At 37.1% G+C, this 60501-nt stretch overlaps 1 protein-coding gene and 1 long non-coding RNA gene across 3 annotated transcripts; one reads left to right on the forward strand and one right to left on the reverse strand.

The window, feature by feature from the left end:
- Positions 1-511: 511 nt before the first annotated feature.
- LOC140171525 (uncharacterized) lies at positions 512-31613 on the reverse strand. 2 transcript variants are annotated; one of them, XM_072194795.1, is made up of 10 exons: positions 31481-31613; positions 14578-14864; positions 13450-13692; positions 10327-12185; positions 9226-9332; positions 7012-7384; positions 6361-6493; positions 5107-5240; positions 3746-3846; positions 512-2775 (listed from the first exon to the last, which is right to left on the reverse strand). In XM_072194795.1, exons 2-10 carry the CDS (start codon positions 14741-14743, stop codon positions 2661-2663), a joined length of 3231 nt encoding a protein of 1076 aa, XP_072050896.1. In that variant the 5' UTR covers positions 14744-14864; positions 31481-31613; the 3' UTR covers positions 512-2660. The 2 variants fall into 2 exon arrangements, with proteins under 2 accessions (XP_072050896.1, XP_072050895.1); XM_072194794.1 differs by having other exon boundaries at positions 14578-14870.
- Positions 31614-36618: 5005 nt separating this feature from the next.
- LOC140171526 (uncharacterized) lies at positions 36619-48098 on the forward strand. Its single transcript, XR_011861615.1, has 6 exons — positions 36619-36815; positions 40901-40991; positions 41391-41481; positions 42161-42292; positions 46846-46993; positions 47739-48098. It is a non-coding gene; the product is annotated as an uncharacterized lncRNA (long non-coding RNA).
- Positions 48099-60501: the final 12403 nt, after the last annotated feature.

A 60501-nucleotide genomic window follows, 5' to 3' on the forward strand; every position in this document is an offset into this window, starting at 1 on the left:
ATTTTGATAAAAATGGGCGGGAGGAGGGGGTTCGAGATGCAAGGTGTTTTGTGGCAAAATTGTGTATTATAGTAGAGAGAATAACATTTGGTATGTTTTTAATAAATTTGTTATCTTTTAAGACTAGTTTGAGAAATATATGGTTAGTTCTGTGTTACAGATACTATGTTTTGTGTCAAAATGTGTTAAGTCCATGCCAGAAATTGTGTTTTGTGTCAAAAGCGTGTTAAGTCCATGCTATTTTTAAAACAAATTAATTCATTAAAAAAAATAAAAAGTCTCTAGATTTTAACTTTACATATTTTAATGCTCCTATATATGTCACCTTCACTTCAATGTAATTTTATAGAAATCAAACTTTTTTTCATTGCCATAAAGAAAATTCCTGATTTTCTTCAAAGTGAACCTTGTGGACTTAACACGGTTTGGAAATAAGCTCTTCAAATATCATTTGCCATCAAATGTGTATTATATCGCAAATTTAAAAAAAAATTAAAATTATTCAGTATTCAGAATGCAATTTGATATGTCTCATGTGCTCTCATGTCCCACAAAATTACTGTCCAAACGTTGCTACCAGAGCCCTTAACAGCTTTGCTACCAGGACTCCGTTTTGGAAAACAGTGAATAGGAAAATTATAAAAAAAATTCCTAAAAATACTATCTAGAAACACCATCGCCAAAATTCATCTATGGTTGTCTTCATTGGGAACGAGAAATGTACACCCACACATACACCAGAAAACAAGGCAAACTATTGCCAAAATTATGACCCCTGAAGGCAAATAACAAGAGAAGTTGGCAAAATATTTAGGCAAAAGATAAGGTTTGGCACTGCATTTTGTTGAAATATATTGAAAATAGCCAATATTTTGAGTGATAATGAGCTTACATTTTCACAGATACCATGCAGTATTTCGTACAGCAGTGATGCCGTGTAAGGGGCCACACTTTGGAACAAAAATCGTCACCTGGTTCCATCATTTTAATTCCACAACAGGCCACATTATGAGATTCACTGGCGTGAAACGGCGCCTGACGCCCGCCAAATTTCACCCTTAACCATAATGTCCTGATAATTATACATCATATTCTTCTTCAAAATATACAGTTGTACAAAGGTTTTCTTCATAACCAACAATAGTTATTCTCTTTTTATAGGATTTCTTCTCTATTTCTATCAAATAGAATCCAATCAAAACCATACAAATGAATTCATTTTGATCAGCTGATGACAAGAATCGATTTCCATGATTATTTTGCTTACAACAAAATGTGTGCATTGTAAATTTTTGAGGAATTTCAGAAAAGTTTATTATTATTACAGAGCTGCCAACCATCTCTAACACTAGTCAGTATTCTCAAGACTTAGTAGACAAGTAAACAGAACCAGTTACTGTTTGATTTGCAATTACAATTTCAAAAATTTGCTTTCAAATATTGCTTAATTAGGGGCATCATTTAAAGATAATTTTTTACAGGGTTCCCACACCTTGAAGCCTTTAAAATTCAAGGACTATTCAAGGACTTTCAAGGTCCAAAAGCATGATTTTCAAGGACTTACCACAACACAAAAAGCTGCGTTTTAATGAAAGTGACAGCTCCTCTCCACTACCCAAATTTTGTCAAAATTATACTTTAGGCAAAATTCCAATTGTCAAGGACTTTCAAGGACCTTGTGTAAATTTCCAGGACTTTCAAGACCTTGAAAAGGTGTTTTCAAATTAAAGGACTTTCAAGGACCGTGGGTACCCTGTTTTTATTTCTTCCAAGGTCTGGGCTGTACACCGAGCGTACACGAGCGTAAACACAGATTCACGCTGACTGGCTGATCAATGGTCTTGACAATAAGACGGTTGATCCATTGGTTAAAGTGCATAGAAGGGAAGGAGACCTTGCCACTTCTACACCCAGCACGTACCTGGACCACAGAAGAAATGAAAAATTACCTTAGGCAAATTAAATTTGATTTTACTGCTATTGAATTGTGTCTTTTGTAGTATTGGTCTTTTCATGCATGTCATTGTCAACTGAATTAACATTTTAATATGTAAAATAGTTTAGGGGAATGAATGTTGCTAATATTGATATTTGCTAACATTCTTTTGTTTCTTATTGTTTTCACCGACTGATAAATTACCTATAACTTGGTAACCAGACGTTCAATTTTCATACGGTTTGGCATCAAAATGTAGCATTTTTACAGAAAACTTTCAACATCAGACTCGTTTCTATTCATTAGTATCCATTGGTTACTGGTTCAAGCCTAGGTTCATTATGAATTACGATAGGCCATAGGATTTGTGTTGTGTTAATTTCGATCAGTGATTTGTAACAAAGTAAGCGTGAGCCAGTTGACCTAACAAGAGTCATATTCTAACGTGCACTATGCCAGCTAAGTGATTGTGTCACATTTGAAACGAATTATAACCCTGAGGATAATTTCAATTCACTGATAAAGTAAACATCCATGACCTTTTATTAATTTGTGGTTATTCATCTGCTGCATTGGAATTCAAGGTTCAAACCAACTCACAACCTTTATCGTAGTGTAAACAGGGTTTACGACTAGCCAGGATGCTGCTGCATGAGGGCGCCCTTACATTTTGTGCATATGTGATGTGCTGGTGGTGTGGTGGTCATTGTTGTGTGAGGAGTCTTCAGTCCTTGTGCTTCTTCTTTTTCTTCTTTGATTTAGGTTGTTTCTTAGTCTTTTTACACTTATCGCAATACCAATTGTCCTCTTCTGGTTCGTCGTCTATGCCCACGCACGGCCTGCGTTGATGAAAATACAAATGATAAAAGTGAGTGCATGCAGAAATTTTCAATTGAGTCTTTTAAGGGACACAAATTAGTTAAAGTGGTATTTCTGGATTTCAGTATCCTCTCTGTTGAGTAATGTTCAATACATATCCACGAAAAAAGCTTATAAAATTTCAGTAGATTTGGACACTGAATTAGCGAGTAACATATAATTAAATGTATTACAGCATCCCATGCATGATAGGCCACTGTGTTGTAATTTTGGGCTGTCAACAGCCGCAAAAATACAAATTGAATGATATGTTTGTCCAATGATCAAATCAGCAAGAAAGCTTACGCACACAAAAATTATGTAGTCCTAGGTTTCTGATTGTACAAAAATCTTAACTATTTAGAAGTAAGTTGGAAGGGATGAGGCTGTGGATTTTGAAGTGATATAAGATGCACCAAGTACTACTCCTGATTCCACAAAAATGCAGCCTTATTCTTTTTAATGCAAAATTACTATTTTATTTTAAGTAAAAGATAGCTCAATTCTAATCCCTTCCTTAGACCTGTCAATAAAAGTAGAATTTTAATATTTGGCTTTTGTTTTTTGTTTTTTGCAAGGCTAAAAACATTCATTTTTTGGATGGCAACCGAGCCTAAAGACTTCTACCAACTATGAAGTCAATAACAAATTATTAAAAGACACAAAATAGTAAGACTAAGAAAACTGTTTTAGCCCATACTCACAATTCCAAATTATATGTGAATCGATAGAATTTTTTGTTAATGCCTATCCACCCACCAAAAATGTTTTCTTCCAAATATGTACATTGCATAATAGGGAACCAGGACCATTTCCAGTTGCAAAGGAAATTTTCATAAAAATGTCCATGATCTATAGCGATTACCTACACACCCCCACACATGTATGCAAACATTATCATTGCTATATTCTTCCTATATGAATATTAAAGTATGAAATTAAAGTACTTACCAATGATACCAATCATCGCAGTCGTCACAACCCACCATTGGACTACCATCATCTGGTAATTTACAAGCCGGACATATCCAGATCTTTTCTCCAGTATCGCTCTGTAATACAAGACCACAATGAAATATATTTTCATACAAATATTGGAAAATTTAACCTTTACACATATCTATAACATTTTTTTTTCATTTTTTATAACATTTGGCAGAAGCCAGGTAAAGCCCAATAGGGCTTAGAGGCTACTAAATTCAAGGGATGCCAACCGCATATGACAGGACAGGGATATGGGAAGAGGTCCAATTTCAGAAGCACTGATTTCTGTGGGGAGAACCCACAGAAAACCTGCAAGGACAAGCATGGATAAGACAAGCATGAATATTCCATCCTTGGGCAGCCACTCACCAGTGTAGAGCAACATGATTACCTAGGTATCTCCATCTCCAATGATCTTCGATGGAACTCCCACTGTAACAACATCATCAAGAAGTCTAACAAAACTCTGGGCCTGTTGCGGAGGACATTATCACCCTGTCCCAGAGATGTTAAGAAGAAAGCTTATGAGGCCCTGGTTTGTCCATGTTTAGAGTATGCTACAGCAGCATGGAATCCATAAACAATATCACTGGTGAACAAGCTCGAGCAAGTTCAAAGAGCTGCTGCACGCATTGTTTATGCTGATTTTCGTCGGACGACCTCAGTTACACCTATGATTACCAGTCTTGGTTGGGACTCCCTACATGTAAGGTGCCTGGTAGACCAAAATAACTGCTAAAGATACCATTAATTTTTATTTTTTACTACAATGCTGGCCATTAATGTTGGGACGGTTTGATAGGGTAATGTAAATAAGCCCCCCACTCCCACCGATCAATGTTGAATCCGACTTTTTTGGTCACACGCGCCTTTTGGCACCCAACATTGATTGGTGGGGAAGGGGGAGGGTTGGGGTGTTAGGAAAGGGTTTAGGCTTGACACCAAAGAAACCTCCATTTTATCACGTTAATAATAACGGAAATAAGGCCATAATATAGTGTACGTTTTCCATTAGTGTCCCAACACATTTTGGCCATGGTTGTAGGTTCAATACTAACTAACTTTTATTTGCAACCTGCTACTTCTGATACCTTCAAAACTTCATCAAGTAATTGACCATGTTGTTGCAGTTCATCTATAACAATGGCTTATTCCAGTTGAAATCCATACACCCCCTATGTAAGACATGACCTTAATCTTCCAAACAGGGAGTGTGAATCTCAAATGGAGCTACCTGAACGGGTGACTCCATTTGAAATCCACACCCCCTGAACGGTGTCTTCCATAGGGGGGTGTATGGATTTCAACTGGAAGAGCCCAATACTTACAACAACGGTCCCAATAGTCTCAGTGATGACCGTTCTTTGCACATCATCATCTTTGGCTTTAGCGGCTGCCGCTGCTGCTGCAGCTGCTGCTTTGCTTGCTGCTGTAGCTGGGCCTGCTGCTGGTGGTCCCTTACCTGAAATATGAAGAAGACAAAAGCACATAGTAGTTAAGAAGAAACCATAAATAAGCCACAAAAGCAAGGTTGCCAAACATGCATTTTGGTAGCCCAATTAGGCGACTTTTGAGAACTTTTGATCATTTCATGTCCCATAGAAACCAATGGTTAAGAAAAAATTGGGTGACTTTTCAACATTGGCTCCCGCGATTTCCAGTAGTTTCCTGTCCCATGGAAACCAATGGCTAAGAGAATCGTTGGGCTACTTTTCAATATTTTGACCCACAATACAGGCTGAAAACATGCAGTCCTGCATACAAGACAAGACAGTCCAATGCCAGTTGCAATGACCAACTCACACCAGGAATCCAGGATCCAGGTGGCTTCATAGCGATGGAGAAATTAGCAAACACAATTACCTTGGTGGCCTTGTTTAAAATGTGTAGCTTGGAAAAGCAAGAGGTTATCCACTTTACTCATGTGTGACTTCTAACTAAAGGTGCTGGTTCCTGTTGTTCATTCAAACCAATTCAATGCACGACCTCAGAGTTACCTGCATGACTTTGGCGGGCTATTTTGAAACAGTCATGGTTGAACATGCAGGTACTTCTTTTGAAACTCCTAAACAAGGTATAGCAGTCGCTGATAGGATATGCAGCTTATAGAACACGGATAACATCTATACTGCTTTTAGAAAACACTTATTTATCCATTTATCAGCTTGACACTCCATAAAGAGTATATACTTGTTAAATTTATATTAAAAGGGCATTTCGTGATCCACAGCCTCATCCCCCACTTTTCTCAAAAAAAGTTGAGATTTTTATATCACTGGAAACCTCTGGCTACATAATGTTTATGTACAAAATATTTCTTGCAGATTAATTAGTTTAGCAAAGATATCGTGAAATTTGAATTTCGTTCTGGTGCACCAGAACGAAATTACAACGTATTGTCTATGGAGCAGTGTAATACACATAATCATGCATAACTCGCAAAGCGCAATATCGGAATCAACTGAAATTTTGGGAATATGCTTTTTTCGTGGATATGTACCGAAATCACATTAATCAACCCGCAAATTTGTGAGAATTTTTTCTCGTTTTAAAAGGACAATACATGACTTGCTTTTACTTACCGACAGCTAATGCTGCCTTAGTTGGGACTGTTGTTGCTTTAGGTGATTGTGCTTTAGAAGCCCCTGCTTTGCTTGTAGGTGTCGATGGTCCTGGTGATCTACCTGGTGATCTGCCTGGTGATCTGGATCCAGCCTGTGTCAAAATGATCACAAAAATTCCAATTGAAATAATTTATATATGTACCTATCAACATCCCAAGCCTGAGAGGCCTAGCTTATACCGACAACCGCAGTCAGTCAAGATTCAGGTTGACGATTGAGAAACTTAAGAATCTGGAGGTATGGTTCTACGCAGTTGTGTCCAACGTAACATTTTGATCACATTTGTTTTTTTATCATACCGTACCTTTTATAACACTTATAAATCCCTGTTATCCACTTGTCCAAAAATCACTGGGGACAACCATAATGAGCAATGCACTTGTCCCACAGACAACCACTATATTTTACTTCCAAAATCATGATTAATAAATAAAACTTGACATGAAGAAACTTGTATCCTATAGGTGAAGAAAAAACACCCTGTTCCACAGGGACAGGGACTTTTTTTCTGGAAGCTAAATGACTTTAAAAAATCTCTTAAAATTGCAACAACAAAAACCCAAACACAATATCAGTTGAACCCGTAGAACAGAATTTTTTTCACCGTACCTGTCTTTTTTCTGCCTTTTCAGTCTTCTGAGCTGACGGTGGTGATGCTCCTTTAGATCTTGGTGCTGACATCAATGACACTGCCTTTGAAGCAGCAAGGCTAGCCTTCCGCACAGGTGGCACGGAAATGGGTAGTATGGGAGGAGGTGGTGATTTGGGGGACTTGGGTGTGGGCGGTGACCTGGGAGATGCTTTCTGGGATGGTTTGCGTACTGGAGACATTGGTGGGGACGGAGGTGATGATAACATGGGAGACGAAGGGGATGGAGATGGAGATCTGATTGGCGATCTGATTGGAGATCTGACTGGAGATCTGACGGGTGATCTAACTGGTGTTCTCATGGGTGATCGGCTTGGACTTGGCTTGATGACGCTGGGAAAAAAAAGCATAAAGTTTTTAGAACAAGTTTAAAAGGATCAAAAAGGTTAGACTGTAATCGGAGTCAATCAAACCCAGAAACAATTTGTTTACAATTTGTTGTAATGATTAAATTACAGAAAGTGATGGTAAAACAGCATGCCCTATGGTTAATTTTGCACCTTCAAACATACAAACCATCTCACAAGTTTTCAACTTGAATTGTCTAATATCTTGGTCTTTCAACTTCCAGATTCCACACTAACACACAGGGAGTATACAATATTGGTCAAATTTCCCAGGAGTAAACTAAGTAATAGTCACACTGACCCACTCATAGAACTAGTATCACGATCGGTCAGCCAGTGCAAGAGGTCTTTGCAAAATAGTGTAACATATCACATACATTTGTCTGTATGAGTTCACACCGCTATTTATGGGCACAACCCACAAATTCGATGACATCCTTTGAAACGAAAGTGCTTTCATTAAAAGACTGACACCTCCCTCCCTCCCTGTAATAAACATATAAGCGTGAAATATTGAAATTTTCACTTCAATAGATCAACTTTGATTGATAGTTTAACTAGTTTTTAACAAACATAATTGGATGTTTTGCTTTTTGACCCCCTCCCCCTAACGAAATCACTTTTGTTTAAAGGATGTCATCAGACTTTTAGTTCCCTTAAGCAAAACTGACACCTTAAAGAGGAGCCCTGTCAGAGCAGTTCTTTTGGGGTGCACCAAACCTGCTTGGTTATCAAATTAATCAGTGACAAAGTTATCTCTGAATTTGACTGGTGCTAATTGATGCGATAACGTTTAAACATCAATTAGCACCGAGTTAGTAAGTTCAATTAATTCAGAGATAACTTTGTCACTGAAATTGTCTAGTGCAATGACATCCCAGTAATACAATGAAGTCTGACGACAATTGAGCACAAATAACCATTATGTCATTCCACTAGAAAATTTTAGTGCGGAAATTTTGAATATTGCGTGTTGAGAGCTGGCTGTCCTTTACTTCATTTTTATGGTCAATACGAGTTTATTTTAAATAAAACCATGTGATTCCTGCTTGACAATTCTTTTTCTAACATATAAAGGCGTAATATTATGATTGCCCGAGAATTCCTTTAACAAAATAGGCATGGAGTCCATGATAACACCTGTAGATTCTTACCATGTCAGAGGGGGCCGAACAATCTGTGTAGTATCATGATCGGTCGGCCAGTGCAAAAGGTCTTTGCAAAATAGTGTAACATATCACATACATTTGTCTGTAAGAGTTCACACCGCTATTTATGGGCACAACAAAAATTGATGACATCCTTGAAATGAAAGTGCTTTCATTAAAAGACTGAATGTAACCAATTAATTGATTGAATGAAAATGTAGGGCTGAATGTCATATATTTTCTCTTACCCCACTTGCTGCAACATGTATACAGATCTAAGACCCCCCCCCAATTTTTTTTTTAATCTGACCTACCGATCCACTCCTTTCTACCCCATGTCTGGGCAAACAAAGACTTTTTTGGCCTGACCTTCGTTTAAAGGATGTCATCAGACTTTCAGTTCCCTTAAGCAAAAGTTACACCTGAAGAGGAAACCCTGCCAGAGCAGTTCTTCTGGGGTGAACCAAACCTGCCTGGTTATCAAATTAAACAGTGACAAAGTTATCTCTGAATTTGACTGGTGCTAATTGATGCGATAACATTTCAACATCAATTTGCACCTATCAAGTTCAGAGATGACTTTGTCACTGATTAATTTGATAACCAGGCAGCTTTGGTTCACCCCAGAAAAACTGCTCTGGCGGGGCTTCCTCTTTAACAATTTATGTCAGTAACTTACATTGATCTTTTCTCTCCTCCTGATGCTTTGGTTCCCATCTTGAGTGTAATCTTTGGTATAGCTGGCAGACTCGGTGCAGGAGAGCTAGCTGCTGACTCACCCTTGGGCTTAAATAAAACAAAATAAACAATTAAACATGATAACAATTGATGATCTTAGATCTAAATGGGCTATTCCATTTGAAATCCACACTCCCCTGTGGAAGATTTTGGAAATATCTTCCACAGGGGAGTATGAATTCAAATGGAATGAACATTATTAGCAACTCCATTTGAAACTCACCTCCCTCTGTGGAAGATTCAGGTTGAATCTTTCTCAGAGGGTATATGAAATTCAAATGGAGCTGCCTGATGTGTTCGTTCCATTTGAAATTCATACTCCCCTGTGGAACTTATTTCCAAAATCTTCCACAGGGGGAGTGTGGATTTTAAATGGAATAGCCCAATGGAGGTTAAATGCATGTTTCCCATAGCCAGATGGTTTGAAGGCTTGGATAGTATTGCAGGCTAACTTTCCAGTGCCATAAACTAGTACATGTAGGACTACAACAACAGTTATTTGAAGAAAAAGAAAATGAGCTTATTTTTAATATTAATGTATTATCAAAATATATAAATTGTAAGCAATTTTAAGCACACATTTTAAGCAATTTTCCAAGTCCTACAATCTTCGAAATAAGTCCTTGGAACGCTTGGTACACTCTGTCGAAATTCTGTGCAGAATTTCATATGATCTTGGATATGACGTATATTGTGCCTGGGAACAAGCATGACATCTACAACAATGATTTACCCTTCCCCTCTCCCCATCAATCAATGTTGGAACACATTGGGAAACCGCTGAAGACATTGGCATTTCTCAACATTGCACGGGGGAGAGGGGGGAGAGTTTTCTGTTATTTACATGCAAGCGTTCCAAGACTTATTTTGATGATTGTAGAAGTAATTTGAATTTTAATCAAATAAATAAGTCAACAAACTGAAACTAAAAAAAATGCTCCTCCTGCAAAATCACTCATAAGTCACTTGCAACGTTTACTGGGCTTACACAACATATTCATTTTGAATATTTTTGAAAGACTAACATCATTATTGAACTTACCTTCCTATCTTTCTTCTCCTTCTTTTCCTTTTTGTCTTCCTTTTCTTTTTTACTCTCACTCTTCTTCTCATCCTTCTTTGATTCTTTCTTCTTCTGTTTCTTGTCCTTATCCTTGTCCTTGTCTTTCTTCTTCTTCTTGGGTTTGTCTTTGGATTTTTCTGCTTTATCCTCTTTTAGAGTGGTCTTGTACTCCGGTGTCACATGTGGTGATGACGTCAGATGTATCTTCAATCCACTAGATTTACTGATACCGGTGATGTTCATTTTAGGTATCGCCTCCTCATCTTTTGGATTCGATGATTCGTCCTTCTTCCCAGTACTGGGTGTTTTTGACTTCAACATCTTCTTTTTCTCCAGTTTCTTCTTCATCAACTTTTCCTTTTTCTTTTTCAATTTTAACTTCTCCTTTTTCTTCATCTTCATCTGCGCCTTATCCTTACTTTTCAATCCCTGCTTCTTGCCATCGGCCTGAGATGAGGAGGTCTCGCTGCTGGGATTTTCAGTTTTTATGACAAGCTTTGGCGCTTGTCCCGGTTCTGTGCCTATTCGTATTGACGATGTGACGGCTCCTTCCCCTTCCCTCCATGCGTTCTTAAGGAATAACTTTGGCGGTAACGAATGTCCTTTACTCGACTTTTGAGCATCGTCTCGTTTTTTTATTGCAGCACTGAATGATTCCTCAAAGGAATACGGCGAAGATCTGCCAAAGACAACTGTCGACTCTTTTTTCTCCTCTTTGATCTTTTCCTTACTCTCTTTACTCTTTTCTTTATCCTTGTGTTTATCTTTCTTTGATTTGTCCTTTTTATCACCTTTCTCCTTTGATTCTTTATGTTTCTTTGACTTGCTACTCTCTTTGTCCTGCACTAGTGTTAACGGACTTCTTGTAAACACCCCAGAAATAACTGCATCAATTGAGGCATCAATACTTTCTGAGGTAGACAACTGGGTAGGCTCTTGTTTAGGTTCCGTCAATGGTTTTGAAGACGGTACTTTTGAAGAAGCAAATGAATCCATTGCTGCGTGAGGACGGTCTTTGGAAGGAGCTGACCCAAAATCAAAGTCATCCTCAAAGTCAAACACTTTGAGAGCAGTGTCTTTTGCAGATTCCTTCTTTTTCATAAGCGATGACAATATCGGTGTCTTCGGAGGTTCCGGTGCAACCACTTTTGGACTCTGCGGTTTCTGCTTGTTCCCAGTCAAAATCGATGTTAAATAGCCAACTTTGGGGCTCTTGGGTGAAGGGGAAGGAGCTTGCTCGGGTCTTGAAAGGTCCATAACAGCAGGGGAAGATGCTACAGGTGTTTTGGGTTTCACCTGGAACTTTGAAGGTGCATGTGGAGAAAACATCAGATGCTTTGGAGTAATTGGAGATTTAGGTTTTGGTTTTGGCGGCGGTACGGCCTTGGCTTTTGGTGACACCGGTGATGCTTTTGGTGACCTTGGGGGTCTTATCAAAGGTGGTGTGCTCATGTCTTGAGTCCTTCTATGAGGCATGTCACCAGGTAGGCCTTCACTGCCTTTCCGAGCCAAAGGACTCTGCGGCAGACTAGGCCGATGCCAGTCTCTCTGCGGAGGGGTGGTTGCTTCAGGAAGCTTCCCCTCGCGTTTGGGAGTCAACTCCCCATTGATACCCATAGAAATTGTGGTCAGTTCTTGAGGTGTGCCATCGTCCGCCAGCCGTAACCTCTTCATAGTTTGTTCATTGTATGGATTTCCGTATTCGCGTTTCTCGCCACGAGGTGTGAGATAACCTGGTGTGGAATCGTGGGGCGTCTCTGCACTAGCGCTGTCCCCATCTGCTGAGTAAGGAAACTGGCCTCCTCCTAATTCAATCGGATCAACAACTTCTGCCAGATCTGTATTTATCACATAAAAAAATAACATCAACATTACGGTATCATAGAATGTAATATGAATACGACATGTTACTTTAATATTACTGTATCATGGCTCCTACAGTTTTTAATTTTAAAATTACATGATTTTTCAATGACCGTATCACAAAATTCTACACAGACAGAACATTGAACAACATGTGAAATCAGCCTCGTCCCTTTGTTGGGATAGTCGACAGGGCCCATCACGGGCAAGCAATTTTGACCACGCTTAGTAATTTTGACCATGTGCATCGTTTTGATTTGCAACTTTTAAAAATACACCAACATTCATATACTGGTATCAATCTTTGTCAATTTAGAGTGTTTGGTAGAGAATTTGGTATCAAATTGGAGCTATATGTAACAAGATTCTGCACACAACCTTATCAATCAAATTGTCATAACAAGATCAGCTTTTGGTGTAGGACGAGTTACATAACTGCTGACTTTCTTTATTTGAGGTGTTTACATGCATTTTAGGGTGTTTTTTCAAGCCTAAAGACTTGTACAAAGTCTAATACCAGTATTTTTTAGCAAACACATTCTCTATTTTATTTTTATAACTGATTATTAAAGTCTTTGAATTTTGTGACTACGATTGTACAAAAACATGCAAAATTGCATGTTATTTCCCCCTTTTATGTACATGTATATCAAAAATTGAACTACCAAGGGATCAGGACAGAATTTGTCTTTCATTTAATAATTATAGGTTAATAAATGTGTACGTATCACTTGCTGGGAGTGAAATTGTACAAAATAATGCAGGCGTACCGGTACTGAGATGTTGATGCATTTGCCCAAAAGGAGGGGGAGTGCATTAGACGCATCAACATCTCAGTACGAGTGCATTATTTTGTACAATCTTGAGCAATACGCATTTATTAACGTATTTCATACACAAAAAAAAAAATTCCATGATTTTTGCTATTTTTATTACAAAATTGTCACTAAAAGTATTGGAAAATACAAGCAAATATAAATGCATCAACCCGCAAGTAAAATGAACGCATCCGAAAGCACTGGCTTTGTACGCCGAGTGCGCGCTTGTGCATCCACAATCAATGCATGTTTTGGATTTTTCTAACGCTTGCTCTGATTGTTCTCGCTATCTAAGAATGTATGAAAATAGGATAATAATTCTTAATCCAAAAGTTAGTGCTGTACTTTTCTTGAATCAAATTAAACGGCCTTGTTTTTATTTCTGATGCACTCGAAAATGTAATTTAATCTTTACACCTACCTCTGGATACCCCTACCAGAGGGGGCATGTGAGCTGGAATGTACCACAATCTTTCCCTGCAGTCCCTACTACCAGGCCGCGGATGCTGAAGATTGGTTCTTTTCGCAACGGGAAACTGCGGCAACGAATGGACAAAAGGTACCGGATCCACATCTCGGAGGTACACTTCAAATTCACCCAAGCGAACCTGCATGTCGCTGAATGCCAGGGCAACATCATCAAGACTGGGCTCTGTCCTGCCATCTGTGGTGAGGAAGTATGAAATTACATGTATACACATTGATGAGATTTATTTGCTGAGAAAAAAGTTCATTTTGGCATTTGTGAGGGCAGCCATGCAATTCTGCTAAGGCCTGCTAGGGCACCAAGGCAATCACATGCATGCTAATAATAGAATTTATCCAAAGGGGCACCCAATACAATTAAATTGCCTTTGATGCCTCTGGTAATTTTCTTCCCTGGGGTTGGCATGATTTAAACCAATTGATTTAAATCACAATTTAAATCAAATTATTTTTTAAATAATGATTTAAATCAACTTTACCATTTTTGATAAAAATTAAGTTAATTTAATTCTTAAATTGACTGTTTTACTTCATTCCTAGTGCTTCTACAACCCTGTTTAAGTAGTAGGGTCAGTCGGTCAGGCCATCCTTTTTTCTTAAGAAAATTACCTTAAAATTCACAAAAAAATAATCATTTGTACAGGATTTTTTGTTTGCTATTCCTTAAAATCTGGGTCGGTCAAGCATATATATAGAAAGGTGTTTTTTTGTTGCCTATGGGTGATTTTTTTGTGTGTGTGCCTGTACAATGCACAACATATTAGACCACTTGACATCATTGTTTATCAACAAAGATGAGGGACTGGTCTATCGATATGCTTGAACGAACTACTGTACTGTTCAATGGCTTTCTTGTATGAAATGTGGTGGGCGATTTAAAATGCATGTGCCCTTCAGGAGCAAACTACAATGCATGCACTGCAGGGCAAAGAACAATGGAAATTGCCATAATTCGCGCGCATACTGCCAGGCAATGACGTCACATGTCAAGTAGTCTATAATTTAGATCTATTATTAGGGAACATGAATTGGAAAAAAAAACATTGATATAGTAACAACTTACACTGCTCTGCATATCGATGAGTATATTTTGCAATGTGTTCTATGTATCTCTGCAGCACGTCATTCATCAAATCACACGGCGTGGTTTGGATCGCATGCCATCCTAATCCCTGACAAATCTGTGCAATGGCTATCTTCAGTAGTTGATGGCAGTAGCCGTCTGCCATGGTGATACATGTAGATGCTACGGGTGAGTCTGCTGTGGTCAACTGAAAATTGCTTGCTTAAAATTCAACTCATTTTTGATGTCGGACTACTGCAATCTAAGTAATGAAACTGGGTGGGCAGCTGCACCTATGCACAAACACACACAAAAAAATATATAAAATGTAAAATTAAAAAGAGAACTTCATCTGTAACTGCATTTTCTTTACAATTTAATACCGTTTCTATAGACATGTAGGCAAAAAGGAAAGAGAAACAAACAAATAGCAAACATGAAACAGGTTACTTGTGAGCCGTCGAACCAATCTGATCCGATCTGACTAAAGTCTGCAATGTTGAAGAATTGAGATTGAGGCAAAAACAATATAAAACATAAGAAAATGAACAATAAAAAGTTCATTTACAACCAAGTATGCGTGGGACTTTGGTAATGCAACGTCAGTAAGCTTAGGGAAAAATTTTGATTCTGTTCGCACTGCAACTCTGAAATCGAAACGCTAGATGTAGCCTGAATTCCAGCTAAACATAGCCATATGGTCATTTTCACGGTAAAGGGTGTAACTTTGGATTTTTAACATTTTAATCCGTAGTGTTCCAATAAAGCCACAGAATTCCATGATTTTTGGCCACATAAGTCATCTAGTTAGCAGCTACCTTGGGTAGCATAATCAGCTTTGGGAGTTACTGCGCTCAGTTTTAGCAGGCTTAAATGTACTTAATATTGCCATTTTGAAAAACTATAAAAACAGTAACATTTTTGTAAAACCCTGTGTTTTCTTCAGTTAGTTCATGGATAATTTTTCTTATCCTGAAAGTACAGTCATATGTTCAGTAAACACTGCCACATTAGATTTAATTGTGAACGGCCCTGTATTTTTTAGAACCGGACTTCGATATTTATAGTTTCGGAGGCTTCATTTTCCGTTAACAATTGTTAACAAACTTTGTAGGTGTAGCTTTGGTTCATAATTCTTGGTTATTTCTTAACTTCTTCTTGATTTATAACAGTGGTTACCTTAACTTGAAATGGGTACCAAAATTAGCCGATTTGCAAGCTTTTAAAATTTTTATAAAATCTTGACTTCAAATAGCCGTTTTCCGTTAACTTTTTTGAAGCCTCCAAACAAACTGTTCAGCAAGCTTGTGCAAATATAAATAAAAGAGCTCATCCAATCTATTTATCAAAATGTAGCAAAGTAGATCCTCAAGTCACATGTTTTTAAATCGTGGAGATATATATCACCGCTTGAAAATGGGACCCAATACAAACTTTCCGTTAACAATTGAAGCCTCCGAAACAAATGAAGCCTCCAAACAACAGTAAACTTAATTATCATCTATGCATATCTAAATTGGTGTGTTTCATAATGATATCTGCATTGTAATTATTACTTGATATGTGCAGAATGTCATAAATAAAAAAAAAATTGACATTATGGTTAATGTTTGAAAAATATACTGATACCTTAAAAAGCCTGTTTCGGAGGCTTCACATGCAAAAAACACCATACTTAACAAATGGGTGAAAAAATTAATGTGTGATAAATCTACAATATCTGCCGCATAGAATCATTGATTCAATACACACAAGAAAATAACAGCTTAGATGATCCCAACACTGTTGTTTTCAAAAAACTACTTCTGCAATGTTTAACAATTGTTAACATGAAGCCTCCAAACAAAAAAAAAATGACTTGCTGTGATAATTTAATTTTGTCACAACTGAAATTCAATACTTAGAAGCAAAGCATGAAAATTGGTAATTGTGATATTTTTACCTATTTTTTTATGTCAACTTGTAGTAGTTAGCTAAATATTTTACTTTTATGATCACCTGTGTTGTTAACTGAAGCCTCCGAAACACAAATCGCTTGAATTGCCAAGTCTAAAAATAACTCCAATTTCTGTGAAACTTGGCTGGGAGGTTCCTTTCATCAAGTAGTATTTGTACATGAAGTTAGACATTCAAATTATTTTAGGAACCCAATTAAAACTTAAAAAATATGTTTAAGGTTTGGAAATTTCCATTGTAAATGACACTTGATGTTAAAAATTTTCAAAACTGCAATTACAAACATAGCAAAACATGGTATAAAATTTAACTTATATCTGTTGACTTACTTTGGAATGGAATTTCACATGTATTCCAGCTTTCATGTCAAAATTTTCTGAGGTTATGTAAAATACATTTTTTCTTAGATTTTAACCAAAATGTTATGCAAATGTCAAATTTTTTATTAGAAATCAAAAGGTTTAAGCCTTGAAACATTATTTTACTTGAATTTAAGTTGCTTCTATGCATGATTTCAGTAAACAGAAACATATTTAAGTGGTTTGAAATTTTGACCCTAAAAATCAAAAGTTACACCCTTTACCGTGAAAATGACCATATAGGATTGAATTTATATATTTTGATATTATACCTAAAACTGGTGTTGTTTATAAAAAATAAACCGCATCAGATTTTAAACTCCCATGGGACATGAGACAAAACTATATTTTGTTTGGTAATAACTCAATTTTCAAATTTCGGACTTTGGTCTAATTGGGCTATTCCACTTAAAATCCACACTCCCCCTGTGGAAGATTTTGGAAATATCTTCTACAGGGGGAGCATTGAATTTCAAATGGAATATAAACACATTAGCAGCTCCATTTGAAACTCTCTCTCTCTCTCTATGGAACATTTATGTTGAATCTTTCTCTGAGGGTGTATAAAATTCAAATGGAGCTGCCTAATTTGTTCAATTCCATTTGAAATACATTCTCCCCCTGTGGAAGATATTTTCAGAATCATCCACAGGGGTAGTGTGGATTCTAAATGGAATAGCCCAATTTGGATCAGAATCGGATCATGTCACAATTAAATGAATTATTAATTGAACACTGATAAGAGTTCACTTGTGCAGCAATGCAAACAGAAAGTAAAAGGTGAAAAGGGGACTAATCACACAATTCTATAAAAATGCTCCTTTTGTATTAACTTAGCCATTCATAGCTATTCGGTGAAGCAACACCACAAACCATTCAAACCAATGTAACATATTCCTGGTGTTTTGAGTGGGAAGAAGCCAATGTTTTCCAACAATTTGCTATATTGTCAGTGTTGGAAATAGCTGGTATCGCGTAGCAAAATGCTACACAATTTTATCAATTTGCAACACAATTTTGGAATTGAGTAGCATTTTTATGCCATACATGTAGACTTCCACACTGAAGTATGTGAATGTACCAAGAGAAAAGTAATGAAAGCAAATTTTGCTACACATAGCAAAATGCTTAATTCCAACACTGTATATTGTACCAGTAATATATAATTTGTATGTTTTTGTAGATAATGGGTCAATCCATATCAAATCCAACATGTTGGATATTTTTTTCATTTTGGATATATATATGTTGTCCGGGTATTTCAACCTTCAAAACAGGCACGGATATGGGGGACAGGACCATCCTGCCTCCAAAAAAAAAAAAGAGGAAAGGAGAGAAGAGAAGAGGAAGGAGAAAAAAGGAAAGCAAAGAGAAAAGGTGAAGGAAAAAAAAGTTTAATTGTACATAATTGAGTAGGCCCATGCCTACAAATGTATTTTAAACAGCAGTTAGGTCGATCGGCAGTAGGCCTACGATTATTTTAGGCATTTGAAAGCATGTGAAAACGTTCCTGCGGGCCTGCCGATATGCCCGTCCCATTTTGTCACCAGGGTCAGTATTAAGACGGACTCCATGCTGACTTCAACATCGATCCATGCATGCTTTTTTTGCGAGTCTCAGGTATTGTAAAGTGTCAGTGTAACATTTGAAGTTTTGCACATTGAGTTTTGGGCCCTTTTTTGTTTTATGCAATGATATAAATCGTGTAAAAATGATGCACCAAATGGCTTCAATTGGGCCTCATTTTGCCAAATTTCTCAGGGTAACACATCCCCAGAGTCAGATACCCCCTGCGTATGGATAAACAACTGCCTGTTTTCGCTTTCTACATTTCACACCCAGCACTTTATGTTTAAACCAGGCGGCGGATGACATGATCGAGCCGGCAACTTGTGAAACCGCCCGGCCGTATGGCATTTTCCAATATAATCGGTTAGTTTTGTGGGGTTCATTATCGAACCCCAACAGTTTTAGCTTGTATTATTTATCAACATCTAGGCCTATTTGTTTGTGATATTTAAAGCATTTTAAAATGTCAAAATAATCCCATTCAATTCTAGGTCAATCAAAGTCGATTTTGAGTTTCCCGTCACCCGCCCTCACTTCATTTTCTGACCCTCACTTGAATTCATTATTGTGATTTTCTAAAAAATACCGATAAAAACTGGATATAATTGCTAAAAAATGATGAATATCCATTCATTTTTTGTGGAAAAATCAAAATCATTTGCTGTGAACCTTGAGCTGACTCTTTTTAATATACCATACTTTTGAATCTCATTTGGGCTAAACATCCATCTTTAAGTGAGTGAGCGGCAATTTTACATGCGTGTTGGTCATATTTATAATGAAAGGCAGAAAATAATGAATATTGAATAATGAAAAAGTTACCTCACTTGTTTTCAGAAATTATGTAACAGGAAACTCAAAATTGACTGTTAGTGGCCTTACACGGTTGACGATGAAAATTTACTGAATTTAGAGAATGCAATGCGGCCACCACCTGGTTTAAACTACCAAACCCCCCTCAGACACCCCCTGAGTGGCTTAACTTCATGTTTAAAAAAAGCAATTTAAATATATACAATCTCATGAATGGCTTCAATTGGCCAGTCATTTTGCTAATTTTCGGCATTTTTAGTCAATGTTTAAACTTTTTAATTTAATTTTACTTTACATCATAATTTAGCGGAATATCATGGCAACATTTTACTTTACATCATAATTTAGCGGAATATCATGGCAACAGCTGAACCAACTCTTATTTTAACCAAAGTGTAGAACGTAGTTGACACTCGTTAAAGCGCAAAAGCCATTTGTGTGTAAATCAAGACCATCCAAAACAGCTTTTTTACAGTAAAGAATAGGAGGTCATCTGGGGTCACATACAGTACACCGGTAGTGTACATTGTACATGTGCCTGCTGTCACAATTTCACACACAAAATTTTGGACAATTTGGTGACACTATTTTTGTCTGTAACTTCAAAAGTATATGCACTAGAAACATGATTGACCCCTTATTGTTTAGGTAATTTGATTCTCTTTCAAATGAAAGAACTTTCACTTTCAGCTAAAAATATTGAACTTCAAAATTTTATTCAATGAACATCCCTATGTACATGATGATAGCCGGCAGCATAGCTTTCGCAATTCCATATCATTATCAATCATGCATGCATTTATTGTATCACATCATACATGTACATTAAATCATGACGTCATGACTCATGTCATCAATACAATTTCATGAATTTGGTTTTAAACATAAGTGATAAACATTTTATGGTTGATCAATTAAGCTGAATTTATACTCGATCGCTTTTGCAGAAAAGCGATTTTCACGCATGCTTAGTGTTTACTTACATTTCCAGAGCGTCAAGCTGATCACTCGATTCAAATCGCAGAGGCAAAAACAACGTCGCTTTTGCAAGTTGAAGAAATCTCAACTTCCCAGCGATATCGCTTGAGGTCATGTGTCATATGGTGGGGCACATTTATGCTTACAAGCACTGATTTTGATCATTTGTCCTCCTTTTCACTTAAATTGTTATATCTCTAAAACTATACATCTCACATCAACAAAACTATACATTTTTGGAAAGCTTATGTTCCAAGGAATCCAACTAGGCAAAAATGAAGTTGGTATACAGGGTGCGTAAGAAATATACAGGGTGATATCATGAAAAAAAAAAATTTTACTAGTAAATTCATAATTTATTGCATTTGCTACTGATACATGGAATACCTCAAATGTAATATAATTTTGTGGCAGGCAACACTATGAGCTTAAATAAAATGTATACTTTTGCCATGTTATGATTGACCAAAGTGGTGATCAATACAGGGTGTGAAAATATACAATGTACGTAACTTCACACATGTTGATTACATTTTGAAGATATTTTCTTTAGAGTGTATATCCTACATTTATTTTAACTGCATATTTGGATTCCTGGGGTAAAAAGCTTTCCAAGAATGTATACTTTTCCTACCTTAGGGTGTATAATTCTCAAGATACAACAATTGAAAGCCAAAACGCATGTCGTGACTGAAAATCTTGGCATTTGTGTTTAAGTGAATAGGAAAAAATTGAGGTTCTTGCAAAGATCTTTTAGTAAAGCTAGATGAGAATAAGTATATGTGTTCACAACTCATTTGCATAGAATTGAATACCAGGGTCGTATTCTGATTAGTCGAACTTCGAATTAGCATACTTTTGGATACCTCCATATTTGGGTTTACCTAATTAATTATTAATGACAATTACGTTGTTTACCTCATGACGTCATTAGAGCTTGTCATTCGTCCGATTCGAAACACGAAAAGTATTTGCACTTTTCTTTCCATTAATGTTATATCATGAAATACCATATAGCGGAGGTGTTAGTTTTTTATATAAGGAAAATATTCAAACCGATGACCCCATGTTGATAATGGCTAGATATGCTGTATTAGTTCTGGAAAGGGTCCGCGACGGTCCGCCATTTTTTCCTTCATATTTTGAGGTAATTTAGTAGGCTTGCTTACCAGTCGTTTTCGTTATCCTAACTACAGATCGCATAATTGGAAAGTGAACTTCGACGTATGTGATGCGAAAAAGTCTTGCCGTACCTTTTTTGATTCATATTTCAGCCGGGACGGTTAAGTTTGCGCCACGCAGCGGTATAGGGATGACCGGTTCTAGTGTATATAGAATTCTGTGGGTTCTTCTGACTTGCCGTTCTCAGTGAATACTTGTTAACACGATTAGATAAAATTAATAGCTGAATATGAATAATGAATGATCAAGCTTTCATTTGAAGTACCGTATGATTTGCAAGTATAGCAGAGTCATTCCATGTCAAATCAACCAATTTGCTGAAAATCTTGGCAGGTCACCCCCTCAGATTTTGCTGAAAATCATTTCTAGCATACCTCTATGGCAATAATGAACACATGGAAAAAATTAGCGCTCAACTCCAAGCGGTTTCGGAGATACGGCTAGTCAAAATTTCACCCAGACCCCCCCTTTTTGCTCTCGCGAGTCGCGTCGTTGAATTTGCCGCGTTTTGGAACACTCATATTTTGACTTTAGGAAAAAGATATTAAGCTGAAAATTGCTACCTAGAGTGACTTTCACCCAAATAAGCAGAATCTGGCCTTAAAAACAGTGTAGTGCTTCACTTTAAAAGTTATGGGTCTCTCAAAACCGCTTTTCGTTTTGTCATATTTCACGTGTTCAGTTTCAGACCCACTGTACTCTTAAATAGATATCAGAGAATGTTCAAACTTCATATTTATGCTTAATAGGCCAATATCTCTCACCTGAAACAACAATAGACCACTGATACCTTTAATTAAATTGTGGCTTGGACCCAAAGTTTGCTCCGCAGAATGAAATCCTGAAAACACCGCCCCCCACCGGTTGACCTTTGACCCCAACAAACTTGAAACTTACACTATGAATGCTTAAACACTTTTTCTACATCTGTACCAAATCTTAGCTTTGTAACTCCACTTTTCAAAATTCACAAATTTCACACTTTTTTGACAGAGATTAGCCAGCATCCTATATCAACGTGTGTAAAATTTGGCAAAATACCCAAATTTCATAATCCACTCTAACCAAGAAGGGGTGGAGTTACATAATTAAGATTTGGTATAGATAGATATCAAATGTTCAAGTATGTGTTGTGTAAGTTTCAAGTGTGTCGGATTTCATCTGCAGGGTCAAAGGTCAACTGGTAGGGGCGGTGTTTTCAGGATTTCATTTTGCAGAGCAAACTTTGGGTCCAAACCAATACATAATTAAAGGTTTCAATGGTCTGTTATTGTTTCAGGTGAGAGATATTGGCCTATTAAGCATAAATATGAAGTTTGAACATTCTCTGATATCTATTTAAGAGTACGAGTGGGCTCTGGAAACCGTACATCGTGAAATATTTAACAAAACGAAAAGGGGTTTTGGGAGACCCATAACTTTTAAAGTGGAAGCACTACACTGTTTTTAAGGCCATAATCTGCTTATTTGGGTGAAAGTCACTCTAGGTAGCAATTTTCAGCTTAAGGGCGTACTTCACCCATATATTGGTTTGATTGGTCTAAATAAATATTTTTTCATTTATACCTAGGCAATAAATGCACGGATCATGTGAAATAAAAAAAAATATGAAAAAAGAAGAAAAAAAAGTGCTTTTAAACAATTGTAGTAAGTCATTTTAGCCCTATATATATTTTGTTTACTGTATCCTAGTTACTCAGATGCGTGTTTCATAACAAACCATGATTTATTCTATTCAACATGTTCAAGTAGGGTACATGAATAGAATACATTAAATATTTGTTATACTCTCTATAGAAAATCTAGTGGTGCATGCAAAATAAACACTTACACAATGGATCTATTATAGTCATTAGTCAATAATACTATAATGTGTTGTTAGGAGAAGAAAAGGCTATTAGGTCACCATATGTCAGGTTATAGGTCAATTGGTTCAGGTCCAATTTAAGCATCAATTTTGAATACACATGTGAGAGTTTGTGATTATATCATAATGAGGAATAATGTTGATATTCTGTCTTTAACTGGATATATATCGAGAAGTGCAAGGTGGATATACTAATATACCTTGGGATGTAAATGGTGAGTACAATTTCAAATGCCTAGTTGAGATGGATTTCACAAATAAATATAAAATAGTTACCAAAATCACAAAAGTTAAGCTTACGGAAAACTACCCAATATGGTGGTACAGGTGACAAGAAATACAATTTTTTTCAACATTGCTGTAGTATGGTTGTGGTAACCTGTTACCTGTGGCTTAATTAAGTTTCAGTGAAATAATGTCGCAAGTTAAAAATACAAAATATAGCTCAACATTGAAAATAGAAGCATTTTAACCAGTTCCTTTTTGATAGTTGTGGAGCACCAAGTTCATGAAGTCATAAAAGAAATCAGGAACCACTTATTCCCATTTTACATATCAACTTTATTTCCCTAACGTGTTAGCAACACATATCCAAAATTTTAACGAAATCCGCTGATAGTAAGCTTTCCAAAATGAAGTGAATTTAAATCATCAGTGATGTACCACCTTTTGGCTTCTACTTTTAAAAGCATGTAAGCTACGTTGATACCGATGCCACCAATAAAACGAGAAGATTTGCCCCTTCATTTTGCATACCACTTTGTCCAATTTTTTTTGTAATTTCTCACAAAATGCAAAAAAATGAAAAAAAAAATCAATGGGTGTAGTACCCCCTTAATATCTTTTTCCTAAAGGCAAAATATTAGTGTTCCAAAACGCGACAAATTCAACGATGCGACTCGCGAGAAAAAAAAGGGGGGGTCTGGGTGAAATTTTGATAAGCCTTATCTCCGAAACCGCTTGGAGTTGAGCGCTAATTTTTTCCATGTGTTCATTATTGCCATAGAGGTATGCTAGAAATCTGAGGGGGTGACCTGCCAACCCATTGGTTGATTTGATATGGAATGACTCAGCACACAATTTGGCAATGATATAATTTAAAATTCAAAAGGATGCCATGTCTCCCATAGAGAATGCACATACTCCACTACCGCTTATCCACTACCGCTTATCCACCAGGTTTATCTTCGTTGACATTTTGGTATTTTTCACTACCGTAACCACTTGGGTATAAGCCCACCCCCCCTAGACGGCAGATTTCACTTCAAAAATGGGGGTGGGCTTATAACCGGGTAGTACTTGAATTTATGAAAAATCATCCCCATTTGTATATGCCCAATGTACCAGTAATTTCTATCATCTATGTCAATTTCTTAAAATTCTAAGTGTGGAATGTTAATTATCATTTATCAACTGATATTTTTTTTTATTTGTTCTTAAATGTGAGAGAAAAGCATTGATTTGATTTAAGAACTTGGCCAAAATTTAGTATGTACTGGGCTTATAGCCGAGTGCACCCTTGTTCCTAGAATGTTTTGAAAAATGGGGGGTGGGCTTATACCTGAAGGTGGGCTTATGCCCGGGTGGTTACGGTAATTAAACAAATTGGCATTCCAAATTGAGAAACATATTTGAAAATTAGAATAATCAGGCTGTATAATGAGCCCAAACTTGATGCAATCGGACCAAGAATAGCCCTGTGACAACAAGTTAAATCTGAAAGAGGAGAGAAAAATGTAACATCACCAGGTATTTTGGGGTCCCACCCAAGGCATTAGCCAGAAAGGTGTCTTTAGGGTGTCCAAAATGGTCAAAAATACCTTATTCTACAAAATCAGGGTGTCCACTTCCTATCCATTATAAAAATCAGAATTTTAGGGTGTCCAAATTGAAGACAGGGCATCCAAATGACACCTGGACACCTCTCTGGCTAATGCTTTGGTCCCACCATAAGACATGTGACCCTGACACGTGAATGCATCAACCAATCATATACAACCAACTGGATCTATTATTTTGCTAATTAATTTACCTTTCTCGATTTTTAACTTTTGGTGATGAATTAATTCAAAGCAATAATTATTATTGACAGCAACTGATGTTTTAAAAATGTATTTTGTGGCATTTAGAATATTTTAATTGTCGCCTGCAATCGCTATCGCCGTGATAAGTATAAATGCAAAAGCGACGGCGATGCATCTCAAAATTCGCGATTGCCCATCGCTCAAAAAAAGCGCTTAATGAAATTAATCGCAATCGCTCGGCGCGGCGATCGAGTATAAATTCAGCTTTATTTTTAAAGGCTGATATCACTAGACTCGCTTGCCAGTCCTATATATGCCTGCCACTTCCACATACTTGTGCATAATACGGAAGGTCGAGTTGTGCCCATTAATGTTTAGGCCTAACTTAAACTGTATGTTATACAAATTGTACAGCTATCATTTCTACCCTATGACGAACCGACATACCTGTAAATCAAATAGCCCACAAAAAACTGGTCATCGCTGGTATTTTTCATGAAGAAAAACGACACTTTTTACGCCGAACAGTGTCCAAAACACGCCAGCTGACGTACAAGCCTCCCCACGCATGTACATAAACAAGCCGTGTTCATTGTTTAATTGTCACCTGCAGCTGTTCGCAAGAAAACTTTCTGCATAAAATTACATGGGGTCGTTATCAGGCCTGAGACACACTGGCGCTAGTTTGAGGACAGTCACTATGAGTTAAATGTCGGCACATGCAGAAAATGTGTGATGGGTCGCCATTTTGTGACTCGTGCAAGCTAACACAAACAAATTATTGGACTTAATAATCTTTTCAAGTTTTAATCAAACGTGCATCTATCATGATAATATTACATTTTATTATTTTATTATTTGAATTACATAAGCTATGTCAATTTTGTGTCCATGTTAATTTTTATATGGATTTACCTGTGTTGATTTAAAACTGTTGTGAACGCGGAGCTACGCAAACTGGCAGGCGATTACCCACCATGCAATGCGAATACACGGAAACGATCCAGTTTAGGATGCATCGCAGTTCCTATCGTGTAAACCAGGCGTAAACCGCCCATCCAACCTGATCGTGTGCACAGGATTTGTGCTGGAGGCTAGTTAATGCGAACAACCAATGCGCAGAAGAAGACCTTGATACTAGGCGGAGCTTACGTTTCACAAGAATGATTGACAGCTGTGAGTAGGTGAAATTCTGTTCTGTGATTGGTACAAAAATATGGTTCTCGTATAAATGAATATGGTCATTTTCACGGTAAAGGGTGTAACTTTGGATTTTTAACATTTTGATCCGTAGTTTTCTAATAAAGCCATGATTTTTGGCCATATAAGTCATCTAGTTAGCAGCTACCTTGGGTAGCATAATCATCTTCGGAGTTACTGCGTTCAGTTTTAGCAGGCTTAAATGTACCTAATATTGCCATTTTGAAAAACTGTAAAAACAGTAACATTTTGTAAAACCCTGTGTTTTCTTCAGTTAGTTCATGGATAATTTTTCTTATCCTGAAAGTACGGTCATATGTTCAGTAAACACTGCCACATTAGATTTAATTGTGAACAGCCCTGTATTTTTGAGAACCGGACTTCGATATTTGTCGCTTTGAGGCTTCATTTTCCGTTAACAATTGTTAACAAACTTTGTGGGTATAGCTTTGGTTCATAATTCTTGGTTATTTCTTCACTTCTTCTTGATTCATAACAGTTGATATCTTAACTTGAAATGGGTAACAAAAATTAGTTGATTTGCAAGCTTTTAAAATTTTTATAAAATCTTGACTTTAAAGAGCCGATTTTCCGTTAACTTTTTTGAAGCCTCCGAAACAAACTGTTCAGCAAGCTTGGGCAAATATAAATAAAAGAGCTCATCCAATCTATTTATCAAAATGTAGCAAAGTAGATCCTCAAGTCACTTGTTTTTAAATCATGGAGATATATATCACCGTTTGAAAATGGGACCCAATACAAACTTTCCGTTAACAATTGAAGCCTCCGAAACAAATGAAGCCTCCGAAACAACAGTAAACTTAATTATCATCTATGCATATCTAAATTGGTATGTTCCATATTGATATCTGTATTGTAATTGTTGCATGATATGTGCAGAATGTCATAAATTTATAAAAAAATTGATATTATGGTTAATGCTTGAAAAATATACTGATATCCAAGAAAGCCCGTTTCGGAGGCTTCACATGCAAATAACACCATACTTAACAAATGGGTGAAAAAATTATCATGTTATAAATCTGCAATATCTGCCGCATAGAATCATTGATTCAATACACACAAGAAAATAACAGCTTAGATGATCCCAACAGTGTTGTTTTCAAAAAAACTACTTCTGCCATGTTTAACAATTGTAAACATGAAGCCGCCGAAACAAAAAAAATGACTTGCTGTGATAATTTAATTTTTGTCACAACTGAAATTCAATACTTAGAAGCAAAGCATGAAAATTGGTAATTGTGATATTTTTTACCTATTTTTTCATGTCAACTTGTAGTAGTTAGCCAAATATTTTACTTTTATGATCACCTGTGTTGTTTTAAACTGAAGCCTCCGAAACACAACACAAATCGCTTGAATTGCCAATTCTAAAAATAACTCCAATTTCTGTGAAACTTGGCTGGGAGGTTCCTTTCATCAAGTAGTATTTGTACATGAAGTTAGACATTTAAATTATTTTAGGAACCCAATTAAAACTTAAAAAATATGTTTAAGGTTGGGAAATTTCCATTGCAAATGACCCTTGATGTTAAAAATTTTCAAAATTGCAATTACAAACATAGCAAAACATGGTATAAAATTTAACTTATATCTGTTGACTTACTTTGGAATGGGATTTCACATGTATTCCAGCTTTCATGTCATAATTTTCTGAGCTTATGTAAAATACATTTTTCTTAGATTTTAACCAAAATGTTATGGAAATGTCAAATTTTTTATCAGAAATCAAAAGGTTTAAGCCTTGAAACACTATTTTACTGGAATTTAAGTTGCTTCTATGCATTACAGTAAACAGAAACATATTTAAGTGGTTTGAAATTTTGACCCTAAAAATCAAAAGTTACACCCTTTACCGTGAAAATGACCATATATTATCCATGGCTTCAAAATTAGGAACCGTTTCTTCCACAGAGCCCTATATAGGGCTCTATGGTCTCTACTCATCATACACGACCGTGAAGATCTGGCTAGCGACGGCGCTTGCGAATCAGGCTAGCTATTTGTACGGCGTGGCCTCTCATCCTTTATTATCTCTGGTCTTGTCACGCTGGTAGATTCGCCCACCTGTGATTACTGACCTGGATCTGACAGAAGATTGTGGAATTTACGATTTTCAGCAGCACGATTTTATGAAACTGCCAATATTTGCAAGTATTCTGAAGGATCGGTAATAATTAAAATATTGTTCATGGTGTCGGTAGTGCAAGTTGAAGTTAGTGAATTTGTGGTTTTGTATGTTATGTGCAAGAGTGTTTTCAGGAAGCGTAAATAGGCAGGCCGTTATGCTAAACTCTCCATCTTATATGTAAGTTCGGCGACGAACTGGACACATCACACAGTGACGTGTGATGTGTCCAGCCTGGATATAAGTCCTATATACGCCGTACCTATGTATATTAAGGACTGGCTTACGCCATTTTGGATGTCAATGGGAAATACACACTTAACGATTTGCGCCGGTTAGAAACTTGACAAAAAATCTTTAAAATTTCATCAATGTATATAAAAGTGGTACCAACCTTATTGTGCTTGCTAATTTAAGACTCGGTTGAAACAAAATTAAGGATCGAATGCATTTTAGTAGACGTCCAAAAAGGCAAAATTATCGTCAAAGTTCTGCCGAAATCGGCACCCTTGGCCTTGGCCTTGCGAAGGGTTCAGAATTCGAATCGGGAACGAAAATATCCGATCTTTGCGATCAAAAACACAAAATTACAACTTTAAACATACCGGTACTATTGGCAAAAGACATTATTACCAAACAATATAGAATAGAAAATTTGACATCATTTTCTCAAAATATTGAAGAAATTTGCTCACTAGACATCGAAAAAGTACGCAATCCAATTCCCGTTCAAACGCGTGGGAAACTGAAAGTGCATAATCTAGGTATGCTAGGTGAATTCAAATGTGCCATCAAACTGCATCATTTTATATATCAAATCAAAGCCTTGGCCTTGAGTAAACAAAGCCAAAACTGAAAACCATTTTTTCATAGCACTTTCCGTAGCAAAGTTACATCTTGTCAAAGATTGACTTTCATCAAAAAAGTTTCAGCTAGCAAAATTCCCCAAAACGGCATTTCGGGGGTGTTTCTAGATCTTTTAGTCTCATTATGATAGCAGCTTTTTTTTATTGGAACTGCTATCCAAATCCCTCTCAAATTCCATGTGCGAGTGACTTATTACCATAAAAAATCATATATTTGGGTCAAGTGAAGTATAGAAAACATATTTATGTAGGGTTCCTTCTTCGGCCAGTTGTTTTAAATTTCTATGTAAATGGTCGCATGTCATAAGTTGGGTATGCAAAAAGGGTGGAGGGATTACATTTTTCGGAAAATTGTGTTACAAATTTGATTGGCTTTCCATAACCCCATATCCTACAGCAGTGGTTGATACCTCATTTTAAGCCTAATTTTATACTCTTTCAGTCTACTGAAGCATATAATTATACATTATTCAATAAAAAAATCACATCAGTTGAAACGAAAAATGCCAGGGGTGGAGGAGCAGGCGGATGTGGAGCAGGCGGATGCGGATGTGTGCAATAGGGCCTATGTGAAAATTCACATGTCAGCATGTCAAAACTACTGGTTACTTTTTCAAATCTAGTGAGGGTATGATGTATTGACAGCTTTGAATGTTGAATTTGTACAACTAAAACAATTACTGACTACTTAAGGTGGTACTACACCCCCTGATACATTTTTTGACTAATTTTGTATTTTTCTCAAAAAGTAACTACACACTGGTAACAAAAGTTATGTATATTATAGGGGTAAGGACTCCAATTACTTCACTGAAATTTCAGTGATTCAAGACAAGGGGTTCATTATATATGTTAAGAAATGAGGTACATTCTAGCGGTACCTCTTTTCTTATCATAAATAACATACCGCTTGTCTTGAGTCACTGGAATTCAAGTGTAGTAACTGGATTCCTTACCCCTATAATATACATAACTTTTGTTACCAGTGTGTTATTATTTTTTGAGAAAAATGCAAAAATAGTCACAAATTTATCAACAGGTGTAGCGCCACCTTAAAGGGTTATATGTTCCATTTTTTTTTAAAATTTTTGATGCAATCCTAGTTGAATTTCAGTATTTTTAGCAACATGCTAATGTACATTTCTCTTCTTGATATTCATTTCCTCAATAATAGAATAACCGTCTCGCTAATTACTCGTAAAAAGGTCATTGACCTTCACAATGTAATTAACATACGTGCACAATTATTTTAAATAGTTCATTTGAAGCATTAATGTATTGAGAACATATCCTCCAAATCTGATGACATTCTTGCATAAAATAAAAATTTTACAGTCATTTTTGTAATTGAGGTCCGATTTGAGAAAAATGCATTTAAAAATTGAGATTTACATAGACGCCTGTGTATTAATTAAAAGTAATTAAGCATTATCTCATTAATTAAGCATGTGTTATGGTTTAAAATGGTGTTAATTATTAGAGGTTGTCAATATGTACAACATATCAAAAAATAAATTTTTTGTCATTTTTGACCATGTAATTGAAATTGTACCCAACTTATGACATGCGACCAAATATGCATTGACATTGTCGGCGAATTTGGCCGACTAGCAAATGTGTTAACTAAGCCTAGGCTAGGTTTGCCTGGGTTACCTACATAATCCCCTAGATATCACTGGATATGGAAATATCTAACAATCATGACAATTGAATGATCCTCTGCTCTGATTCACATTTACAAACCTTAACACACTTGCAAACATGCAAAGTTAACATGCGCCGTGCATTGCAATGCATACTGAAATTGTACTACCCCATGACTGTGTGATCACAGCACAATCAAATGCAATTGCAATGCATTGAAAATGCATGAACATGATGAATGAATGAATAGGACTGAAAGGAAACCGCGAAAACGCAGAGACGCATTACAAACTCACCATTTAGCTGATACAATTTGCATGATCTACAATAACTGTACATAAAACTCGCTTCTCTCTACCGCTGAGTGCACGGAAATGTGATATATTTGCATGATTTTATGGTTTCCTATACACTTCAACGTATATTTTCCACCATAATTTTTTTCTGATAACGCCCTCTACGATGACCAGGAACTAAAACTGGATGGTTTTCATGTATAATATTATTCCAAATTATAAATCTTCCTTAATAATATTAGTTTATTTGTAAAATTAATATATAAAATATTATATTTAGCATTTTCTTCTTCTTTAGTCAATTACTTTTTAACTAAGACTGAAATCAGAGAGTAGTTATTCTTGAGAGGGCACTCACCTCATTTGTAGCCTGAGTCCCTTGGCCCCGACCTCGAAACAATTCAAAATGGCGGAATAAAATGGCCGTTTCTCGTTCGGGGCCTGAGAACGAAACATGCAAAAAAGTGTCGAGAAATTTCTTTTGTATTTTATTGTTTTCACGACGGAATTCCTGGGTGCATGCGCAGTAGCTCAATAGAAACTAGTCAAACTCATCAGCAGTATTATCGTTGACGCCTGTGCAATACTTGTTGTACGGCCAGTAAGGGCTTGTAAAAGAGATGATTACATGATTATTCATGAAATTGAATTTTTTTGTGAAATCAGAGCAGAGAGATGCCATCAGCTTGTCTGTGTGAAAGTGCATAGAAAAAACAACAAAATATGTTTAATTTCAAACCTGATTGTCAATGGTGAAACTTTGGCTGGAGAAGTTGAAGGTGACGTTGCTTGTTATCTTTTAGACCGTTTATCTGAAGTCATGGGTTCTTTTAGAGCAAAATAGGAGGCATTTTTGTGCCATGTAGACGGCGATCGGCATTTTCTAGTTTACAATTCATGAATTGGATGTGCACTGTCAACAAGCAGCCTGATAAATTCAACTATACGGATTGTACACACACCGAGTGATTTGTATGTTATTCATTGGTCAGTGCAGGCTAGGCACCTAAGCATGTAAGTACTACAGAAAGCTCAGTCATGCACGGTCTCAAGACAGACAAAAAAAATCATTGTCGTGATGGTCATGAATGCATGAATGATCATGATGATTGCATACCATGGCATGATAGATAGTATCCTGAGTATGGCATCAATCATGTACATCAGATTCAGACATGCATAATTGACAAATATGCTGCACGAAGAGCAGAATGTTGTCATGTTCTTGAACCCGCCCAGGTCTTCATGTCATATTAAATCAAACCATGAATAGGCCTACAATGAATGAATAGCACCGGGGAATAGCATTAGCATGAACAGTGTGATCGTGATGGTGCTGGTTTACAAATTTAAATTACCATTACGATGTCCCAGTGTTTGTCATTTCTGAATCTGAGTATGCTTGTCACTGCACGACTGTCAATCCCGCTGTGAAAGTTTAGTGCCAACCTGTCAATACATTGTAACTTGCCTCACCGAGAACTGTGCTGTGCAACTGCACGTCTCCTACATCAGACGCTGCACTGCACTTGAAATCGAATGGATAGTATTCTTCTTCTTCATGTTACAAAAGGTAAGTTCATGTCTTCATGCCAAATCATGGGTTGGATCTCCAAGTCTCAATTTTACAAGACAAAGACTCGATCCAAAAACGGAGTCCCAAAATTATGACTAGGCCTCGGGCTTTATGGCTTAGGCTTAGCCACAAAGTATTCAAATGTGAGTAGGCCTAGAAGAATGATATGTTTTGCATGAATGTATGACAAAATACTGGTCCTGCTAGGCCTAGCAGTAGTAGTAGTACCATGACTCTGTACGGTACATGTAATTCTGTTTACCTAACCTTTTCCAAGACGGCTGGGCCTTGCACACATTTCACCATTTAGGCATTACAAGTTACCGTAGTCTATGGCTGGGCCCTCATGCATCGTACCGTACTGTCAGGGGCAGGCATTATACTCGCCGTAGTCTACGCATACACACATTAGTCTAAGACATGGCCTATTATACACACATCGTATCGTTATGTATGCATGGTGTTACACTTGCTGTAGTCTACAGCCGTGGACCTACTGTTATTAGGACGTAAGTTGCGTAACATTGTGACGTAAGTTGCGTAACACTGTGAGTTGCGTAACATTGTGTGACGTAAGTTGTGTGACGTAAGTTGTGTGACGAAACTTACATTACGCAACCTAAGTTGCGCAACAGAAGTTGCGCGACGCAACATAAGTTGCACGACGCAACGCCAGTTACGCTGGGTAACTTAACAACGCAATGCAACGTAAATTACGCAACGTAAGTTACGCTGCATAACGTAAGTTACGTTGCATAAATTAACAACGCAACAACGCAACGTAACGTAAGTTACGTTGCATAACGTAACTTACGTTGCATAACGTAACTTTACGCTGCATAACTTAACAACGCAATGAAGCGTAAGTTACGCAACGTAAGTTGCACAAAGCAACGCAAGTTATGTTGCGTAAATTAACGATGCAACGTAACGTTAGTTACGCCACGTTAGTTGTGTGACGTAAGTTGCGTAACATTGTGACTACAGTACCGTAACACTATACTGACTACCAATCCCGCACCGTAGTCCTAGGCCCACTCCCAACTGCACATTTATACATGACTTACAAACGGTATAATCTAAGGGGATGTCATTTTCTTCGGAAGGGGGTCACATATATGTCGGTGACTGGAGTAAAATTTGTTTATGACCCCTATCGCGGGCTTTTTTTTTTACGACCCCCTTAGGGGCTATGCAATAATTATTTGAAAAATCATGCAAACCTATGCAAAATATTGTTCAATCTTTAAAATTGAGTCATACCACAGTCCACAGACCATAAAAAGATCTGTGATCATATTCATACATAGTCATAGTACTCATACACTTGCCGTACGGCAAAGGCAAAGAACTAGCCAAAGGTGATAACTAAAACTTTAAAAAAATCTCTTGGAAACCGGGTTGAAAAAAGTAGTGAAATTTATTAAAATGGGATACTGAATTGATTTGCTTGGTTTGTTATTTAAAAGTAACTTTATTTTTTAATCAATAAAATAGAAATGATATTATTTAAAATACGGTTAAAATAGTAAACACTTTATTTATTTGGTGTTTTTTTTAAATCTTGTTTATTTGTTTGCCATTCATCGTATTTCGTAGTAAATTCATTCATAAAAAGTTATTACACCCACGTGATCACAACTAATTAATTATTCATGAGGGCGTGCGCTCGACACTTTTCGAACGCAATCGTTACCAGTCCTCACCTGCAAGCACAACCCGATGACCGTGCGTAAGCAGTTGAAGGACTGGTGGATCAAGTCTACCTCATTTGCATGGCAAAATTACCCGTCTCCTCTGCAGCCAATTTGGTTTCGCTCCATCGAAATCAAGCTGGTCACGGAGGAGACTACTTTCCTTTGTGTTTGTTCATTTGTGTATGGAGAGCCCTTGTTGGAGTCCGTTTGGACTCAGGCTACGCTCTCAGCTAGAGTCCGACGCTGCATTGTACTAGAAACACCTTCTCTGTGAACTCGCTAGAGCAAGGAAAATAAAAACTGGTTTCATTACTATCTGTTTTTGAGCTTTTTTGCAGGTCTGCGACCATGGTGTTACCACAACTGTCTTTGCGTCATTAACATGTGCTGGAGTCTAGCACAGGTCAACCAAAGTCCCGGATTTTAATAAGACAATAATGATTGACACACACACCAGGAAGTTTCTCATCCAAAAGAATGAGAAAATTTAAATTCTCACCATTTTGGCCGTTTCTCATCAAAATGTCCGTTTTCTCATCCAAAACTTCCTTTAGTGTATTAAGTTAGCTTAGGCCTATTGATCCTAAATTTGCTGGTAGGGTAAAACTCGTTTTAGGGGGTGTTTAAAAAAGTCCTGCGTTTAGGCCTACACTATCATACTTGAGTGACCCCCCCCACCCCGGTGAAATTTGGGACGCATGTGGTCACCGTCCTCAGCGCCCTTGCCCACACGAGTCGCCCAGGAGTAGGCCCTACCGGCATTATTAATTATTAGTGGTTAGCCTCCCTAAATACAGTCGCAGATCGTGTTGTCAATTATCGTTACTTGTGTCCATGGATATGACCCCATGTATAAGTAGGCCCCTAGTCTTCATAGAATTCACACAGTCTATGCCATGTCATTTACGGATACAAAGAGGATAATAATGTTGAGGCGCCTACAAAATCTTACACCGTCTTACACAATGTTCCAAGGCAAAGTTCAGTTTAATATTTACTCATCGTAAAAATACAGACGTTTTATTATGTGATGATGTTGTCTGGATGTGTGGACAGTTGTCACACTGTGGAAAAACAACAACCGGGAATCCGCATTCATTTACAAATAGCATTAAATTAGTATCACATAGTGGCCTCCGTGCAGTGGAAAACCTTAATTCTTTCATCAAAAAGAAATGAAAATGACAAAAAAACCGGATCCACCTGTACGCCTATAAAATGGGCACAGAAATTTGTCTCAAATATGAATGAATTTTAAGAAACATACGGGATATGATGAACCAATGACCTGACGCCATGATAGTAGGATCTATTAGTCGTTTTATATACAATGTATATACCGTGTTGTCATAATACCAATATTTGACATAATATATAACGAGTAATATTTAGTATTGTAAATATGCAGTTCATATGCACAAACGAACACTGATCTTTATGATATTCAGGTTGTTGTACATCTCATATAACATGTCATATAGGAGGTCATATGCGTTGACCTTCTCCTATTGTATTTGTTCATCTGTGTATGGAGAGGATTAGCGCCCTTAACCGCCATTAAAACTCCATCAGTATTTGGGCGTAGTTCAGTGAACTCACCAGATTGCTATTCCAAGTACTTTGATAAATACAGATAATATGTATTAATGGGTCGAGGCGATTGCATTGAAAAACTAATAAATTATTCATAACAGTTATGTAATCAATCGATAGTGCGGACACTTTTCATTTACAAACCACCAAAATTCGTAATCTTTTAGCGTTGGAAAAGAAACCACGTGAATAGAGTGTCATCCCCCTGACTGAAATTTAATTTGTTAATTATAATATTACATGAAAACGATCCATTTTATAATGCAGGCAAACTGTAGAGGGCGTTGAACGTGGGGTAATTTGTGTCACGAAAAGTTTCTTTAAAAATCTCATTTTCAGTATGTTTAAACTTTTAGATTTAATTTTACTTTACATCATAATTTAGCGGAATATCATGGCAACAGCTGAACCAACTCTTATTTTTAACCAAAGTGTAGAACGTATGTTCCAAGGCTGGACAGTTTTACAAGTAAGTCAATGGCATGCATGCTTGCGTATATGCATCCTTTCCGAATTTTGATCCTCAGCAATAAATAGCTACGTAAAGTTAATTTTTTATTACTTCCGTGGTCCGGGTACGTGCTGGTGAATTGCGATTGCGTAGAAGTGACAAGGTCGCCTACTAAGCGCCGACGACCAATGGGTCAACCGGCTTGTTCAAGTTGTTGTCAACTGATATTAGGTAACCTAGGGGCAAACCTTAGTTAACACATTTACTAGTCAGCGAATTCGCCGAGACCGGGGCCCCAACACAATGCATATTTACATAGAAATTTGAATTTTTTTCGAGAATAGGTGGGTGAAGGAAACCTACATAAATATGTTTTCTATACTTCACTTGACCCAAATATATGATTTTTTATGGTGATAATCAAGTCGCACATGGAATTTTAGAGGGATTTTGATAGCAGTACCATTAAAAAAAGCTGCTATCGCCATGAGACTTAGTCTTGCCAGCAAGACTTCAGTCTTTATCATAAACATAATGACATCTACGGACCTGAAGTCTTGCAGCGGTACATAGGGATGCACTGTACGTTTAAGAAAAACAAACTTCAAGCATCAAGAAATATACCTTGTATTTGTCAGTTTTACCTCAGACATGCTGTAGACCCTCTCTACACAGTGTAGAAACATCACAAGTAGAATGCTGCTCAATATGATAAATCCAAATCATGAAAATAAAGCAATTTTGCAGAGCAATATTTTGACCACTTTTGCACTAAGTAAATTACTCCATGAAGATTGCAGGTTTTGCCAACTCAGGGGATGTTGAACCCACCCAAAAGTTGAGATCAATGTAGATCAATTATCTCAACTTTGGTATGGTAGTATAGTATAATGGAAATGGGATTAAAATCATCCATGTACGCCCAAACTCTGGTACAATGGGGATTAAAATCATCCATGCAGGCCAAAACTGTCCTTGAGAGTTCCTCGTCTACATCCTTGGAGCCCAAAATGAGCCCACATATTGTGATGTTTCTTATTTGTGGTACAGATATGAATAGAGTGCCCTATAACTCAGTATGCTGAGTTATAGTTACTAGAACTACATGAGACTAAGATCTAGAAACACCCCCGAAATGCCGTTTTGGGGAATTTTGCTAGCTGAATCTTTTTGATGAAAGTCAATCTTTGACTTTGACAAGATGTAACTTTGCTACGGAAAGTGCTATGAAAAAAAAGGTTTTCAGTTTTGGCTTAGTTTACTCAAGGGCTTTAATTTGATATATAAAACGATGCAATTTGATGGCAAATTTGAATTCACCTAGCATACCTACTGATATTGTGCGTTGTCGATCAGCCAATCAGCGTGATTGTTTACTTTATTTCTTCTGTGTGTACGCTTGCGATCGTCTATGCTTGGCGCACAGCTTGGACCACGGAAGTAATAAAAAATTAACTTTAGATAGTGCTAGGAGTACGTACAGGGCGTTAGTCAGACACACCACACTACATAGGTATGCCAGGCAAACACATTTGCTAGTCAGCCAAATTCGCCGAAAATGTCAATGCATTTTTACATAGAAATTTAAAACAACTGGCGAAGAAGGAAACCTACATAAATATGTTTTCTATACTTCACTTGACCCAAATATATGATTTTTTATGGTGATAAGACACTCGCTCAATGGAATTTTAGAGGATTTTGATAGCAGTTCCATTAAAAAAGCTGCTATCATAATGAGACAAAAGATCTAGAAACACCCCGAAATGCCGTTTTGGGAATTTTGCTAGCTGAATCTTTTTGACATTGTTTGATGAAAGTCAATCTTTGACCAGATGTAACTTTGCTACGGAAAGTGCTATGAAAAAAGGGTTTTCAGTTTTGGCTTTGTTTACTCAAGGGCTTTAATTTGATATATAAAATGATGCAGTTTGATGGCAAATTTGAATTCACCTAGCATACCTAACATATGTAGTCGACCTAGTGCCGTACTATTACACTGACTTTCGTATTCGACGAGGAGGACGATTTCGATCTCCTGGTTTGTTTACAAACAGAGAGGTAGACAAAAAACCGTTCCGCTTGTCCAAACACTCAAGTATCAGAAGAATGGTCCACAATATAGCGTGATTCACGTAACCTGAATAGGGATTAAAAAGCTGTCACGTAGAACCATGTGCTTCTATCATTCTATTGTCCAAGTTGCCATCACACTGATCAAGATTTCATATGGAAACAGTTCAGACCCAGAACAGGATCATGTCAGAAATTAATATTTTGTTCTGGGTCTGATTATTCGGACTAATGTAGTCCCACACCGATAAGCCTAATCAGACACGCCGCTAGTCCGAATCTGAAATGCATTGCCATTGCACCTGCACCAGCACCAGTCCAACACACCGCTAGTCCAAATCTAAAAGGGAAATTCCTTTATTTGTTTGTTATTTTATGATTTTAAAAATAATTATCTAGTCTTCTAGTTAGAAGAAAACTATTGATAAATGTAAATGATAAAATTAATAAATGATTTAAAATTGAAATATTTAATTAATGCTATCTTTATCTTATAATTAGCATTCAAGGTGTGTTTAAGTTCATAGGCTATGTCTACACTATACCTTACCTTTGGATGAATATGTAGCAGTCTCTGTGTCAAGAATGCCCGGTTCTTCCCCGGACCACTCAAACATGACAGTGTACGCATGCAGGCGTGACCAATTTTTTTTCAAACACCCCCTAAACGAGTTTTAACCTACCAGCAAAAGGTAATTTAATATAAAATTGACCCCTAATGAGTTTTTGGCTAGTAAAAATGCAACAAATGTACCCTTTTTGGACTCGTAATTTACCAAAAATTTGAAAAGGTACCCTAAACAAGTTGTTCAGTTTCAGAAAACAACCCTTATTCTCGAAAATCAGTGATTTTAGACCCTAAATCGTCACACGCGTAACTTGCCTTACCTAAAAACATGCCCCTTTTACTTGTTTTTTTGGTCATGCATGTGTACAGGCCATTTATGTGAGTGCCCCCCCAGGACTTGCCTGGTACAAAAAGATGGCCACATTGCTTCAGTCCCGTTAATGAACTTATTTATTTATTGTTTATTTCTTCCGTACTCCAATGGTTCCAACTGGGTTCCAACGTGGGCTTCACAATGATAGTCTCCTACACAACCAAATTGTGTCGGCCTGCCGCTTGTCGATCCTAACAAACCCGTGATAGCCACATATTCAGTCTGGCGGTGGCTGGCCTGAGACTAATTTTATACACATGCGATGACGTATCAGCCAATCATATTCGTAAGCCTTGTTTATGTCCGTTTAGCTGCACTGCTCATGCATCATGCCGTTCGGTTCAGCGGCAAGCGACATGAAAGTATGAAACCAGCATTATAGAGCCGCTATTTTGACATACATGTGCGTTCTGCTAGTGAGAAAAATTACCTTTTGTTCAGTGTTCAAACTTTGGTTGTCCGTTACCGGGACAACCAAAACATGGACCGGACAACCGAAAATAATGCTCTAGTTGTCCGGCGGACAACCAAAGATCTACAGCCAAAAGTCACTTTTTCAGCATGATAGTTTGCTCAAACCTGACACAACTGACGAATTGTTAAATATTTAAGAGTACCGTAATTGTTCATATTAAAATTAACTACACTCACTTCACTTAATTGGTCACATGTGGTCATTTCAAATTGTGGCAGCTTACGGACAACCAAAAACTTTGGTGGACAACCAGAAATTACAACCTGGTTGCCCATGGGACAACCACTTTTATTTTCTTAATTCGGACACTGCTTTTGTTGATGTTTTTATTGTGCGTAATTTTTACATGCTTAGCGTGCAATGCGTGTATTCCAAAGTTTTACACCATATTTTAACAGTTTCGCTTCAATGCCAAAATATTTTGCACTCTTCACACAGATTTGCACCATATTTATTTCCCCGAAAGGTGAGCTGCATTCACTACGCTTTAAAAAGAAAATTTTTCCAAACCTCAACCCCCTCATTGTCAAAAAGAAATCTAAGCCACTGGCAAAATCAAATGGTGACTGGGTGCATTGTAATTCATTATCCCATCATTTTGTTTTGTTTTGCAGCTTGCTGTGCAGCAGGGATTTGGTGGTCAGCATAGTCGGGAGAAAGCTGCATGGATGGTGGAAGCTGTGTGTAATTGGTTCCAGGAAAATGGTAAGAGCTAGCAGTTGCAACTTGGTATTATTAGGGGACATGGAAAGGGAATTTATATGACATGATCTCATCCACTCAGACTATGAAAAAAGCTAGCACTTTCAACTTAAGAATCAAAGTGTTGATGTTATTGGTTTTTAGGAAGGGCATTACACAACGCACACCTAGCATAAGCATTGCGCCCAACAGTGTGCACACCATTCTATATCAATACACAGTGTTATGACTATGAGTCTAATTTTTTCCAACTCTAAGCGGAACAAACATTGTTTTTTTTAAATTTGACTAGTATTACCATGACTAACTTGCTCAGTACCTGGCATACTTTGTTATGAACTTTTCATGTCCGTTTTCTTTTTATGATCTTTTAATGTTTGTATATTTTTTCTATATTTTTAGATGGTATCGAGCCATACGAGTTAGAGTATTTTTAACAGCATTATTAGACAATGAATTTGACACAAGAGCAGAAGACGGCAGCTTACAAGTGGTAGGTATATATTGTTGTAATTTTTGCGTACTGACAAATAGACAAATATTGTAAACTGTCCCTATATAAACTATTGAGGTGCACTCGTTCTGATTTATACATCTCTGTCTACAGGCATTATAATTTACAAAAAGACTGAGTTTATATAGGGCCTAAGGGATTAATTAAATAACTCTTGGCTGATGTGCAATACTTGGCATGTGTATGAAGCGGTCCAGAAGATTGCATGCACAGTTAGCACACGCCTTTAAAACACTGCATGCACGTTTAGTACCCTTGCAGGTACGTTCCATATAGGCCACCTTGACCAAGAATTACTTTAAATACTGGTACCTAGAGTTATCTGGGATTTGTTAATACTATTTTGCAGATTTCCTTTTACATCTTATCTCTTAGGCAGGGCATCAATTTTAAAACGGTGTTCATTATTATTTATTGTGTGACCGTAATAATGTTCTGTACTGTACAACAACCCTTTTTATACCATAAACTGATGAAGATTTCAATTAAATAGGCAGGGCATCAATTTTAAAACGGTGTTCATTATTATTTATTGTGTGTCCGTAATAATGTTCTGTACTGTACAACAACCCTTTTTATACCATAAACTGATGAAGATTTCAATTAAATAGCAATTAGATAAACAGTTTAATTTGTCTGTGTTTTTCTCATTCTACAGATAGCAAGAAATATCTGCACCAACTTTGCCCTGTGCCGATCTGGTCAAGCCAGTACAGTAGCAGAAAGTTTAGAAAGCTTACCGAAGCCAGATGTCAGTAGATGTATAGCTGATGCAACAGATGAGTCACAAGTAAGATATGGTCAGGGCAGGGGGCTCAAATTTGACACCTGCACATTGGCAAAGGACTATTCTAGTTGAAAACCATACACCCCCTATGGAAGACATGACCTTAATCTTACACACAGGGGTGTAGATTTCAAATGAAATCACCCATTCAGGTGATTTCACACTCCATGTGTGGAAGATTAAAGTCATGTCTGCTATAGGGGGTGTATGCAGGGTTCGATTTACTTTGAAAATTTGCATAGCAATTATTAGCGAAAACCTTATTTAGGCGATGTTCTTATAATAATATTAAGAGGCAGTGTTGGTGATGGTATAGATCCTTTCATTACTAACATGGTCAGTGTGCTTGATGTTCAGCATTATCCTGTAACATGATGTACCAAAAGCGTTGATCTTATTTTCCATGTCAGTAGATATCACCCAGGACTCACAGCCATAGAGCAATACTGTAACACAAGTGGTGTGAAAAAGCTTGACTTTTGTTGCAACAGTGATTGTTGGGCTTCTCCACAGATACTCCTGTTTCCATAATGCATACCATGCAAACGCCTTCCGTCGGGAGAGGTCACTGGTGCTCGAGCCCATCATGGAACCAATATATTTAAAATCGGTGACATTACTTGATCGGTTCTCCGTATACTTGGGAGTGGTGGCTGTAGATTGCAGTTGATGGTCGTGTACTCGGATTTAGGAACACTAACGATGATACCCAGGGCCATGATCCATCACAATGATTTGTTTTTTCAAAGTTTTTGGCGACTTTGGAGAACCACTGGACCTATTCCGAAGTGCTAGGATCATAAGGATCATTCACAGTAAATTTTGAAAAAAATTGGGAAAAAAATTACGAACAAATTACAGTTTGTTATTTTTAATATGCAAACCATTAACCAATATTTACCTCTTCATGTAGCACATGGTTCCCGTTAAGGTTTTAAAAATGTGCGTCCGTAATGACGCAAGTTTGCTGACGAGGTTGCAAAACTTGCGTCCAGACAGATTTTTAAAGGCCCAGACAGATTTTTGTGCGTCCATCTGAAATTCACGATTATGACGATACACACGTAGGACCGCCCGGGTCTACACCTCATCAAATGTTGATTGTTAAAAAAAATAAAAGTGCATTTTCGCCGTGATATTCCATCTCCATTCGCTATGATAATTTTTCTCATTTCTGTGTCAGTTTTGGTCCAAACGTGGTCAAAACAGGTACAAAAACATGAGCAAAGTCTGTCAATCTTGAGCAATTTTCGTTCGTACTTTCACTTCCGCATTCTTTTTTAAATTAACGTGTTGTTGATGCTACAAAAACTAAAACACGCGCTGCCACAAATAATACGAAAAAGGGTTATCATTTCGATTTTGTCTTTAAAATTGCTTTTATTCATCGTAACAATAATACTAATAAAGGAAACCTAGATTATTTATGAGAAAATAAACTTAAAATATTAAAAATTGAATATTGTCAGGTTGTGAGAAATAATTAAATAAACATTAACCGCACGTTAGCGGCATGTGCTTACTTGTAATCAAATCAATCGGGACTTCCCCAGCCATCAAACAAACAGCGATCGTTCGGAAAGCATGCAAAAAGTGCACGATTTCCTGATGTTGCATTTACAAATATTGCAGAATTTACTTCAATTCTCAGCAGGTGGGTCAAAATTTTGGGGCTTTTATTATCTTAAAAATATAAAAGAATAAAAATTTCTTATTTTTATCATCAATTAATGATAAAATTTCGAAGTTTTGTCTGCGTCCACATGCATGTGACATGGACACAAAATACTTGATTAGCCATGTGATGAACTTGCGTCCAAATGTGTAAAATACGCGTCTGGACGCAATGACGCACACTAACGGGAAGCCTGATGTAGCACATATTATAAATGCATGGAAAACCAATGCATCTATAATATGTGATACATGAAGAGGTAAACACTAATTAATGGTTTACATATTAAGGATAACAAACTCTTTTTTTTCGTAATTTTTTTTCCAAATTTTTTTCAAATTACCTGTGAATGATCTTAGCACTTCAGAATAGGTCCAGTGGTTCTCTAAAGTTGCCAAAAACTTAAATAAAAAAATAAATAAAAAAAAAAAAAAAACAAAAAATTTTTTCCAACCTTGAATAACAAGTAATTTAGTGTCTATAACTTCTTTTTTCCAAAGTTTTGTTTTGCTTCTCGCTTCACTCTAATTAGACACCGACCTTAGTTCCAAAGGTTGGCAAGTATGCACCGTAACGGGTGAGCGCGTGGCCCGGGTCGCGCGCACCCTGTACAGATTTTTATTTTTACAATGTTGGCAGGTATGCAATGGGCTATAATGTTGGCAGAGCTTGTTTTGAGATATAGCCCATTATAACTTCCAGGAAAAAAATAGTAAACTAAGGATTTCTCAACTCTTTTTTAATGATTTTTTAATACCTTTATAACAAACAACAGGGACAAAAACTTTATTTGAGAAAAGTTTGCCAATATCTCAAATGTTCTTACTTTGAGCCTTTGTAACTATGTTCTGTACCACTCAGAGGAGGCTTAAAGGCATTCCTACAATGCACTATGATTGGGAAATTTGATCAATATAACCTAATTTTAAAGGCAAAGTCCCCATTGCCACACACACAAAATGATCATTTTAAAACTGCAGCCAACGAGCTAATAGTTGAGACTTAGGACTGATATTTGATTTTCTTACAGGAAACATTCATATTGTCCCATTGCATTAATTTTATTCCTAAGTCTCGATGTTTTGAATGTTAAATATTAGGATGAAAACACCAGATATTTGCACACAATCCCAATGCAAGGTATGGTCAGCTATGCCACATGTGTACAAAAGCCAGACATACCAAGGTCAGAAACCCCATTGGGTTATGGGAATGTCTTTAAACATCCTCTGTGTACCACTGTAAAACTAATGCAATAATTGACCTTCAAACATAAGTGGTGTGAAAAAGCTTGACTTTTGTTGCAACAGTGATTGTTGGGCTTCTCCACAGATGCTCCATAGAAGAAATAAGTTATCATGTTACATACCTGCCAACTACTCCGATTTTCGCGGAGTTACTCCGATTTCCGAGTTTTAAACCCCGAAAATCGGAGTACTCGATTTTCTGAAAAAAAATTTTTTTTTTTTTTTTAAATTTAAATTTCTTTTAAAAAGTTTTCGGTTTTTTTGTAGAACTACTGGACCTATTCTGAAGTGCTAGGATCATTCACAGTTAATTTGAAAACAATTGAAAAATTACAAAAAATTACAGTTTGTTATCCTTAATATGCAAACCACTAACTAATGTTTACCTCTTCATCTAGCACATATTATAAAATGCATGGAAAACCAATGCATGTATAATATTGTGAAAGATGAAGAGGTAAACATTAGTTAGTGGTTTCCATATTAAAGATAACAAACTGTAATTTTTTTGTAATGTTTTCCTTTTTTTTTTTCAAATCATCTGTGAATGATCCTAGCACTTCAGAATACGTCTAGTGTTTCTCCAAAGTCAACAAAAACTTTGACATGTTTTTTGTTAAATGTTTTTTTTTTCTGAATTTTTAACTTTGTATTGTGCATCATATCAGTGTCCTATCAGTCACGTAGGCCCTGTTATAAAGCCAAAAAATCGCTTCAACGAATGATCGTTATGTACAAAAGTATAGGAAACTGCATTTTTAAAAGCACATTTTCTGTGTGAAGGAAGCATATTTTTCAAACTTGTAAAAACAAGTCCCAGAATGTTTTTTCACATTTTTTCAAAGGTTGCAGTCATCAAATATGTGTTGAAATTGTTGCCAGATATGGAGTATAAATCCCTCCTCAAATGCAACCTTCAGAATAGGTCTAGAGGTTCTCAAGTTGCCAAAAACTTTGAAAAAATTAAGAAATAATGGATTTTTTTTTTTAATTTTTACCTTTGTATTGTGCATCATATCAATGTCCTATCAGTCACGTAGGCCTTGTTATAAAGCCAAAAAATCGCTTCAACGAATGAGCGTTATGTACAAAGTATAGGAAACTGCATTTTTAAAAGCACATTTTCTGTGTGAAGGAAGCATATTTTTCAAACTTATAAAAACAGGTCCCAGAATGTTTTTTCACATTTTTTTCAAAGGTTGTAGTCATCAAATATGTGTTGAAATTGTTGCTAGATATGGAGTATAAAAGCCTAGGGCTTCATTTTCACCTTGTTGTTTTTCTATAAAATGTGTCTAATGTGAAGGGGCTTATAAGGGTTTTTACAGTGTAGAAACCCTCTAGCTTTAGGGGGCTTTGCCCTGGACCCCACCAAGGGCCCTTAAGCGGGCCCCTGGACCCCCCGCCGTCAGAGGCGATACTACGGGCGCTTCGCGCCCTACGTTCGCCATGTACTCTGTTTTCTAGGTTTTCAATGTTGGCAGGTATGCATGTAGCAACTCCACTATTAACATGCTGTTTAAAGAGTTTCTTGCAAAATGAAGTGTAAAACAGAAAAAAAAATCAGCTTTCAAATCGAAATTTGAGTGTTATATTTATAACTGTTTGTTTCTGTACCATTTTGTTTACTCCAGGATGTATCAATGGATGAAGATAGCAATATAGGTAACCACAATGTGAATGCCATGATGAATGGTATGGACATAGGCTCCACATCACAACAGAATACAGTGGCTGATCACTCAACTAGTCAAGAAAATAGGAACAGCACTCAAACAAATAGTAAGTAACGGTACCTTTTTAGCTCAAATAGAAGCAATTGTGTGTGATTAAACTGGCTTAATGGAGATCAGTTCGGGGCGCTGGGAATTCAACCACTGTAAAATGTCAATATCGTACTTCAGAAAATTTTAAGATTATATATTAAATCCTTAAAAAAGATCAACTTTGACCGATGTTTTAACTACTTTTTTACAAACGTAATTGGATGTTTTGACCCCCCTGCCTTCCTAACGAAAGGACTTTCTAGGACTTCAAACTTTTGGGTTGTTCCCTTATCACAACCTGCATACATTTTAATGTCTCTCTTTTATTGTAAGAATATATTTTACTGTAGGAATATAATTTAATTTGTGTTCAACCAAGAATATTCACCTAAGCTTGTTACTCCACGGTTAAGCACAAGCATACAACGCTACAATACACATCCGTCTTGGCTTTCTACTTATAAACTGGTGGGTATGTGACCCGATGTCTTTTAGCTAATCATGTTTGACTATTGTGACATGGTGAAAGGGCAACTGATGATGTTGACATGGAGATTTGCGAGGTTACGCACTACACGCAGTCACACAAAGTCCAAGTTCTTGGTTGATCATAAATTAAATAATTTTCTCAATTTGGGTAAGAAAAACCTAAATGAGTCTTTTGTTATCTAGAGATAAAAAAGAAGACACCAGCCAAATACATAATGACCAATGTTACAAGAGAAATGCATTTTTCATTAAATTTTTCTTTGTATTTACAGATGAAGAAACTGCAGCACCAGATGATGATGGATGGACGGTTGTGAGAAAACCAAAGAAAAAATGACACCAGAATGACTTTTAGGTTATGTTTTAATTGCAAGAGACATTTAGGTAAAAATTTATGGAGCAGTCTTAAGAATAAGGGATGCTGTCCCTTTAATAGACTAATAATAAACAATGGCATACAAAGTGGCAAAGTCCAGCATCATCTGGTAATGAGGGCCAATGGTTCCACATGTGACCCGATCTGGTCCATGGAGTTCAGAGCGCATTCTTGAGATATTTTGCATGAATGCATAGACATGCAACACTGTGATGATTTGTTTGACAAGTGCAATAAAATAATCACCCCTCATGAATATGCAAGAATTGTCATTTCATACAAAGCACAGGGACTTTGCTTGTTAGGGGGCGTTATCTGTGCCTCTATAATATATTTGTGACCATCCACGACGAACCCAGTGTAAAGTTGAGTATCTTGGATTATAATGTTAACAGTTGAAATCTCCTCAAAACAAGCTTTAAAATGATATATCACTTGTAATAACTGCTTGGGAAATAGCTGCTCAAAAGTTAAATTTATTCCTGAAATTCTTTACACTGGGTTTGTTGTGGATGGTGACATATGGCAAACCTAAATGCCAATGTCAAGTTAACAAAATCAAAATGGCTCCCACAATGGTGTTACTTGTTAAGGGTAAAAGCCAATTGGCATTGGATTTCATCATACAGATTGCAAATTTGATTTTGCTATTTGCAAGCAATACTAAGGAAGAGTTTGTATTGTGCTACGCTCAGGCATAAACATAAACATACAAGCCTCGGCACACTTTACGCGGTCCAAGACACCATATAAACCATTTGGCAACATTCAGGGGCTTGCAGCTAAGGAGTGCACACCCTATCCCACAGTAAACCATCACAGCCAGGATCAGCTTCCCTGAGTTCTCGTACAGGTAACCAAGAGAAACAAGCAGCTAGTTCCTTGCCCAATGGAATTTCAAGTTAGGTGAATTATTCACAAGATCAAAAAGAGACTATACGCCGGGCTTGAACTCGCATTGTCAAACACCGGTGCACCGGAGTCGAACATCTAATGCCTTACCGATTGATTTAACTTGACTGGTACCTGACTCTCTTGAAATGCCCAGGATTTATAGTTTTATAACCTTTTATAACATCTTCATCATCGTCCTATTAAAGCCATCGTCGACCCACTGCAGGGTGAAGGCCTCTCCAAGGTGACGCCACTCTGATTTATCCCACGTCTTGCTCATCCATATTACATCAAGGAATAATTTTATAATTTCATCCCTCCATCTAACTTTCTGTCTTCCTGGGTACCTTTTATAACATTCATCTATAAATAAGGTAGCTCCTATGTTGCATTTTAATATAAATCATGTCCATCACTGAAAACTGATGGGTACCATTCATTTTGATACACCCTGTATCTATTTCATGCCATTCAAGCATGCTGCCTAGGCCCACATAGTTGACCTCAATTGCAAATTATTAACCTCACTAGGACAAAAAAAAAAAACAGCAAAAATGCATATAGGTGTAATCCCTGTACATTACACATGAACAAAATCTAATTCTTCCTAATAGTTGGTTCCCGACTTTTTTTTTTGGTGCTTGGCAGGTTAGCACAGCAGTATCTGTGAGTGATTGTACCATTTTTCACCCCGATGTGGCAGACATCAATGTATTGAGACAGCTGTCTCATGCCCACATCTATGCATGCCCTCTTTAAACATTTGTGTGTGTAAGCCAGAAATTTCGGTGAATGCTACAATTTGAAGCTGCACCCAATGAAATGCGTCCTGACGTTACTGCCACATCAGGGTAAAAATGTTATACAATATAACAACAATATAAAGCAAACACACAGGAAGATCATTTGACTGAATGATCCCCCATTTAGTCAAAGAGGCAGGGGATGAGTTGATTACGTTTCTTGTGTACTCTTAATATCAATGTTAGTTTTGACACATTTTACAGTTTGGATACCTATGGGGAGGGAGGGGTCAGCTACTCAGCTTTGCCAAAAAGAACAAAGCTGGTTACATTTATATGGCTTTATCAATCTTTTGGTTTGTTCACTTAGAGTAAATCTCTATCCACCTTTTTTGTAATTAACCACTTCGTTGCTGATGGCGGTGTTTGGCTCTACTTACTCCAATTATGCCGGAGTTAGCTGAGCGGAAAATTGAAATGGAGGCCAATGTAAATGTGTAAGATGTAAATAACATAACCCAAGTATGTAAAGTTAATTTGCCAAGTAGCTATAAGGACTTTCCAGCTCAGACTTGGTACATGTGTAGGACAAGTACAATAGAAGTATATTAGATTTAACATTTTGGCAATTTTAATCTGCATAATTAATTAGAGGTTATGAGAGTTCATTTGAATTTTTTAAGAAATTAAGGCTAATTAATTATGCAGATTAAAATGAGCAACATGCTAAATACTTCTATTGTGCTTGTATTATACCAAGTCTCAGCTGGACAGTCCGTTTAGTTACTTGGCAAATTAAATTTGCATAATTGGGCTTATGTAATTAAATCTTTGGCTTCGTTTTCAGTTTTCCACTTCGCTAACTCCGGCCTAATTGGATTAGCAGAGCCAAACGCTGCCATTGGCAACGAAGTGGGCAATCAATTACGAAAAAGGTGTTTTGTGTTGCTGTGACACTTTAGTAGATTGTACCTAGGTTGATTTGCTAATTGAATACATGAATACAAAAGCCACCTAAGTCCATGCGAAGTTATTTTGAGAGAAAAACCTGTGTATCATTTTAATTCCTTCAGTTAGATTTACCTGGTCAATATGGTAAGTTTTACGTGCAAATGAGTGGATTAACCTGTATTAGGTATGACGATTAGCATTTCAGAGACTTCGTGGGGTTCATTTTAAATTTTGGACTTAGGTGGTTTTTTGAATCATATACAAAGACAACAATGTTAGAATGAGATTACCACTAGTAAGATAATACAAAATAAAGCACACAGGTATGTATAATGTTGATAAGCATTCTGCCATGTAATATAAACCACACACTTTCCTTTATTAAACCCATTTTTGTTCAAAAGTCATTCTCTAGCAATGAATGTGTTACAAGTGGACTTTTATACATACTGGATTTCAATCAATGTGTTACAAGACTCAAATCATGGAATTGGGTGATTCTTTCATACATGCTATTTTTCACATGCCCAATAGACACAGAGAATGAATTTGAGTTGTTCTTTCATGCATATGACAGGCCTATGTATAGCAACAATTTCGCTTAACTTAATTTGGCCAAAGTATGGACTTAGGTGGCTTTTGTATTCATATATTCAATTGTATTGAGGACAAAATTATATTAAAATTTAACAGCAGATGCACCATGAATTTTTTTTTTTTTTTGTTATCAGAATGTCTTTTTCTGTTTTATTATGTGTCATTGAGTTATTCCAGTTGAAATCCATGCACCGATGGAAGATGTGACATTAATCTCTCACATAGGGGGTGTAGATTTCAAATAGAGTCGCCCATTCAGGTAACCCCATTTGAAATTCACACTCCCTGTCAAAGAAGGGGGGAAATTGCTCGGTTGTCATTGAGGTGTATAAGCTCTGGTTGTGTGTCCACACCCCAGCAAACACAAAACGTAAAAAACGTTAGTGTTAAAATAATATTTGACCCCTGTATGTTTACCTGGGAATTAATGGATTGCACAAATGGCTAATGTTGGCTAAACTATTTTTCTTAACTGACCTACTAGGAGAGTATATGTATCTACTAAAGATTTTTTTTATAATCTACTGAAGATAGCACCGAGAGAAAGAATCCATGCCATCAACTGATGCATATAGTATACAGTGATCATCTCTGCTCTCTACTGAAGATACCACTCAGTGAAAGTCATTGCTATCTACTGGAGATATCATCCAGTGTTATTGCATGTGCTACCGACTTACTGAAGATAACATTTCTGTGATAGAGTCTGTGCTATCTACTGAAGGGTACATGCCACTAAATAGCTTTCCATAGACTTTACGTGCAAAATAGGGGTCACGTTTTAGGCTATAAGTCGAGTTACGTCTTACTTTGAAATATATATTTGATATCATCTTAATCAGAACAAAATTCTGCATAACATATCTGAAAATGACACCATATTTTAGGTCTACTTTTTGAGAAAAATAGCGCTATAGAAAAAGGCCCGATTTTCCCGTGTTTACGTCCGACTGCTAACCGCGTTTTGACCTCGTGTGTTCATGCGCTCATCATCGTAAACATCACTCAAATTTTCGTGTTTTTTGTTCAAATTAGTAGAGATCACATTCACAAGTTCTAGCAAAACACGATTTGCAACACTAAAATTGTTAATATTGTACCGATTTTGCACATTTTTTATGCAAAGTTGGGGCTATAGTCGTGATAAACTTTTACCGGAAACCGCTTCACACGCGGATTTAGTGGTATGAACCCTGAAGACAGCATTCAATGACAGAGTCTGTGCTATCTACTGAAGATAGCATTCAGTGATAGAGTCCATGCTATCTACTGAATACAGCATTCAGTGACAGAGTCTCTGCTATCTACTGAAGATAGCACTCAGTGATAGAGTCCATGCTATCTACTGAAGATAGCATCCAATGATGGATTCTATGTTATCTACTGAAGATAACATTCAGTGACAGAGTCCATGCTATCTACTGAAGATAGCATCCAATGATGGAGTCTATGTTATCTACTGAAGATAACATTCAGTGACAGAGTCCATGTTATCTACTGAAGATAGCATCCAGTGATAGAGTCTATGCTATCTACTGAAGATAGCATTCAGTGATAGAGTCTATGCTATCTACTGAAGATAGCATCCAGTGACAGAGTGTGCTATCTACTGAAAATAGCATCCAGTGATAGAGGCTTTGCTATCTACTGAAGATAGCATCGTGATAAAGTCTATATTATCTACTGAAGATAGCATCCAGTGATAGACCCAGCAAACACAAAAAGTTTTGAAAATGTTTTAAACAGGTTATATGTTGGGGTTTTGGTTTTAGTAAAAACATTTTAAATAACATTAATTGTCGGGTTATATAATGGTCATGAAAACGTTTTAAAACACACAACAATATTTTTAAAATGTTTAAGAATATTTGCAGTAAGGTATCAAACAATGTTTTTGAATGTAATGAAAATGTTTTATACCCTTTATATAACCCGACATTTAAACGTTTTCTGGCAACCTTTTCTAACCTTTTGCGAATGATGTCCAAAACATTCTGTGTTTGCTGGGGAGTCTATGTTATCTACTGATATGATGATAGCATTCAGTGATATCTACGGAAGATACCCCGGTAGCATTCAGTGATAGTCTATACTATCTACTGAAGACAGGATTCAATGGTAGAGTATGTGCTATCTACTGAAGCATCCAGTGATATAGCCCAGCATCCAGTGATAGGGTCAAGTGATAGTCTATATTATCTACTGAAGATAGCATTCAATGGTAGAGTCCATGCTATCTACTGAATACAGCATTCAGTGACAGAGTCTCTGCTATCTACTGAAGATAGCATCCAGTGATAGACTCCGTGCTATCTACCGAAGATAGCATCCAGTGAAATAAGTCATACGATCTACTGAAGATAGCATTTAGTGATAGATTCAGTGAAAGTCAATGCTATCTACTGAAGATAGCATCCATGCATTGCATGTGCTACCGACTTACTGAAGATAACATTTAGTGATAGAGTCCATGCCATCTACTGAAGATAGCATCCAGCGATAGAGTATATGCACTGAAGATAGCGTCCAGTGTCAGAACCTATGCTATCTAGTACTGAGGATATCGTCCAGTGTTAGATTCTATATTATCTACTGAAGATAGCATCCAGTGATGAAAGACCCAGCAAACACAAGACGTTTTGAAAATGTTTTAAACAGGTTATATTTTGGGGTTTTGGTTTTGGTAAAAACATTTTAATTGTCGGGTTATATAATGGTCATGAAAACGTTTTAAAACACACTACAACAATATTAAAATGTTTATGAATATTTGCAGTAAGGTATCAAACAATGTTTTTGAATGTTATGAAAATGTTTTATACCCTTTATATAATCCGACATTTAAACGTTTTCTGGCATCCTTTACTAACCTTTTGCGAATGATGTCCAAAACGTTCTGTGTTTGCTGTAGACTATGCCATAGTCGTATTTGATTAAAAATATGTTATTATTAGTCATGATGAACCCATTTCGTTGAAATCAAAATTATACTGATGTTTATTAAAATTAAAGTATTCAATAGTAAAATGGTCATAAAGAGTTAAAAATATCAGATGATTAGTGACAATTCTGATTTTGGAATCTACCAGTTTATTGATAGCGAACCCCGAAAATCCGACTATGGACTTTGAATATTAAGCAGAACTTTACTCCGGGACTTTGCTCTCTAAAAACACACTGTCAAGCATACTTGTTTATCAGTCCATTAACCACAAGTACTAAGCATGGTATAGTACAGGACGCACTAAAAGCGCAAGAGCACAAAAGCGCCGCAAATACCACAGATAGTTGTGTACGGTGTAGTTAATAATAATGGCGCGGGCCCGGAAGATTTAAACCATAGCGAGATATGGGCGACCAATCACAAGGCAGATCCATTTAAAGATGCATTACATCATCATAGCCAATTTCAGTTAGGCCAGAAATTGCATTGGCCTAACTCTTCATAGAGTCCCGTGTTAAAAATCTTAACCGCAAGGCAAAGTCAGTAGTCCACTTGGGAAGCTAACAAACAGAGGGAGTGCGGTGACTGAAAAGATCAGACACAGATGTGAAAATCTATCAGTTGCACACAAATCAATATAAATCAGAGTTTTATGCTTAAATGTAATAGCCAGAGTATCCAAAATGGGCAAGTGGACTACGGAGAAGTCTATGTTTGCTGGGGAGTCTATGTTATTTACTGATGATAGCATTCAATGATAAGAGTCCGTGCTATCTACGAAAGATAGCATTCAGTGATAGAGGCTACACTATCTACTGAAGATAGCATCCAGTGATAGAGTCCATGCTATCTACTGAAGATTGCACATTGTGCACCTTAATTACCGACTTAACCAAAAGAAGAAGTCACTAAATCTTCACGCGACCAGGTCATTTCAGTTGGTGTGATATGCACATGGTGCACCTTAATTACCGACTTAATCAAAAGAAGATAGCATTCAGTAAAAAAAGTAAAGGATAGCATCAACAAATAGAATCCGTGCTATCTACTGAAGATAGCACCTTATCCCCGGGCCTTATCCTAATCTGCTGGTGCTGGTGCCAGTTATTCTAAAATTAAAAGAAGGTGACCCGATATATTTTGAAAATAAGATTCTTTAAAATCTACGTATAACGAAAAATGTTGTCCCATTCATGCAAAAAACAAAAAACAAACACTTTGTTTCTTGTAAACGTGACTAATTCCTTATGGAATTACTGATATTTATACAGCGTGTTACTGGTAGTCTACAGGTTGTTGTTTTTTATCAATCACGTAATATTTTGATATCAAATGAAAGACTCTATTTTTCTTATTAACATGTTGAAATTAGGAGTTCCAAATTGGTATATTTCCGAAGATACCATCAAAAAAACTGTCGAATTAGTCTCAAGCGTGGTAGGGCCTTTACCACATTCGAGACTAATTCAACATATTTTTGATGATTTCTTCGCAAATAGGCCTATATCGATTTAGAACGCCTAATTTCAATAGGCCTATCTTAATGAGAAAAACATGAGCGTTACCTGATGCTAAAATCTGCATTTTGACTGGGTAGGGGAGAGCGGGGAGTGTTCGCCCTAGGGGCAGGTTCGCCCACCCCTTGTTTCTCAGCTCTACGGCTATCGGGGAATTTGGTGATGGCAAAATTAGGTGACATAGGTCATTATAAACTTCTCATATTAGCTACGCGACATATAGGGAAGTGTTCATAGAAATGCAGAAAAAACAAAAAATTTACACCAAAACGTAATTTTTCTTGCATTAATAATGTTGTATTATCATTGATACATAAATACGGATGGTTTTAATGTAAATCTGTATTGGGAACATATGGGCTTTGTCAAAGATTTAATGCAGTTCAAAACTCTTTATTCGATTTGTATTTTGCATACCCTGAAGAAAATACAAAATAGTAATAAAGGGGCACGTTCGCCCTTTGAGGATGGGGGCATGTTCGCCCTATATCTTCCCCGGGCGGACTTACCCCAAACTGGAGGGCGGACCTGCCCCATCAGCGTATTATGCATAATTTTGATAATTATACCATTAAACAAGGTAAAACTACTGAAAAGCGTGTTTTTTAAAAGTTATGTGGTATCAGTATTACTCATACCACCGTTTATGTCCTAATCCATAATCTCCCCGAAGTGGTAAACATGATACGTTTAAGCTCACTTTGGACCCCTACATTTTACCCTGACCTGACTCCTGCAACAAATTTAGTGACTCCCAGAAGAGAATGAATGCCCTGTATACTCTTACTAAATGTTTGCATTGAATTTGTTATTGTTATGGAATGTTTAAACCTTTTTTTTTTTTTTTTTTGAACTTACCCCACCATATGGGCGAACCTGCCCCAATATGGGGCAAGTTCGCCACTTTGCAAAACTTTTTTGTTTGCTCTATCATGTTGCTATTGTAAGGCCTATAGTTCTGGAATTGTAGCTAAGACATAGGGCTTTCACATGGGCTAATCAGGTCATCCCTAACCTTAAAATTGACATCGCTAGGCTGGTCAGAAAAAAATAGGGCGAACACTCCCCGCTCTCCCCAAAGTGGGGTGTGGCTGTCAATCAGGTCAACCATTCAGTGTATCCCAATCTGTCACAAAAAGTGGTTCATTTTGACAATAATGTTCATTCCACTATTATACTGCCTTGGTCGAACTACAGATCTATAAAATTTGCTAAGAAAAAGAAGCGATAAATAGCCTAGTCAATAATTAAGACGTACGCCTATGTAGGCTATGCCTATTTATAACTTCTTGCAGCCATTCAATGCCAGCACAGAAGCGTCCGATTTTGAACGGGAATTTGGGCGTCAAAATTCGCGTCAAAGACGGCGTACTTTCCTTGGAGATCATTATTTGCGCGCGATGGCGCGATCATAATACGCGCTGCTACAGTAACGCGTCTTGCCAACGTCCATGGCGACGATTTGTGCGGTTTGTTTGTTGTAGAGGAGGAGTTGAAGTGAGTTGCGATCACAGAATTAAAACCAGAGAACCAGGACTCGACCGCCATCTTGATACAGGCATGGAGCAAAAATTGGGGGTATTCGGTTTCCCTCGGAATGCACTCGAGGCATTCGTTGTCATGCAAGCGCGACATAGATGATGGGCGCATTTGAGAGACGCACTTGATGCGACCTGCACGCGAGTACCAAGACGCTACAGATGAGACGCAAAATTGTTTTCGTTCGTCTCCGCGCATCGTCGGCAAGGACCCGAATACCCCCAATTTTCTCCCCATAGCTGACGGCGCGATTGTACGTGGCGGTATAGGGAGTCCCGGTTCTCCTTCTCTAATTCTGTGGTTGCGATAGTTTTGATCTGTTCGAAGGATCAGTTTTCTTGATTCTGTTTGACAGATTTTAACCGATTTGCGTTTAACGTTTTATACTAAGTTAATTCAAGTATAGTAGGCTTACAACATCGAGCCTTTGAGCAGAGTTGGATCAACAAAATGGTCCATCTTCGACTTTTGATGATGATATTTGCTCCAGCAGTTTTCCTGCTGAGTGCAGCAGTTGTGCGAGTAGAAGCCCGCACAGTTACCGGTGAGATCGGCACGAAGTTGGTGAGTAAATCTGTAACTTCTTAAATGAGCACTTTTGTTGATGTCATAGGAAGGTGTCATCATGTTGATCATTCGGTTATTTGATAAACTTTCGCATTTTTGGCGAGGGCACGGCAGCACATGTGAATAGGCCTAACCAACTTTTATTCCTCATTGCATCGGCATATGCCTAAATCATACCCAAAACAATATATTCATGCACGGGGCAACTGTTTAAACAAACAAACAGACATAGGCATACAAACAAATATACAAAATAGATTTGAGAAAATAAAAGGTTTTTTTTAGCCTATAGTATATAGTAATACAATAATTCCCGGCAATCCTATCTTCACGAGTCGGCTTAAATCCCCGGTACCCCAGGTCAACATAAAAAGTGGTAACCATGTGTGTTCTTCCTTTTTTCAAAACCCCCCTTTTCACTGATTTTTCATTTATTTTACCCCCCTTTTTTTGCCAAATCACTGACAAAATCAGGGTAAAAAATACCCCCTTTTTCAAGGTTTTCAATGAGAAGATTTCCAGACACCCCTTTTCAATGACTCCAAATATTTTAATATATTAAAACCTGTGAAATACCCCTTTTTTTTTAAATTTTTCTTAGACAATGCTCAGAATACCCCTTTTTTCGCGATTTCATGGGTCCGCGATTTCAGTCAACAAAATACCCCTTTTCTGCGAAATTTAGAACACACATGGTTACCACTTTTTATGTTGACCTGGGGTACTGGGCTTAAATCCAGATACATCTGCATCAATTCGGAGGTGTCCAAGGATTGTCGGTCCCAGTAGCGTAGCACATGAGCAAGCGGTGGTGGTGGTGGAGGGGGTGGGGAGTGCCCGCTGCGCTGACACATCAAAGGTTCCCCCAGGTGTCCGCTTTTTGATTAAACTAGCGGGACACCAGCCACGCGCTGGTCCCCGCTAGGTGAGTAAATGGGAGCGCTTCACTAAAACGGGAGGAATTACTGAACAGGTAGAATCATTGAAAAGGTAAATTTCATTTATCTGAGTCTGACCTCGTTAAGCCCAAGTTTCCATTTTAGCTTCTTTCTTTCTTTTTAGTTTCTTCTACATGGGCCAATTTTGTTCCATTTTTTAAAAACATTTTGCTGCTAAGCTTGCAAATTTCCGCTACCATGTTTTATATTTACTCAATCCTGCTCCCATTATTTTCTAAATCTGTCCTTTCTTACATTTCCCTGTTGACTTCATTTTTATTTGCTGCTTAGCTTGTGATTTCCCGCTTTCATGTTATTTATTTAGTTCTGTCCTCAGTTTAATTTAAATCATCTAATTTTATTAGATTTTATTATTCTTTCCTTCTTTAGCCAATTTTATTCCCGTTTTCCTTTTCTTACTGTGACTAACTATAGGCTAACCCACATACTCGTAGGCCTACCTGTTTGTCCTCATTTTGTGTTCTTTTTTAATTACAGTAGGCCTACCTCTTCATGTTGTTTGTACTTTTTAACACACATCTTTTCCCCGTATTTATTACGCCTACGGTCTGTCGGTCACCCAGATTATCATTCATTGCGCGACTTCTCGCCATTTACGCTACGACATGGCGTAGTGCTTGCGTTACCGCTGCTATCGCTAGCTTACGCGAGCGACTTGGAGCATTAGATACGCCCGTCATTTACGACGCCAGCACGGGCTAGCTTGACAACTGACTCCCTTTTTGTTTACCCAGCATAGCAACGCACCACATTTTCACTGATTTTGAGGCCAATTCTTGACCGCTTTTCAACCAAATAAAGTTTAAACACGCTCCGTGATATTCATCGATCTCCGTATGAATTTGGCGACATTTGATCGAAACTGACGGAGCCTTTCCATGATACATAGATACATAGATACAACATTTCCCTATTTATAGTAAGATTCACCTCGGTCATGTGGCCAAAATTGTGGAAAACATCAGATTTTTGGCCTTTACATGTACATGTATATACGTACTCATTGTTATTAAGCTCGTCGACTTTAAACACAGTTTCTAACAAAATGATACAACCGAAATATATTGTTCGCCTTTTGCCCCAAATTGTTATCCCCTTCCCCAAACTCTAGATTATCTGTTGTGACTTTATTTTTCTAAGCCATTTGATTGCATAATGATTATATTTCAAATATGCCTAATAGGATTGTGTGCCCTAATCGCCTATAAATGCTTCCCTCCTTTCAACTATCCAAACACTTTACCTATAACCCTAATGGTACCCCTACCTTGGGGATAGCCTAGGCCTCACGATTTATGAGTGCTACCCCTGAAACTTTTTTATGTTTCCTTTGTCTTTTACAGGACACCTTTTTCGTGTCACGCTTCGTCTTCTAACCTAGCCTCAAGCGAGATTCACCTACGAGGTAAAATTCAAAAAAGTAAGTAATATTTTTTGTTTTCACTTGAGAAAACCAATCCACTTGTAAGACTGATCCATCGTGTATGGCGGCACTTCTTTCTAACAGACTTTATTTGCAGTTGTTTCAGATGCGAATGTAGTTTATTAGTAGGCCTATTTTAATAGTAGAACAAGACATGCCTATTATTTCTCATGTTGAATTTGATCCTTTCTATATCCAAACAAAAATCAAAGTAGATTATTTGGTCAATATTTGTCCTGGTATTTTGAACAGAGTGTCGGAAGTTGACCGGCTCTTTATCGTTGATTCCATCATGATTACATCCCGGGGCACTTCCATGACAGATATTACTTTATGTAACCCACTTAGACTGATTCCATCAAGTATGGCGGCACTTCTTTCTAACAGACTTTATTTTGCAGTTGTTTCAGATGCGAATGTAGTTTATTAGTATTTTATTAGTAGTAGAACAAGTCATACCTATTATTTCTCATGTTGAATTTTATCCTTTCTAGATACATCCAAACAAAAATTAAAAAATAAAAG

This window comes from Amphiura filiformis, chromosome 15 (genome assembly GCF_039555335.1).
Source record: "Amphiura filiformis chromosome 15, Afil_fr2py, whole genome shotgun sequence".
In the NCBI taxonomy this organism is placed as follows: Eukaryota; Metazoa; Echinodermata; class Ophiuroidea; order Amphilepidida; family Amphiuridae; genus Amphiura; species Amphiura filiformis.

Coding starts and splice junctions, on each gene's coding strand:
- LOC140171525 (XM_072194795.1), bottom strand. CDS start 14,743: ATGGCAGACGGCTACTGCCATCAACTACTGAAGATAGCCATTGCACAG. Junction 12,186..13,449: donor TCTGGTAGGGGTATCCAGAG/GTAGGTGTAAAG, acceptor TGATAAATACAG/ATCTGGCAGAAGTTGTTGAT. Junction 6,494..7,011: donor AAAAGGCAGAAAAAAGACAG/GTACGGTGAAAA, acceptor ATTTTGACACAG/GCTGGATCCAGATCACCAGG.